Source organism: Callospermophilus lateralis, unplaced genomic scaffold (genome assembly GCF_048772815.1).
Source record: "Callospermophilus lateralis isolate mCalLat2 unplaced genomic scaffold, mCalLat2.hap1 Scaffold_96, whole genome shotgun sequence".
Classification (NCBI taxonomy): Eukaryota; Metazoa; Chordata; class Mammalia; order Rodentia; family Sciuridae; genus Callospermophilus; species Callospermophilus lateralis.
In genome coordinates, this window is record NW_027517776.1 from 4,205,848 (window position 1) to 4,277,936 (window position 72,089).

Below are 72,089 nucleotides of genomic sequence, written 5' to 3' on the forward strand. Positions count from 1 at the left end.
TCAATTCTAGTATTCATCAGAAATTAAAGTTGAGTCAAGTTATTGAAATGATGTAGAATCAGGTCTGTTTACTCAAGAAAGTATGGAGCTCTAGAAGATTTTGTCATAGGTAAAATAGTCTATCACTTACAAGAAGAACTGGGAGAACTCTTCAAATATTTGATATGCATAAAGTTACAAGGCTATATGTAAACATATTTCAATATCTTAGTGCATCCAAGTCATTTTTGAAACATATTCTTATAGTTATTTCCACCTAACACAGAGACTAAAGAGATCAGGAAGTAGAGAAGAAGATAAAGCTTATTATATAGATGTTTAATTCTTGCAAACAAACCACATCTCTGCTTAAACCTCAAAAATATTCCAAAGAAATAAATGAAAGCGTTATTTAACTTACAGAATCACTTTAGCTTTCCTAACACTTTCCCATAATTCAGTACATCATAAACCACTCACTTTAAAACTTGTTTTTTTGATGTTGTGATCTGGACTGCATGATACAGAAACCAGAAATGGGAGAAAATTGAAACATGTACAATGATTGTGCAATAAAAACAAGATGCAGATTCTGAAATGATAGACCATTCCATTTTAATTTGTTATGCTTTTATTGCTTTGACTTTCAGAGGATTTTTCCTATAAGCATAACATTAGTTTTTTACATTTAAAGCATTTTTAAAATATTGTGAGTAGTCTCTGCATTTTCATATTTAACTTTATAAACATTTATCCAAGCAAAGATGATTGCAGCTCTGTCTCATTTCACATGCTGATTAAAAATCTATTTGACAAAATATTTTAACTTACAAAAGAACAGATACTCATTCTTTTAAAAGAACAAGTACTGGTCTTCCAGTCCAGAAAAGAGAGTCCAGATTCATTTCTGTATGCTCCTGCCTGCTAAGTGCAACTATAAACCCTAGAAATAACAGCAGAGACAAAGGACAATGTTGAAGGATGCAATAAGGAAGACAGAATGACTGGAGACCCCAGGACTGGAAGGACAATATAGTGGCAGTGTGGCCTGTGACCCCTCACCCAACAGAAAAGGATGACTTGAGCCCAGCCTAGGAACAGAAGGCAGTCCCCCTTGAATGAATTCCACCCCCACTTTCCAACTGATATCTAGTAAATTAACAGATGCAAAATAAGATGTCAAAAATATTACTCACCTGGCAAATTTTAAAGAAACCATCACAAAAAAAGTTACAACTAGCAATTATGAACAGGCATGAATTCAAAATAAAAATACATTGTCTCAGCAAAGAAATAAATATAAATATAAAGAGAAAAAAATGGAAATTTTAGAACTGAAAAGGAAATTAAGAAAAAAAAACCTCATGAAAGCCATAACATGCTAATCATGAGTAAAAGTTGACAATAAAGGTGAAAGATCATATGGATAATCTTGAAGGTTAGTTCTAAAATAAACTGAAACCTTTATTGATAAGTTGTGACAATAATTTATGTTTTATAATTTATTTTTAAAAGCAACTGGTTTTTTGGAAGTATAAGTTGGTTAAAAATTTGAGCTTAATATCACTTATTTAAAAAAAAAGGTTACATTTCTCTAAAATCCATCTGGGTTTAAGAAGAAAACATTTTTTTGTAATGTGTTTGTAATTATTTTCAAACTATCTATAAAGAAATAGAATACTCTATTTGTTAAAATTTATTTGAAGACACTTTCCATTACCAATTTTGATATTATTAAAACACAGTAGAAAGAAAGAAAGAAAGAAAGAAAGAAAGAAAGAAAGAAAGAAAGAAAGAAAGAAAGAAATTACAGAACTTTATTCCCTTCTAATTCATTTTGTGGGAGGATAAAATTACAAAAGTAATTCTTCCTATTGCATACTAAATTTATAGTCATTAGAATATTAAAAGATAATTGCCTTTCCATTGTATAAAATGATAAGGAAACTGGCAATATTTCTTCTCAAGAATGAAAAATTAATGAGTTTTCCATAAACCATATTTTGGTTGAATTTTTGGAATAGCAACCACAGAAGGTAAACAATTTAGTTTTATGATGAACCAACCTTGGAATCAAAAGGGAATCTTTCCCTAAAAATTGAGGAATTGGAAAGATTTTCAATATGTTGATTGGCATAGTTTGAAATGGATTCATGTTTATAGAAGAGATTTGTTGGGCATTTCTATCATTCTTTAAAGAAGCTTTTCAAAGACATTCTAGATTTCAAAATAAATGTACCAGTAAAAATTAAACCATCTAGAGTTTACAGACTTAATCTGATTTCTTTTTTTAAATGATAAAATGAGACAACTCTTAAGATACACATCTATTAAGTGCTATAGGTATACCAAATACTTGGGTGATTTGTGATACATCCTTCTCTCCACAAGCCTATGGGATAACTAGTGTCACCTAAATTGGAAAAATGCCAAATTAAAACATCAGAGTAAGTAATTTTCTTCAGATCACATACTTAAGATGGCAGTGGAGCTTGGAAGAAAATGCTTTCACTTTTGTCTGGAGTCTAATCCCCTACCAACTCCGTCACACTGATTTCAACTATTGTCAAATGTAATTTGGTTGTTCAGAGTTCAGATGAGAAGAGCTAAGGGAGACTTTATCCACACAGCTGAATGTTATTGTTCTCAAATTCAGAGTAGAGCCATCCCTTCCCTCAATGTATATTCATTCAATATAAAATAAAATAAAATAAATTGGGAAGAAAGTGTTGACAAGTCATGTTCTAGAAAACGTGTGTGCACAGCAGCGCTCCTTGTCAAAAAGCAAAAGTAAGAAAACATTTTGGATCAAAACCCAGTTGTTTTTGATCTGCCTTTCGCCATTCCAGCTGCTCCCGCCTTTCACTGGACAGCAGGAATTTAATGACAGCTGCTGCAAGAATTATGATGAGAGACTTTCCACTTTTACTGATCTTCTGGACAGGGTACTAGCTTTGATGTGTCATTGTTAGGTCTCATCTTGTTTTCCTAGGAAAATGAGTCTTATTACTGTTTTCAACTAAAAGCTTATTCAAAATAAAATATATCGATCAATTGTATTGTTCCATTTGGTTTAAATTACAACACAGTGTATATGGACTAAGTGCATAAAATTGCCTCTGGACAGAATATTATTTGTTAATTGTGTTGGCTTTCTAGGTGCACAGCAGCATTGAACAAGAACAACAATTGAACATTATCTCTCCAAATTCCAGAAGTTATTCAGCAGCTGTAATGAACTGTAAATGATAGAAACATTTTAACAAAAGAACACAAGTAGTCTGAAATTGTGATAATTAAACCCAAAGCAATGCTGAGAGAAATACATCATAATAAAGATCTCTCAAAAACCTCAGGTCATTTAGTTCTATTTTCATAGGTTATACATCCATGGATTCAAACATAAATGGAAAAATTTGAAAAAAATTATGTATCTATGCTCAATCTGTACAGACTTTTAAAAATCATTTTCCCTAAACAATACAAAACATCAAATATTTACCAGCTATTTACATTATATTAGGTATTATAGGTAATCTAGAGATGAATTCAAGTATATGGTAGGATACACATAGGTTATATGAAAAAACGGTGCCATTTTACATAAGGGATTTGAGCATCTGCCTATTTTGATAACCATAGGGGTCCCAGGACCACTCCTCCATGGAAACCAAGAAATGACTACAGTGAACTATGAGTCTTATGAATTGGGGCTTTTGAATTTCATTGGAAAAGTCAGTGCATCCTAGAATTGGCTTTCCTAGCTTTGTTTATTCCTTTGCAATTTTCATACAAACATTCTCTACTTCAATCAGTTTGCCACGCCATGCCCATTATTCTCTCTCACAAAGTAGCTTGCCTCCTACTTTGCTGCAAATTTCTGTGCCTTGAAATCCCTGTTCATTCTTTATCCCTCCTTATCACCAGAATATTTTTATGAGATCACCCGCACTTTTAATCTTTTGCATGGTTTTAGAAGGCATTTCCTCCTTTTTGCTTATCTCTCCCATTTCATTCATTAGTTTGAAAACGATTTAATCCGATTCTGTTATAAGCCAGGAATTAGGAGAGGAACTGGGGGTTCAAAAATGAGTAACATCCCCTGAAGGCACTGACCACAATCTCCTCCATCATCAGTTACATCCTCACTTGCATCACCAGGCTCCCCCTTCCTACTGACTCACTTTCCTCTGAACATAAACAAGTAGGTGCAAGGAACAAAACAAAATAAATCATCTTTCCCTATTCAGCTACCATCCTGCCTCCTCTTGCTGTTGCCTCTTGATGTCTTAATAATGTTTATGTCCATAAAATGTTTTAATATACTCAGCCACAATTTATTTTTCATCATATATGCCTCCTTGCATCATGCCACTCTTTTGAAAGTTACTAAAAAATCAACTATGCTCTTTCAAAGGCCTTCTTTCTAGTTCTTTATCTTTATGACTCATTTTTCAACAGTTTTGATAACTTTTGGAATCAATCTTTTTATTTCTGAGTTCATGATATTAATTTTTTATTACTGTCTTCCCAATATTCATAATTTTTTTCCTTGTCTTTTTTTTCTGTCAGGTAGGCTGATGCTAATTCATATACAGAGACATTTCCTTAGGTTGTTTTGACAAAATTGTCTACTGTTATATCTTAAAACGATGAATCAGTGTAATTGCCTACCAAAGTCTTTATTTTGGTGAGGAGGGTTGGTTAGTGTCCATAAGGGGTTGGATTGTATTTATCTAAGACAGGGTGGGAGGATTTAAGGACATACTTGTAGGTATGTAGGTGGTATCCACATGGAAAGCTAATGTTGCAGTTAGTTAAGAGGGATTTAAATGTCAGGCCCATGAGTTTTCCTTGCTCTGATAGGAGAAGGGACCAATAATTCCCTCATCTTTAAAAGAGAGCAATATGATAATAGCTTTGATTTTAAGAATATCAACAAAACAGAGCAATATGAGGAATTTGGGAGGAGTGGGGGGACATTGGGGGTAGAGAGACCAGTTTCAAGAATTTTTTTTTCTTTTGGTGAAAGACTAGGGTAATAACAGTTATTATTAGGGCAGAGGCCATTGAGAAAATTAGACATCAAAAACAAACAGAAAAAGTCACAAGAACACAGAAAACAGACTCAATTTGAAAGAAATGAAAAGATTTTTGAACCAGAATAAACCAGACAATAGTGCTGACTAGAAACAGGCAAGACTCCGGGAGGAGCTGATCTGAGGTGTAGGGAGTGGGTGGCCATCATGATTTCAAGCATGATGCACTAGGGCAAACGGAGGAGAAGCAGAAGAAAATGATCAGGGCATATTAGGAAATGCAGAAGGAAGATGGGAACAAGAGATAGAGATTCAAGAATCATCCATGACAAACTCTGAGAAGTCTAAAAAGACACTAACAAGCAAAATTTGGTGAAAATTTTTATGCCTTCAAGTGATTGTTGTGTTGAGGAATTCTATCCCTTGCACCAGAGTTCTGGACTTTCTTTCTGGCATAAATGCCCTGCTAAATAATTCAGTGTAATAATTATTGTGTGGGTGTCCTGCTGTAGAATGGGAGCTGTTCTCAGGAATAAGACACCATGGAATTGTTTTCATCTGTTCATCATTTACTTGTTTCCCTAAGCAGCTTTATCTGTACTAGGTTCTGCTTGTGCTTGAACTACTTGAGCCAGTACCTTTGCCATAACAAGCTGAGGAATGTAGAACACTCCTCCAAATCCTGTTTTGGCAAGGGAGTTTTTCCTGGAGTTTTAGAGCTGTTCTCAGGAATAAGACACCATGGAATTGCTTTCATCTGTTCATCATTTACTTGCTTCCATAAGCAGCTTTATTTGTACTAGGTTCTGCTTGTGCTTGAACTACTTAAACCAGTACTTTTGCCATAATAAGCTGAGAAATGTAGAACACTCCTCCAAATCCTGTTTTGGCAAGGGAGTTTTTCCTGGAGTTTTAGGCTTGAACTCAGCTGCTTCTATGATCATTCAGAGCAACATTACATTTGACTAGATTTAATCATTTCTGCTTTGTAATGAACAACAATGTGAAATTCAATCACATTAATATACAAAGTAGAGGGAGTAAAATTATGTAGTGTTAATATAATTTTTAGGAAACATTTCCAAAAAATGAGAATCAGGATTATAGAGTAAATAATGGAGGCTTTTGGGGGAATTTTATTTTCAAAATTAAATAGTGAGTGAATGATTCCTTTGCTGTGAATAAGATTTTCAGTTTGATACCATTATATATATATATATATATATATATATATATATATATATATATATATATATATATATATATATTGATTCTTGATTTTTACTTCTTTTGCTTTAAGAGCCTTGTTGAGGAATTTGATTCCCAAGCCAACAGGATGGACAGTTGGGACTACTTTTTTTTTCTAGTAAGTGCAATGTCTCTCTCTGGTCTAATGCCTATATCTTTGATCCACTTAGAGTTGAGTTTTGTGCAGGGTGAGACATAGGGGTTCAATTTTATTATCTTACATATGGATTTTCAACATCCCTAGCCATTACAGAAATGCAACTTTTAGAAAATGGGGGAGAAAGCGATTGTGAAAATGATTATTGAAGATTTAAGAAATTGAGAAAGGAATGGGAGGAGGGATTTATGATCAACTATCACATAGTTGAGACATTGAGAAAGACAAAGAAAAATTTAAATCTTGTGTAGTTAAAGCATGCTCCTCCATTAGTATACTCTAGGGAAATTTAGGAGAACTGGATCTTAGACATATTAAATATTTATAGGACATTACTTCATTAAATATATTTTACTGCCCATATTAACTTTTTAGTTTACTCACTTCTATGCATTTTAAATAATTTTTATAGGTTTAAAAACAAAGCATTTTTAAAAGTAACTATTAAAACATTCCTTTTTCATTTCTAGAACATTGGTAAAATTAGTTGTGGCTTTCTTTTAAAGAGAATGAGCACAATTTCTTTGTATGTTAATGTTTATTTTTATATATGTGTGTATATATATGTATGTATTTACATGCACATATGTGGTTGGTTTACTCATAGAAATCATATAAGCAACCATGTTTTTAGTTTTAAAAGCAGAATAGGCTTTCTGATGATAGTAACTAAGCACCAATCTTGTACCCTCACAGGTGCCCTCAGTAGTGCTTGATTAAATCACTATAACCATTCTCTTTATTTCATACATTCAGTGGAACCTAAGAGTTTAAAACATGAACTCTGAAGTTCAACAGGATAGGTTAAAGCCACCACTTCGTTATTAAGTGAGATAAAAATGTTACTAATACTTCTAAGCTTCAATCTTCTCAAAGAAGAATAACAGGAAGATGCAATAGACCTAATAGCGACTTACTAGCTACCTCTCCACTCAAAATCTTTTCTACCCAGTGATTTTCACCTTTATTGATTTATCCAGAACTATACCATGAATCTACTCTTAGCTGTAAAGGAGTTTGGAAACCAAGCATTTTAAGCTGGGTTCATGGCCAATTTAAAAACACTTTTTTTTAAATTAGAGAAAGAGAATAAATATTTATTGATAATTAGAAAGCTTTCTGAGGATAATAATTTGCCCAAGAGGACAATAACATCCACTTTACAAATACTATTATGAGCACGCATGCGCGTTCACACACGCACACAAATACCACACAGAATCAAAAACATAATACTTTGTAGAGTGTACATTCATAAAATAGTATATGAAAAATCTTCCTCAATCTTCAAAGATTGGAATAAATGTCTGAAAAATGGATTGACTTAGAGAACAGTTTTCTGGACAATTGCATAGAACATGTATATAACATTAGCAGTGTTATTTTAAAGAATTCCAACTAAGTCACTAGGTTAAGTATTTTGGTAATGACTCCAGAAAAACTTTCCTATAATTTTATATGTTTGGAATTTAATCTTGGATTTCTTTTATTTTAATGCATTTGATGTCACTAAGAAAGTATAATAGTGTTCTTGCTTTCATATACAATACTTTTTAGTTCCACTTAAGTACAATATGATGTTTAATGACAATTGGGAAACCCTTGGAAAAGTCTAAATTAGAAAATTTAAGTTATATTTGATACTATTTGAAGAAGCAAATGGAATTTGGCTCTGGGAATTATTCCAGCCTACTGTTCCAGCTTTTAAACTTCAGTGGAATTCACTTTACAGAATTTTGTACTCAGAAAAACTTAGTTCCAGTGAGCTTCCCAACCTATACTGTGGTACTCTAGCTGATGCAAGTCGACTGCAGGTATTCAGAGAAGAGATTCCCTTCAACCACCATCCTGGGGCTGGTCTCCTAGTCCTAACACAGGCTTCTTCCTATCCCAGCTATTTGGCATAAAATGAGAATTATAAAAATCACTATATATATATTAAAAGTCACAATTAACATGAAATATTTATCAAGCACCAATGGAACTAATCAATATCACTTTAAGTACATTCTCCCAAAGACTGAAGATATCTGCAAACTCATACTAGATCACAGGAAAGGCAAATCTGTAATTTATTGTTTTCCAAATGTTAGATGTACTGCTTTTATGATGTTATGTCTTTCTCCCTAGTGAGATTGTGTACCTCAATGCAGGGACTGAGTGTCACTTACCAGGCTACAAAGTTGCATAAAATTGGTACATACTGAGGGCCTTTCATCAATAATCAACATAAAACACATTCTCTTTTATATTTATGATCTAGACATTTTTTGTACTAATAAATATCATCTGTGATATTTTGTTAAAAATAAAAGTTGTTCAGATATCTCCTGTTTTGTTTCTCCTGAAGAAGTTATATAGAATAATTTTGTAAGACATTTATTTTTATTTATTTGTTTTAGGCTTCATTTTGACATAATTATAAAAGCATGGAATATAATTTGTTCTGATTTAGTCTCCAGTACTTCCCCTTTTCCTCTCCTCCTTACTCTTCTTGTTCCCTTTACTCTATCCTACTGATCTTTCTGCTATTTTTTTATATAGTTAATGTGTTATGGGTATACATAATGATGAATTCATATTAAGTATGTTATTTTCCATGCACTCTTGTTTTTATTGGTTATGGATCCAATTTCATCATTAGAGATGGAATCAGGACTGATAGTCCTGCCCTATGCTTGTTGAACTTCCAGAGCTTAGAAGGGTCTGGAAAATCAGGTGTCTCAGCACTTAATGATTTACAAATGAGAAATCTGAAATCAAAAAGGTTCAGGTTTTCCATATAAGAAATATTTGTTAAATATCTGTCATATACTTACCCCCAGGCTAAATCCTGGGAATGAATAGGCAAATTAGAAATAATCGATGGGCAAATGCCTGTAATCCCAGCAGCTAGAGAAGCTGAGGCAGGAGGATCACGAGTTCAAAGCCAGTCTGAGCAAAATCGAGGAGCTAAGCAACTCAGCAAGACCCTGTCTCTAAGTAAAATACAAAATAGAGCTGGGGATGTGGCTCAGCATTCGAGTGTCCCTGAGTTCAATCTCTAGCACCTCCCCCACCAAAGAATTAGAAACAATCACATAAGGATTACTTGTGGTATTGTACATTGTGCCTGGAACAGAGCACCTGGACTAAATGCATTTGTACAAAAATTATTGAAATTTTTACATTTAATGGTGTGGCTCCCAATGCTCCTAGACTGAAGTAGATTCAAGGGGGGTGACCCTGAGGACTGATTGGCAGAGAAGGATTCCTTAAGGGTTTCACTCTCACTCTAAGACAACTAAAGTCTTGATTATTATCACTATGCAGAAGTGACTGAAACAGGAATTTGAAGCTTTGACTCCTTTTTAGAAGATTTTAATCTATAATTTTAGGTTCTTACTGCTAAATACAAATATCACTATGTTCAAAATTGTAGGGAAAAATAATAGTGGAAGAAGAGCCTTTTTTAGTTCCATAGTGTTTTATTATACTAGAAGTAATAAAACGTACTATATTAAGAAAATATGTGTATCACAGGAATGGCAAGAGTATAGGAAAGAGAACCCTACTGCCAACACTTCTAGTGTTCTCTGGTACTGCGTGGGGGAGGGCATGTAAAATTTTCCAAAGGATACTCAAGCAAGAATATAGACCCTGATCATGTTTGCCTGTTTTTCTTGAAAAGATTTCTGCCTCCAATATGTTTTGAATTGGTCACATGCATCATTATAGAGTCTTAGAAACAAAAAGTGCTGAATTCTTTTTCATTCACACTCATGATATGCATTCAGTTTTAAAAGAAATTCTATTGGGGGCTGGGGATGTGGCTCAAGTGGTAGCATGCCCGTCTGGCATATGTGCGGCCCGGGGTTCGATCCTCAGCACCACATACAAACAAATATGTTGTGTCTGCTGATAAATAAAAAAATAGATATTAAAGAATTCTCTCTCTCTCTCCCTCCCTCACTCACTGTCTCTTTAAAAAAATAAGAAAATAAATAAATAAGAAATTCTATTGCTACTACATCAGAAATGACATTGAGATCTGACTTTTCTCTCTCTCTTTATTCCCTTCATAAATTTCAATATCAATTCATGGATGAAAACTGAAGTAGTCACTTATTTGACTATTTTTCTCACCTCTCTTTTGGTCCTTCATACTACCATCAACTATTTTCATTAAACCACATTAAAAGCACATCTTTCTACTAACAGGGAAAGAAAAACTTAGAGCACTTTGTGCTACATAGATGAAAATACAAATTTGTTCAGGAGATATAAAATAAGCCATTTGCTTGATTAAATTTTAAAAGTTTAATAGCTTTGAGTTCCTGGCCCCTTATTCACACACTAGCAATTCTTCTCCTGGTGTAATTTAAATAACTGAATGTCCTAGCTCAGACTGCCATAACAATGTACCGTTGACTGGGTGTCTTAAGCAACTGAGATTCATTTTCTCTCAAATGAGAGAAATTTGCCTTTTTCTGCTGAACTGAAGTAAGCCACACAGTCATTGATTGAGGAGCTGGACAACAGTGTTATCATAGAGGCAGGGCTGTCTTGGTGAGGTTACATCTTGGAAATAAAATCTCACACACATTAAAGCTCATTTCTTGAGCTGAGTATGTAGCCCGGTGAAAGGGCTCTTACCTGGTATGTGTGAGGCCTAGGTTGCCTCCTGAACACCACACATACATAAGAAAAGTCATTTCTTCTCTAATGGGAAAGAACTAGTAAGATATAGAGGCAAGGTTAGATACTTATCACTACTAAATTTTTTCTAGCTAATGAGACAAGGCAGAAATGAGAAAAATGGGAGAACTGTTTTTGTGTTGCTGTCTATCATTTTGTTGGTTTGATTGTTTGATTCTTTCTCCATGATGTAAAAACTCAGGGAGAGAACAAAAAGTTTGGAGTTAAATGAAACAGTACAGAGCTTAAAAGTTTTTGTTAATTGTGTAGAATAATTACTTAGTATTTCTCTGGAGTCAAGGGCCAATATTTAAAAGATTTTTTCATGGTATAAATTAATAAGCTGAAGATTAATTCATACTAGAAAGAAAATAAACATAACTGAATTAAATTTTTTTTCTAGAGAAGGGATTTTCTGTGTTTAGAAAAATATACTGACAAGCCATTCAGAGTAAGAAATGGGCCACTAATAACATGGTTTGGGATAAGACCAAAAGAGGAGCTTTAAACTACTCAGAAATTGACCATGAGTGGTATGAGAACACCCTAGGAGAGAAGAGAGAATGGGAGAGAATCAACAGCCATCTCACAAAAATAAAGTGCTACCGGGTGCGTAGACTTCTTTCTCACCAGTTCTAGATTCTAAAGTAAATGCAGGAGTCAGATAAGAATTGACACATTAACGTGAGCAGGTGTGATCTGGATTTGCAAAATGTGACTTAAATATGGATCCAAGTGGGACTTTCTGCTTCTTCCCTCATGTGATAAACTGAGCTCAAACAAGCCAAGCAACAAAGTCTTGGATGGGATATAAACAGAAGAAATCCTGGATTTCCCCAACTCTTGCTGCTGTCATAGGAAGTGACAGTCATCAGGAAGTCTCAGGTGCTGACTTGGCTGCTATGGGTAGGGTGATTCATAGGGAAACAGAAACAAAGGAGTAGGTGCAGTGGGCTATTGCTGGAGAACCTGCCTTTTGTCAAATACACCAATAGTCTACAGGTGGTAGTTAATAACAGGGTTCCCATCAGTAATGGAGGCCCTGAGGCAAGATTGTATAGCACCAGATACCATGAGACAAAAACCTGCCACCAGGAGTCTACTGGCCCTGCACGACACCAAGCCTCTGATAGGAGAGAAGAATATGATTTGTAAAAATACCAAGGCTGTACTTTTCACTACCAAAGAGAAGGTCCTAACAGAAACACATGTATAAATGTCCCAGAGAAAAAGGAACTGCTACATCCATTGAGCTGCCCTGACTGAGCATAGCTAGAGCTGGCAGGCATCTGGCCAAATTTAAGGGAGTCAAAAAGGGGAGTTTTTTAATATATCTCTCTCATTGCCATGTTTATACCTATCTGTAGGAGCCATTCCAGGAGCCAACCCTGATAGTTTGGATTTTGTTATCAGTATAGGCATCTAAAAACAAGGCCCAATCCCTTGTCATCACAAGCGATTTGCAACTTTTAGAGGACCAGCAGAACAAAATCCAGACAGAGTGATCAGTATCTTAGGAGGTCACGGAAATGGTGATGTCTTCCTCATGTGACTTCACAACTAAGAACTTCAGACAAAAGAACAAGACATACATTGAAGAGACTTGGAAGGGGGGGTACTGAGATCATCCACTTCTGTGGGGAAAACTAGCAGGATTTGGTAAGAACATGAAGATGACCTCAATTTGTTTCCACAGTCTTATTTGGCTGTGTTATTTGGTTACATTTAATTTAATTTATTCATTTTCTGCCTTTTCATTCTCCTGATACTATTCCTCTTTCCTAGGTAGCTATAAAGTTGTGATATTTTAAGATCGTCTTCAATTCAACTCTTAGAAGAGAGCAGAGCAATGAGGTTAGGAAATCTGAAGCTGGTGGAACCCAGAAGGGAGAAGTGGCAGCTTGGGCACAGGATGCTCAAGTGGCAGCAGGAACGGTGCTCAGTACTCTGTCAGCCCAGCATGTGCTAATGAAAACAAGTTTTTAAATAATGACTTCCCTAAGGGGTGCTAATGGCTCAGTTTCACCCACGTGGGGCATTGTTGATCATAGACATAATCAGATGGGATCTTCTCAGACTTGTGTGTGTGTGGTGGGGGGGGCAGGCTGTGTTTGTAACAAGGTTCTGACACCTGTCTTCCTAACTCAGATGACTACCACAAGCTAGCAAAGATATGAAAATTGTTCTGATTAATCCTTCCCTTATTTAGAATGCTGTCTAGAGAAGACTGAGGAGGGGAGGAAAGGAAAAAGAAAGAAGGGAGAAAGACAATGCCCTGTTTTCTATTTTCTGGACTAATAAGTTATTCAATGCAGTCCTGCCATTCTGTTGTCAATATTACCCATAAATCAAAATCGGTCTTAAAATTTATTTAAACTTTTTAGGACATTATCTTATTGAAAATAGAAATAATTTTCTATCCCAAAGTAAAATATGAACTTCTTAAATTTCCATGGGAAAAAAATGTCCAAATGGCAAACACTTCCATAATTTTTGGAAAACCTCAGGTAGTCATGTCAATAAACCCCTGTGTGATCACTGATATTTTGATTATATCACATTGCCTTACTTAGATATAAAGTTCATCTCTCTCTTATTACATCAGAGTGATCATGGAAAATATAAAACATAAAAAAGTAAAAAACATGAGTCTAGATGGAAGTATTAAATAATGCATGCATTTTAAGAACACTGACAGAGGATAATTAATGGTACCAAGACTAGCAAGTAAAATTAAACCACCTCTTCTTCAGTTTATTCCAAGACACCAAGAAAGTGTTTTCACAGTTGTTAGGAGCTCCAGATGACAAGAAGTCCAGCTGAATAAAGAGAAAGAAAAAGTTACTAGTAATATGAGTTGGCATCAAAAGTTCTATGGAATTTCAAACTTAAGTAGATATCTTGAAAAACGGAAGTGTAAAAAATAAAATGAACTAGAATGTTACATTTTTTCTTCTTTAGGACTTGAATGGAACATTTTTATAGGCTTACATAGAAATTTTAACCAAAAAATTGATACTTAATGGGAATTCAGCTTACTCTGAAGAACTAACCTAAAATAAAATATTTAAATATGTAAAAAAAAAATTTTTTTCTCTAATGAAGAAAGCTGTTGTTCTAAGAAAAGGCAAGTTTCATTTATAATAAAAGCTAGGTTTATTATATATAATAGGATATAGTGAACATAAATTTAGGACCATCAGGACACAATAAAACAAAACGAGGGATTAATATATAATTTTATAGAAACTAAGCATTCAAATATTCTGGTTGAATTGATCTATCTAAAATAGGTAGAAGTTTCCTGAAAGTACTATGGATAAAGTTTAGTCTTGATCAATTGACTTTTACAATTATACAATTGCCCAGGTCATTTACATGGTGAGAAAGAACTTTAATAATTTGATTGATTAATGATAGAGGATTTTTTTCCCCTTAAAGTTACTACTACTGAAGTAATTTTTTTTCTTTTCTTTTTTCCCCCCTTTGGTACTGGTGGTCTAATGCAGGAGCTCTTTACCAATGAGCAAAATTCCAGTCCTTTATTTTATACATATACTTATATGTATAAAATACATGTAAGTATATACATATACTTATATTCCTAAGAGGAGACTGCTCTGATATTTTGAACTACATTACTCTAATTTCTATAGCAGTAGTTTCTCTCATAAATGAATAAACTCTTATACTTGTATGAGATCTCTGATGACCTCTTTACTCCTAAGCTCTAAAAGTTGGTTTGTGAAAGGATGGGGCCACAAGCTAGCATTAAAATTTTACTTTGGTGAGAACCAGCCAAACTTCAGATGATTACCTATACTTGTATCCATTGTCTTGCTACCTATTTCTTAATTTGTTTGTATTATTTATGTTGACTGCAGTTTTGTGGCCTTAATACAGCACAATGATAAGGTTGCCATAATGAAATATCAAACTGAAGATTACAACGCTTTTGCCTGGAAAGGTAAAATTTATTGAAAAAAGTTCACTTTCAACTACGATCTGTAGTAAGTTACCTTCATTTATTCATTCAACAAACATACATTGAGTTCCTGTTGTGTTGTAGAATAATGCTCAACATTGGCAATGCAGCAGTGACCAACTTGGAGACCAGTGTTTTGGGATTCCTGGTCTCCTGGTGGACCCAGACTACTAAAAACATAATTACATTGTACTGTTGCGTGATACCGAGTTTTGTACATAAGTTAAATTTTAGTAGAGGAAGTGATGTATCAAAGGTGAGACCCAAAGAAGGTATGAAGGTTATGTGGGAAAAGCACAGTGCAATGGTAGAGTGACTTTTATTTATGGAAAAAAACCCACAAATATTTCTTAATATACCATACAGCCTCTTAGTATAGAGAAACAGACCAAACATGCCACTTCTCTGTTCTTGTGGATTTGTATTCTCTATGGGGAGCAAATAAAACCAATCATAGACATTTAGATCAGTAATTTTACGTGGCAAAAGAGCTATGAATAATTAAACAGGGTCATAGTGAACATTTGTTTTCCTTTTAGCATTTTTTTTGCTTTGATGTTTTTTCAGGGGTTTACTCTGTGCACATGTAGTTCATAGACCTCTGGGGAAGCTGATGTCTCACCTCATACCTGGCATAAACCTAACCACTCTAAAAGTGATTTTATGTCTTTGAAAATAACTGGTTTAATAATCTAGACCTAAGTAAAGTCAGTGCATTACTCTGACCTGGCTTAGTTTAGGAAGGGCAAAGTATCACAATCTAGAAACTAAAACAGAATGGGAAGATTTTTCAAATCTCTGGAAAGAGAGAGTTGACTCACACTTATGAGACCATCACTGAAAAAAAAAAAGTGTCCTCTTTGTTCCTAAAGTTGTGATATATATAACTGCTGCAGCCACATCTCTATGTGCTTGATAGACTCTCAAGGAAGCTGTTTGAACCAATGGATTTCCAACTGTCTCTGGATATTACAGTTACACAAGGCAATTATCACACTTACACAAATCGATATCACTCCAAATTTCTGATACTCATCTGAACACATTGTGAATGCAAACAAAGAAAATGGTTAAAATATTAGAAAAGACCTGGTGGGAGATGGAGGGCCTGGGGTGGGATGGGGGACTCTCATGTAGGCTGGCAGGTCAAGAGGTCTCTGTGAAGAGGTGATAGTTAAACTGAGATAAGATGTGAATCACATAGGCCCTGGGAGCAGAACTTTCCAAGAAGCAGAAAGAACAGCTCAACAGTCAACCAAGAATGCAGAGGTGTGAGACTTCAGATGAACACATACTAACTGATTAAAAAGCAAAACAAACAAAAAAATGTGTCACACGTAGAGAAGGTTAGGATTCATTTTTAAGAGATTTAAAGTATTTTTTGAAGTTTGGGGATAGCAAATTGTCTTTTTCTTCTATGTATTTTTCTTCTTTTTAATTCTGATTTCTTATATATGATAGCAGAATGCATTACAATTCATGTTATACATAGAGAGCACAAATATTCATATCTCTAGTTGAATACAAAGTACATTTACACCATTTGTGTCCTCATACATGTACTTACAGTAGTGATGTTCCTCTCTTTCCACCATCTTTTGTACCCCCATCCCCTTCCATTCCTCTTCTACCCCTTTGCCCTGCCTAGAGTTCATGTAATTCTCCCATGTTCCCTCTCCCAACCCCACTATGAATTAGCGTCCTTATATCAAATAAAACATTTGGCATTTGCTTTTGGGGGATTAGCTAACTTCACTTAGCATTATATTCTCCAACTTTACCCATTTATCTGCAAATGCCATGATTTTATTCTCTTTTATTGCTGAGTTATATTCCATTGTGTAATATTAAATCTGATGTTTTCAACTGCAGCTATAAGGTTTTAGGTAATAAACAGTAACCACATTGCATTTTATAGTGTAAAGAAAATTAAAATGGAATTAATGCCATTCTTGTCTCATCTTTTGTAAATCTATTTCAAAAGTCTTGATGACAAAAATTTTATAGAAATTTTTTTTTCATAGAAAACATGATGCCATTCAGTTGGTAAAATTAGTTAATAAGAAGAAGAGATCCAAATTCTTATAGTTTTAATGAAAAATGAAGGAGGACTAGGAAATATGTCCTGTTTTTAATTATTTCAGAAATCAAAATAATTTAAAATTGCAGGATATAGCTGTCAACAAATGTTTTTATTTCTCTGGAATAATCTCTTTTCAAGACAACAATATACTAAGAATAGGATAATTGAGATAATTAAGGAGACATGGCTTTAAGAGTGAGAGATAAATTTAATGGATGCATTAAATATATTTTAGAATTTTCATATTGTTATTTTTAAGAAGTTGTAAGTCATAAATATATTCTTTTAAGTAGTCATATCTTCACTAAAATATTCACTGTGGAAACATACAAATTTCCCACAATATGTACTGACATCCTCTGGGTGTAATGCACTATGCTAGGGACCTCATAGACAAGTACAAAAAAATTAACATGATTCTCTTCCAAACCAAAAATGTCACAGAGACTCAGAAAGGAATATGGAGATACAAAGAAAGATGAGGGCAAGCTTTTAAAAACAACAATTCTGTTTTTCAAAAAATGAGATGCATCTGGATCCTAAGCTCTATTCTTCACGTGAAGTAATGTCCTCATTCAGAGAGGAAGGTAGAATTGCCTGATTTTCACATTTACAGAATACTCCTCATATGACCTCATTTAAAATTCTTCTTGCCCCTATGCTTATGAGATTTTGAGATAAGAGTATTTTCCTACTTCCAGAGAAACAGTGCTCAGGGCAGTTAACAATCTCCTCCAGTGATGTCAAGAACAGAACCTGGCTTCCAATTCCAATTGATACCAAACCACGACTGCAAATGTCTATTGTTTTATGTGTTTTCCAAATGTACGGACAATTATATAGATTTTAAAACAATATTATTGATTCTGTTTATGTTAACATATGAGTTTTTATACAAGACCTGTGCTTTGGAAATCAGAATAAATCTTTTAAAAATGAGAATCCATCTCATTTTAAAAGCTAAAGGTTAATGCTGGCAAAATGGAAATAATCTTAAAATAATTTTGTAAAAACAGATTAAGTCAATGGAAGTGTAACTGATGTGATTCTGCAATTTGTATATGGGGTAAAAATGGGAGTTCATAACCCACTTGAATCAAAGTGTGAAATATGATATATCAAGAACTATGTAATGTTTTGAACAACCAACAATAAAAAAAATAAATAAAATAAAAAAAAACAGATTAAGTACAGAAAGTTGAAAAAGTTGTAGATCTCAAGTGATGTTTGCACATTTTTATAGCTTGTAAACTGTTACCAAAGGTAAAATTGTAAGTCTATAAATGTAGATAAAAACCAATGAAGATTTTCCAATATTTTTATTGTCTCAAAAGTATTTTTCCATGATTGCAGTTTGATGAAAGGCAGTCTTATGCATCAGTATTTTGTGTTAATTGCTGAATTTTGTGCTGCATATTGGATAGTACATTTTAAGATTAACCCATGGAGATATTACTACTACTAGCATAGTAATAGTCAGATATAACTGGTCCATAGGTGGAGGAATGGGTTAAACTGGGTTGGAAAAGCCAATGTAACTAATGTAGAACAAACAAAATCAGGTGTTGCCATTAAGTTGACACAATTTAGTCCTCTATTGCTGGAAGAAAAAAGCTTAAAAGATAAAGGTGTGAAAGATTCTTTTGTCATGGCAGCTTCTCAGTAATTTTAACAGCTACTTGATACATAGTCTCTTGCATGGTGACAGTAAACTCATGAGATGACAATTCAGCTACTGTCTTGATCTGTAGGATTGATTTTACAGCAAACCTTGAGATCAAGAATATAGCAATTACATTGAAGTATGTAAAACAGTATGTTTTGCTCCATTTCTAAATGTTTAGCTGTTGAGGTTTTGCTTTTTTAATCTAGCTTCTTCTCAGTCTCATAAAACGATTGGGTAAACTTTCATCAATGTACTGTTAGATGTGAACAGTGAAGAAAAGTATATAAAAACTATGAAGTTGGTAATGAAGTCTATCTTCCCTGAAAAATATGCTCATTAATTGAGAAGATTATTAAATCAGTGAATCTAATATGGAAATCTGTTTCGAGTAATCTAAATAAAGCTGTATATTTACATAGTAAGTAAACATTTTAGAAAATTTACCCAATACAGAATAAAAAGGGGGTTCCCTCTTTTAATATTCCAAGAGGAGGTGAAAAAAGGCCATTAGATATGTTGGAGTTAAAGAGCTTTAAAAAGAAATTGCTTCGGTTAATTGTCATGATTAAACAACTTAAATTCCACTCTTAGGTCCTACTTAGCTGCCTTGTTTGGACTGTGAAAAGATTTTTATTTCTGAGATTGAGAAAGGCAGATTTCCTCAAAAGACAGTTCTAGTGACTTAATTGATCCCTCTGAGGAAGTGCGTTCCAGCTAAGGAGACCAGAGTGTATTTTTTTTGTTGGATCAGATTCCAAAGCAGACATTTATGGGGGAATTCTTCCATTACACTCTCAGCTGCGAGGCCAGTTGGTTAGTTTGCTGCCAGTGAGTCGAAGGTCATGAGTTTGATAGTTGCACACAGCACTGCTCCACAGGGAGAAACTCTGTAACAAAGACATAGATCACAGCATTATCTCTGCCACTGCCCAGGGGTGTTCCCTTGTGAGCTAGTCCCTAAAGAGCAACCCACTCTATCAAGAACTGATTGTCCCCAGTGAGCTCACTCCTCAAATCATTTCTGCTGAAATGTACAATCTACCAATCACGAAGAAAATGGGATTGGATCTTTAGTGTTTTAAGAAAAACCTTGAAAAAAAAATGACACCAGAATTTTAACTGACCAGCTCAGTTGTAGTTGTTTGAAAAGTGGACTAGATTTTTTTTATTTTTTTATTTTTTTTTCAGGTGGTTGGGTGTGAGATACTTCTAGTCTAAGGTGGTAAAACAAGGATGCTAAACAAAGAATCAGTGGTTTTAGAACAATATTTTAAAAATATATCCACACGTGGTGAATTTTAAAAATATGTGGCTTATGTTATAAAGTTGAGATGCCTTTATTCATTACCATTTTAAAAACTATTTCATTTAATTAATTCAGTGTTTAGTCAGTTCTTCATGGGAGAATTTTGTTTTTGACCTGTCTTATACATTTTTAACTCAAAAGTAAAGCCAGAATTACACAGGCAGATAGGCATGGGTCAGATCCAGAGAATGGAGGGATTGAAATGTTAATTTCTTCAGAGCCCTTCCTCCACCCTTATCAAGAACCTGTCCCTGCTCCAACCTGTTGCTAAGGTAACCTGTCCCAGGGATTGTCCCTCCATACAGGGAGTTGTTAATTAAGCCCCCCTTCCCTGTCCCCTCAGCTCACCTGTTTCCCACCTTTTGGCCTTAGCACTGAGCAGTTTCTGAGCCTAGTGGTATTCGCAGGAAGGAGAGAGATAAGGGGGAAGAGAGCAGGAGAACAAAGGAAGCCCAGGACATATAAAAAAGGCAGAACATCTTCACTTCCTGGGATACCAGGATACAAGCTATGGCTCCCTTCTCCCTCTCGGGAGAAGTCTATGTTACCCCCTTTAAAAATAAACCCTGCTTTATATGCTTGCTTTGGTGAGCTTCTCTAATGTTACACTTAAACATGTGAGGAAGCAGGACTCATCACCTATATCACAAGCATATGAAATACTGGAACTCAATGGTACAGAACATTGGTTGTGACTTTACCACTCGCCCTGCCACATAGTTGTCAACTAAATCCTACTAATTACATCTTGGGCAGCTCTGGAACTGTTGTACATGGACAATACTTAGGACAGGCTCTCCCACTTCCTAATCTAAATGTATTATTCCCCTCCTGTCAGTCTGCCTGCCTATAAAATTATATTTCCAGAATGATCTTTCCAGAACACAATTTTTACCATGTCGTTTCCTAGCTTCTTGTTTTCTTTAGATAAATGTGAGACTCTTTGCCATCCATGCACCATCAAGCTCAGCCTCTACCACCCAGTTATATGGAATTAGTTTCAGTTTCAGAAATATACTGACCATAGCAATGTCCTACTCACTTACAAACTGTCTGAAATCTGCTTGCCTCCCCAAAAGGCCTTCCCACTCCTTTCTTCCTTGTAAAACAAAAATCAAACAACTGTTCCTTTTGCTTATTCCTTAGAATATTTGGGCCCCTCCACAGCTCCCAGGAATGAATTGATTAGTTTAAGCCCATGGTGGTTCTCTCAGCATGCTAACCTTTCAATCAGAGGGATGGTCTTCTAAAGACTTGCCCTTAAAATGAACAAAACAAGACTTTCCCTTTGTTCCTATTCTCAGATGATGTTTTGGGAGGATGTGAAACTCTAAATAGTTTAAAGGGACAACACTAACTGTGAATAGCAGAGCAGAAAGAGAAACTTGGCTCTGTAATAATGTCCTAAAGTCACTAAATTAACTCCATACTGACTGTCTAATCATGCTATGAAAAATGAAAATTTTCATGTTCTTTAAGCCTCTTTGAGACAGGGTTTTTTTTTTTTTGCCTCCCAAAGGCAAATAATTGATACAATCCCCCATGGCTCCTATGAGGCTTTAGTTGGGTAATATATACTTCATTTTTTGTTAATATTCACCTCCTCTAAAAACTTTTCTTAATTGCCATGTCCTTAGAATTTACCTTCCCTATTGAACAGGCACTTCACAGAAGAAGAAATAAGTGTAGTCAATAAACATATGAAAAAATGTTCAGCATCTATAGCAATTGGAGAAATGCAAATTAAAACTACACTGAGTTTCCATCTCACTCCCTTCAGAATGGCAATTATCAAGAATACAAGTGACAATAAATGTTGCTGAGGATGTGGGAAAAAAGGTACACTCATACCTTGTTGATGGAACTGCAAAGTGGTACAACCAGCAGTATGGAGATTCCTCAGAAAACTTGGAATGGAACCACAATTTGACCTAGTTATCCCACTCCTTGGTATATACCCAAAGACTTAAATTCAGCATGTTATGGTGATACAGCCATCAATGTTTATAGCAGCTTAATTCATAATAGCTAAGCTAAAAACCAACCTAGTTGCCCTTCAACAGATGAATAAATAAAGAAAATATGGTTTATAAACACAATGGAATATTACTCAGCCAAAAAGAAAAACGAAATTATGCCATTTGCTGATAGATGGATGGAACTTGAGATCATCATGCTTAGTGAAATAAGCTAATCCACAAACCAAAAGCAGAATGTCCTCTCTGATGTGAGATGCTAATACATAATAAAGGGATGGGAGGAAAGAATAGAAGTTCTTTGGATTAGACAAAGGGGTATGAAAGAAAGGGAGGTGGAATTGGAATAGGAACAACAGAAAATTTGGGCATAACTTTTCTGTATTCTTATGTGAATACATGAGCAGTGTAACTCCACATCATGTACAAACATGAATGGGATCCTAATTAGAATAAGTTATACTCCATGTATGTATAATATGTCAAAATACACTCTACTGTCATGTTAATATAAAAAAAAAACAAATGACAGAATTTACCTTCTCTTTCGTGTAATTACAGATTTTGCATACAGGTGCTAGACCTATCAGGTAGTGTTGCAATACTGTGCTCACAAACCCAAGGCATCTTTTGTGCACTTGGTATAATGTTCTGCCACCTAGTATGAACAAAGCAAGGGAAAACAAATCAGAGTTTAAACTGATAATTTTGCCAAAGTTATGTAGCTCCAGAACTGACCATCTAAATGAAAGACAAGTCATTTTTGTTGATGAAGGTAAATGATGGGTCTACAGGCATAAAAATGTTATTTAATCATAAAACAACAAATCTATAGAAAATTCACATCTAACATATACTTGATAATACTATGTAATTTCAAATTATTTTAACATTTTACATTGGTAAAAATTATTTTGCCTTTCAAAGTTTTTAATATACAAAATTATATTTTGTTCCTGAATGTACCTTTTCATATAGAGGAGAGCAGTTTTTTCCAGGTAGGATTCTCCTAAGTCCTAGAAAGAACAATCCATCTGCCCAGAGGAGCCCATTTTCCAAAATATTACATCCTTTCAAGGCGTACATCCTTTTCTCAGGTCAGTTCTCTTCCCAGCTCACTACCAGATTATGTTGGCATATAGTGTTTTATGCACATCAGACTCAATAGAGAACTTGTTTAGGAACAGAAACAAGCCCCACTCCAGTCAAATGCAATCAGGTTCCCTGGTTGGTGGAGCTTGAGTACATGCTCAGTACATAAACCTCCACCAAAGGACAGGGGATATGGCTCACAGCTCTAAAGGAGTGCTGCACAAACTATAGCCCCACATTGTCCCCCAGTGCCCTGAGTAGAATAATTTGACAGGGTTGTTAAAAAGTCCAGCCCCATTTTGACATACAGCTGAGGAAACTGCTTCTGAAAGTTTAACAGGTGATGGATATGCAAGATTTAGAGCCACTGTTCTATTGCTTCACTTTTACACAGTTCATTTTTGCAGCTGCTATCACCTACTATCACACTTATTTGTTTTCCCTAGTCACGAACCATTATTGGAGTGAGACTGACACCTGTTCCTTTTGCCATCTGTCCACTAAGACATGCTACTTCCAAATGGATCTATGGCAATAGCTAAGCAGACCAGATAAATATGAATGTCCTCCAAGAAGTTAGCATCAGTTATTTGAATTGAAATATACAGGGGAAAATTGACCTTCAGGATCCTATACACTTTCTACTTTGGAAGAAGTGGTAGTAGTTTCTATTTCCCCGCACATGAGTGCTACGTCATGAGAATTGAATTGATGGAATTCAGTTTTACTTGTTTAGCAACTGGAGAAAAATTCTTTATTGTACATAAAACTGATGATGTGTAAGTATTCCTATCAGTTGTCTATAATTGTATAAAAGTCTAACACAGGCTTAGCAAGTAAAAGCAGCACAATTTTTTTTCTTATAGTTTTCATGGTTTCTGAGTCCAGGCATAGCTTAACTGAGTTCCTCTGCTCAGAGCCTCATAAGAGTGTGATCAGGATGTCAACCAGGAATTACTCTCAGCAAATAAAGGTTGCCTGAAAAATCACTGCCATATAGGTCCCTGATAACATGGCTTTCTTCAGGATTGACAGAAAAATACCTGATTTTAGGCTTTCTTTTTTTGCTATTTATTATTTTCATTGGGACATATATGTATATGTACAAAATAACTACTGACAGAATCCTCTTTTATAATTTCATTTGATTCTCAAAAAGAGGACAGCAAAATAACTTAGGTCACTAGTACTCTACAAAAATAAAACTGATTAAAGAGTTGTAATTATCAGTATCATATAATGTTGGCAACCATTCATCTGCTCTGAAAATACATCTCTATCAACCCAAAGAACACTCTTGATTAGGTTAGTCCCACCCAGGGAATATCACTTTTGATTAACTAAAAGTCAACTGATTAGAGATGTTAATTATATGTGTAAAACCCCTTCACCTTTACCTTATAATGTAAACTAATCAAAGGAGTGAAATCTATCCTCTTAAGAGGCTTCACCTGTACTCAAAGCCTGGTTATTATGCAGGTCATGTACACCACGGGGCCAGAACTTGGAAGCAATCTTAGATTCCTGCCTACATCAATAAAAGTATTTTCATTGTGGAAAGTTTTTATAATAGCTATTGTTTTTTATTAAAAATAGGTATATGTCAGATAAAAAAAAGTAAAAATGAATATGTAATGGAATTATGATTGTCTTTCACAACTGACTTTTGGTCCCCTTTGCTGTTTGCTAGCAATATTTTAAAAGATTCATACATAGGTATCCAGAATATTCTATGCATGTATGTGTTTTAATACTGATTTGCATATTTCTTTGTTTTTCACTTAACCATCTCCAAGACATAACATTAACACCATATGTTTCTACCATACCCATAAACATGTGTATTTGTATTATATTTCATTACACATTTGTATCATAAATATTGAACTAGTCCTATTTAATAGAAATATAAGTATTTGTTCTTTTGTCATTGAAAATATTTACACTATATATGTCTTTATGCACATGTGTTTTTATGTTATGGGATGAATTCCTGAAAGTAGGATTTTTTTAATAACTAAGTGCTTTCAACATGCTGAAAAATATTTTTTGAATAAATATTTCAAAGATGTATCAGATTACAACTCCAGTTTTCTTCCATTCTTGACAATACTATATTAGAAAATATTTGGCTTCCTTAGTCTGATAGGTAAATGAAGATCCTTCATTATTGCCATCATTCATGTTTCCTTAAGTAAGATCATGCTTGAATGCCATTTAATATGTTTAAAGTCATTATATTTATTTTTTGCTAAATTTCTTTTTTATGTCCTTTACTAATTTTTATTCAAAGGCATTTCTTACCCTCTGGCACATAGCAGAATACTCAAGGAGAATTCTGTGAGAAACAGAAAGTATAATATTTTGATAACTTTAAAGTATAATAAGTCATAATGAACATTTAGAGATGTAAGAAAAATCCATGATTGGACCTTCTGTAAGGGTCCGGCGAAGCGTCGGAGGAAGAGACCACCAAGAGACTAACTTTACGCAATATGCAAGAGGAGTTTATTGGATCTGGTTCAGCGCGCTGAGTCCCCAGGACGGCTCGAACAAAAAGGAAGAGCATCCCAGGGCCCAGAGCAGAGGTTAAGCTGAGCTTAAGTACACCTTTTGGAGGGGGGCGGGCTTTGCATACATCAGAACAAATCATCAGAGACGTGGGAAAATTGAACAACAACTCTGAGTCATGATTAGCACATTCATTGGCGGGAACAGATTGGACAGGGGTGATTGGTTACTTTTAAGTGGGGTGAACATTTAAACTGATTGGTTCTGGGCCCGTGGTGCCTAGTACCGGGCTACTCAAAGTCCCAAGTTATCAGACCACCAGAGGAGTCAGTGAGAATGTTTACTGGGGCAGTTCCGGTATTGTCCTAACAGCTACAGAGATCAAAGGCTCGGGGTAGCCGAGGAATTTAACAATAATAAACATAACAATGGTCTCTTACTTTACAACCCAAGTCTTGCAGTTTAGAAACTTCACAATGTCCGATCTTTTACACTTTTACTCAGGCTCTGGGCATAGAATCAGCTTAAAAATTTCACCTTTACATTCCCCACTCCTTTTTCTGTCTACTTTTACTCTTAAAAGTAATGAGTCATAATTATTGGAGGGTCTTGTTTTCCATATCTGCCAGTGGAGCATATTGTTGCCTGATTATCATAAGTTTCACCTGTCCAATCTGAGCTCGAAGGAAAGAAACTATGCGGTTAAGTAAACAGGGACCCACAATTAGTAACAGTATAAGAATAATCAAGGGTCCAGCTAAGGCTGATAGGAGTGTAGTTAACCAGGGGGACTGGGCAAACCAAGACTCAAACCACCCTTGTTGAGTTTCCCTTTCTCTCTGGCGCTCTTCAAGGTGGTTTCTTAATTTATTCATGGATTCTTTTACAACTCCAGTATGGTCAGCATAAAAACAACATTCTTCCCTTAGTGCTACTCAGAGGCCTCCTTCCCTCATAAAGAGAAGATCTAACCCCCGCCTATTTTGTAAAACAACCTCAGAGAGAGAGGTTAAAGACTCCTGCAAGGCTGTGATAGAGGTCTCTAATGTCTTTAAGTCCTGATCTATTGCTGTTTCTAACTGGGCCATTTGTTGTGACCCCCAGATCATAGCAGCTGCTCCTGTACCAACTCCTGCAGCAGCTCCTATCCCCAATAGTATGGCCAGAGTGAGGGACACTGGTTCCCGGCAGAAATGGGTTATTTGTCCACCTACTAAACCTTCAAATGATTCTGCGTCATGGAAAAGCACCCTGGGGAGTATCTGCACCATCACACAATAATTTACTGAGCTATCAAACACCTGGACTGAAATGCAAGGAGTTAATCCTGAGTCACACGCCCACCAGGTTCTTTTCTTGGGAACTAGAAAGCCCTGTGTAACATCAATTTCTCCTATCTGGGTGCATATATGTTGTTTGCTTTTAGGTGGGGACCCTATACATAAACCTGCCCCGGTTACTTCTGGGAGAGTTAACTTTGGATTTTTACCCCAACTAGAGGTGGAACTCTGTGTCTTTACGGCATAAGTCCCATTAACTGCTATCCCTTCATAATAAGGGGGTGCGGCAGAGAGGCATAGCCAGCAGGATTGGGTGAGGTCTGGCTGTGTGGAATTCAGTACCGCGAAGATTCCTTTAATTAATTCCCAGGGGGAGGAGTCAGCTGTACTCTGGACTGGGGAAGTAGGCAAAGACAGAAACTGGGAGGAATGAGATAGTAAAGGGATTCTGGTAGTTCTAAGCGAAGGGGGTTTGGGATGCTTAATTCCTGGCTTAAGGGGATTGGGCCCTATTGCCATGGGATTTTCTTCCTGCTTAAGTCTGATGGTGAACCAGAGATTAAAGTCATAGGTGGGGCCATAAACATAGAACCGCATTCCCCAGGTATTTCCCATAAGCCATGTCATCCTGAGGTAGCCCCTTGCTTTGGAGGTAAAAGTTATGTTGAGGGGATTACACAGACTATTTCTTCCACAGGCAGTGTTCAACACTCAGCTAGTCATACAGTCTCTAGTGTTTATCCAGGTGTTATTTCGCCCTACCTGAATCCTGCTATCTGGGGAATTTGGTTTCCACCATGCAGCTCCTGTTTTTTCACAACCCCAAGATTTTCAATAAAAGTCATTGGGCCCTCCACAGGTTCGGGCCTGTTTGCGACTTCGGAAATCAGCTGGACACACATAATAATCAAGACTGACTAGTCGACACCTATGATGTGGGCGATGACATCCATAATGCATATGGTTACCCCGTGGTGATGTTGCCCTGGCTTGGGGTCGAACGGGATCTGTGTGGGGTCCTCTATGTCAGGGAGGTCCCAGTCAAAAAGGCCTATGGCCAGTTGACAAATATCAGAATGGAGACATGGCCTCCAAGTCCATAAGGGGGCTTTATGTGATATAGACCACACTACTTGTCCAGTGGGATTTATAATTTGCCAGTGTTGTTGAACAGGCTGATGGGGATTAGGGCTGCAGGTGGTAAGGGGAAAAATCCATAGCCCTACCCACATGATGAACACACAACTTGAGAGGGTTACCAGTCTGTTCCAGTTTCCAGCCGGAGTCTGGACAGGGCACAGGCTTGAGATGGGAGGCATGAATCTAGGGAACGATCCCATCGACTTTTACCGCTGTAGGCGTTATAAGCAGCACCTGGTATGGTCCTTTCCAGCAAGGTTCCAGGGATGACACCTGATGTCGTCTCACGTAGATGAAGTCTCCCAAATGGTATCCGTGTGGGATTACCTTGTCTCCGGGCTGATAAGCAGTGGCCAGCCATTTCCACAGGCATCGCTGTGTGTGTTCAAGGGCTTTAAGTCTGTTAAGCAAGGGGGTGTGAAAGGAATCATTAAGTCTCAGGGTTGGGGTCAGGTCCCTGATTGGAGGAGGGGCACCATAGAGAATTTCATAGGGGGTGAGGTTACACAAAGAGATGGAGGGGGTATTTCTTGCACAAAACAGTGCATAAGGTAGGAGCATAGTCCAATCTTTTATGCCAGTCTCTAGGCTTAATTTTGTTAAGGTCTCTTTGATGGTTCTATTCATCCTTTCTACCTGTCCTGAGCTCTGGGGTCTATAGGCACAATGTAACTTCCAATTAATCCCCAGGGCCCTGGCCAATCCCTGACTTACCTGGGCCACAAACGCCGGTCCATTTTCCGACCCCATTACCTTAGGCAGTCCAAATCTTGGAAAGATGTCTTCCAGAATCTTTTTGACCACCATCTGAGCTGTTTCTTTCTTCGTGGGGAAGGCTTCGACCCATCCTGAAAAAGTATCTACAAAGACTAGGAGATACTTAAGTCCATACCTTGCTGGCTTGATTTCAGTAAAGTCCACTTCCCAGAACTGTCCAGGTCTGGTCCCTCTCAAGCGCTTTCCTACTGGAAACTTGGATGGGTATTCATTAACTAATTGGCAGACTTGACAAGCTCTAGTCACCTGTTCAGCTATTTCTTTTCTCTGCAAGTCAGTCAACAACAAGTCCTTTCTTTTGTCTTTCAAGAGTGCCTGTAACTTCTTTGAGCCTAAATGGGTGAGCTGGTGTACATATTTGACATAGAGTTGGGCTTTTTGGAAATGTAAACTTGGCTCTGTAGGATTCCGGAGTTCGGTGTCTGTGTCCCCAGGCCATAAGTTGCCTGAATGTTCCCCGGCAGCTAAGTCTCCCAGTCGTTGTTCCCCTGGTGTGGAAACAGCTAACAGGGTCACTGCGTTTAGGGCTGCCAGCTTAGCTTCCTCATCTGCCCGCCTGTTTCCAACTGCCACAGGGTCATTTCCCTTCTGGTGCCCCTGACAGTGCACTATAGCCAATTCTTTAGGGCCTTTTACTGCCGAGAGAAGGTGGAAGATCTCATCTTTGTTCTTTATTTCCTTCCTGGCAGAGGTTAGTAGCCCCCTTTGCTGGTATATAGCCCCGTGCACATGAGCAGTGTTGAATGCATAGCGGCTATCAGTATATATAGTTGCTCTTATGCCTGATGCTAGCTCCAGTGCTTTTGTAAGGGCAATTAGCTCTGCTTTTTGAGCTGATGTTCCTTCTGGAAGGCCAGAGGACCAGATAACATTAGTTTTGTTAACCACTGCTGCTCCAGCCCGCCGCTTACCATCTTGGAGGAAGCTGCTCCCATCCGTAAACCATATGACCTCAGGGCGGGGCAGTGGCTGATCCTTTAAGTCTCTTCCTACACTGGTCTCCTCTGCCAGTATGTGTTGGCAATCATGAGTGATAGGTCCTGATGATTCTTCTGGCAGCAGTGTAGCCGGGTTAAGTGGAGCAGGGGTTCCCAGAGTTATTCTGGCCTTGTCAAGCAAGAGGCTTTGGTAATGGGTTATTCTGGAGTTTGATAGCCACCTGTCTGGAGGCTGACCGATGATGCTCTCCAGGGCATGGGGGGCTATTATAGTCAGCTTCTGTCCCAACGTTAATTTATCAGCATCCTTTATTAAAAGGGCTGCCGCTGCTATAGCCCTTAGGCAATGAGGCCACCCCCTAGCCACTGGGTCCAATTTTTTTGATAAGTATGCTACCGGCCTTTTCCAAGGTCCCAGAGTCTGAGTGAGCACTCCCCGTGCTATTCCTTTCTTTTCCTCGATGTAGAGAGTGAAGGGTTTTTCTACATCTGGGAGTGCTAAGGCCGGGGCAGATAGCAGCACCCTTTTGATATTATTGAAAGCCTGTTGGTGTTCAGGGGTCCATTGGAATTGGGCATCCCCCTTTATCAGCGGGTATAGAGGGGCAGCTAAAGACGCAAACACAGGAATCCATAACCTACAAAAGCCAGCAGTCCCAAGAAACTCTCTGAGCTGTCTCTTATCAGATGGGGGCGGTATCTGCACAACAGTTCATTTTCTGGACTCAGTAAGCCATCGTTTGCCACCCCTAAGTGAATAACCCAGGAAGATTACTTCTTGTTGACAGATTTGGGCTTTTTTAGCAGAAGCCCTATATCCAAGCTGAGCAAGCTCGGATAATAGTGCTTGGGTCCCAGACTCACAGTTCTCCCTAGTGTTGGCTGCCAGCAGCAGATCATCCACATATTGGAGTAGGGTGACTTCGGGGTGTGCAGTTCTGAAGTCATTGAGGTCTCTGTGGAGAGCTTCATCAAAGAGAGTAGGGGAGTTTTTGAACCCCTGTGGGAGTCTAGTCCATGTTAGTTGGCCAGATGTTCCTGTTTCTAGGTCTATCCATTCAAAAGCAAACAACAACTGACTGTCCTTGTGCAGGAGCAAGCAGAAGAAAGCATTTTTTAAGTCCAGCACAGTATACCATATCCACTCCAGATTCAGAGTGCTAAGTAAGTTATATGGATTAGGTACTGTGGGGTGAATGTCCTGCACTCTGTTGTTGATCTCCCTAAAGTCTTGAACAGGACGGTAGTCCCCAGTTCCTGGCTTTCTTACAGGTAACAGAGGGGTATTCCAGGCCAATTGACAGGGCCTTAGGACCCCAAGAGCCAAGCATTTCTGAATATGAGGTCTTATCCCATCTCTAGCTTCTTTGCTTAGTGGATATTGTTTAATACTGATTGGAGAGGCAGAAGCTTTTAATTCTACTACTATTGGAGGTTGTTTTATAGCTAAACCTAACCCAGCAGTTTCTGCCTAGGCATCAGGATAATACTTTATTCATCTTTGGGGTAGTTTACCTATTTGATCGGTCCCAGGGGCCGTGAAGAGTTGATGTTCATCTTCTACTGACATAGTCAAAGCTGTGACTATGGGGGTCTTTACTGAGGGGTTTAGAAACTCCACTTGGGGACCATCGGGGTTAAAAGTTATTTTAGCCTGGAGCTTGGTGAGTAGGTCCCTGCCCATCGACGGGGCCAGGCATTCTGGGATTACTAGGAAGAAGTGGTGAACTTTTCCCCTTCCTAGGTCCATAGTCCTCTTTGTTGTCCAAGCCCAATATTTACTGCCATTAGCCCCTTGCACTAGGGATCTTTTATTAGATAAAGGGCCCAGTGGGGCCTTGAGGGCTGAATATACTGCTCCTGTATCTACTTCAAAGTTCACTGGGGTCCCCTCCACCTCAAAAGTTACCCTGAGCTCAGGGGGGGGGGGATCCGAGCCCCGACTTTCCTAGTCATCTTCTAGGGTTAGCATGGTAGGCTGACGTGACTGCTTCTTTTTGGGACACTCTTTGGCCCAGTGTCCTTTTTCTTTACAGTAGGCACATTGGTCTGAAGCCAGGGGCAGCCTTTGGCGTGGGCCCAGGTATCCCTTCCTGTCTCCCTGCTTTCTAACTTCTGGCCTGTCTGTGAGTGTGACCAGCACCTTAGCCAATGCTTTAGTCTGCCTTATGTTTCTCTCATCTTCCTTGTGTTCCCTTTCCTTCTCTCTCCTCTGTTCATTCTCTTCCTCAGTTTCTCTCTTATAACATACTTTCTCAGCCTCTCTGACTAAATCTCTTAAGGTCATATCTTGTAGTCCGTCTAAACGTTGTAACTTTCTCTTAATATCTAGGGCAGCCTGCCCAATAAAAGCCATTGCAACAGATGCCTTTTGGCCCCCTGCCTGAGGATCAAAGGGAGTATATCTCCTATATGCTTCCATAATTCTCTCCAGCAACATGGAGGGAGATTCATTGGGTCCCTGAATAATCTCCCTTACCTTGGCCAAATTAGTTGGCTGCCTAGCAGCCGCTCGGAGACCCGCTACAAGAGCCCGGCAATAAGTGGACAGATGCTTCCTACCTTCAAAGGTGTTAGGGTCTCAGTTGGGTCGGTTTAAGGGGAAGCCAGCTTCAATGACGTTAGGAAGTTGGGTTGGTCTCCCATCTGGTCCAAGAATATTCTTTCGGGCTTCTAAGAGGATTCTCTCCCGTTCCTCTGTTGTAAAGAGAGTCCCCAGAATCTGTTGGCAGTCATCCCAAGTGGGCAGGTGTGAGAACATCAGCGACTCGACTAAACCTGTAAGTCGGGTGGGGTCCTCAGAAAAAGGGGGATTGTTATTTTTCCAATTGTATAAATCTGAGGAGGAAAAAGGCCAGTATTGGTAAGCTTGCATTTCTCCTCCGTGCCCATCATCTATTGTGGGCCCATAAGAACGGAGAGGAAGCATCACCGGGGCTTCTGAGTTGTTCATTGTACACCGCCTGCGGGTCCCTTTAGCTGGCCCAGGCTCCTTCGGTGGGGGAGGGGCTGCTGCTGCCGTTGTTGCTGTCACTGCTGCGGGGAAGTCCCTGGGAGGGCTTTGATCTGACCCAAACACCTCTAGCGGCGGGGTGCCCGAGTCAGCTGCAGGAGGGTCACCTAAGACGAATTGGGGGTTTGGGAGCATGGGTAAATGATAAGGAGGGAGGGTGGAGTCCAATAAAGTTAAATCCTGTGACTCAGGAAGAACAGAGGGACGAGGGGGAGGAGCGGAAGGTTTGAGTGATAGAATCGTGGGGGAAGACACTGGAATAGGAACTGAGACAAGGAAAGGCTTCACGCATATGGGAGGAAATTCACAAAGGTCCTGCCAGGTCAAAATATATGGCTGCTGGTCTGGATGGCCATGTGGCCCTGGCTGAAAAACAGTATCTCTGACTTTGCGGATTAGAGGGAGGTGGAAAGACCGCCCTGGGGGCCATTCAACTCCGAGGGCGGGCCATTCTGAAGCGCAGAGTGTCTGCCAGGTCCAGCGTTTCACTGTAAAAGAAAGATTTTGAGCCCTTGCTCAAATTTACACTTTTACACTTTTACTCAGGCTCTGGGCTTAGAATCAGCTTAAAAATTTCACCTTTACACTTCCACCTTCCATCCTATGACATGACTGTTTTTTACTTCCATCTCTTTCCTCAGCTCCTTCTGCTTTACCTGAGAACAATCTCAGTTAATGTGTGTATGTAGCTATAAAAATTATTATACTCAAAAAATGGCGGGTAGAAACTCAGATCTGTCTTTGAATTCCTATTGTGATATTTAGTAGCTCTGAGTCTTTGCACACATGATTTAACCTAGTTGAAGTACATTTACTTATAGCATAAATGGAGTAAAATATATATGTGGATGGAATAAGTCAAATAATTCAAGTGTCTCTTCACTCATAACCATTAGTTTAGTATACTATGCAAGTATGTTTTTAAAATTCTAAAAATATTTAATTATAAATGCAACAAGTTAGATACACAAATAATATACAAATATCATTGTGTTTTGTTTTTCAGCCAGATTCAAAACATAAGCCATATCACACAATAATGTTTTGGAATTTTTAAAGTTCTCAATGTTCTTAAAATGCAAGATTTTGAAAAATTTATTTTCTCAAGCTACACATAACATTAAATATTCTCAGCGGTCAGGTTTTAAAAGTGATTATTCTGAAAGATTTATAAATAAGTACTTTAAAAACTGAGAAAAAAACATTATCTGGTATGAAAATATGGCAAATCTAAATAGGTTTCTAAATGGAAGACAAGATTATGAAGAGATAAGATGGACACTGTTACCTAGGTACATGTGTGACTGTACATATGGTGTGATGATATATTCTGTACAACCAGAGAAATGAAAAGTGGTGCTGAAATTGTGTACGATGAATCAAAATGCATTCTGCTGTCATATATACCTATTTAAAATTAATTAATTAAAACAATAAAAAGATCCCGAAGAGATGAGTTAATGCAATTGATAGGACCAAAAAAGAACAAAGAAAAAAACTGGAAGAAATGAAGGTAAAAGTTTGCTCTCATTACACTCATGTGACTAGGACCCACAGGAAGGCAGGTTGCCAACCTGGAACTTTTCTAAGATATTCTTTCTATCAAATATTTAAATGTACTTGTTATTATAAGCAAATCACAAACTCATATAACTTTTCCATAGAGTATGAAACAATATTTGCTGTGAGCCATTAGCCAAGTAGGTATGACAATTTCCTTGCCAGCGGACCCCATGTTGCTTAGTGAAAGGACTCATGGAAATAGGACATTTTGCAGTAACATTGCACATAAGGTGACCTTGCTCAAGGACCAGGGCGGATCTGGGTTTAGGGCGGTTCCAGGTTTAAGATTATTCCTGCTGGGAATAGGGCGTATCCTGCTGCCTGAGTTCCCCTTGAGTCGCTCCCGGGATTCAGAGAGTTTTTGGGAGGCAGAGGAGGTGGATTTGGGCAGAGAACATGGATTTCCCCAGAACGTGATTGTAGAGTGTTGGTGTGAGATCGGGAATAAAGAATTGCTGTTTGAATCTACAAGGCTATGAGTGGCTCGTGATTTTGTGCCCAGCCAGACTGAGGCAAATATTCTTGGTTATTAGGATTTTTACACTGAAGAAACTGTTTAAAGAATCATAAACCTAATGGTCAACCTGGCTGCCTGCTGTTCAGCACTTCATATCTGGGGACATTTTCTTCTATCTACAGCTTCTCTGGAACCATTCCTGTCTGAAAACAGTAAACAAGCCCTGCCCACTCAAAGAAAGCAAACAAACCAGAACAAAACAACTGAGGATGGATGCAAGTCTCAGAAGCAAGACTATTTCCTTCCACTAGAGTGAGGAAATGTGCATGGATGGGTAAGGGAATGTAGTGTTCTAGAAAGATGAATCTCCACTCTGAAGGGTACTCAGAGACACCAGCATCCTACTTGTGAGCCTTACAGCTCCCTTATACCTCAACTTGTTCTTTAAGTCCAAGAAAGTGAGAAGAGGCTGCCGTAACTCTTGCTAGAAGTTAGCTTGCTCTCTCAGTAGTAAGAACAGAGTGCAGGGTTCCTTGCACATCCCGTCCTGAAACACACTCAGGGAATATACAGATTGTAAAATTTCACAGGATGTGTAATTGCAAAGCCTGTCATTGCCCTTCTACCCATTTCTCAAACAGTAACCTTCTCACTTGAAAGTGACCAATATGCTTGTCTCAAAGTGACATAACCTGTTGGAAGAGTGGAGAAAGGATAGGAAAGGTCAGGAAAGTCTCCCTGCACTTAGTGTTGGTTACCCTGCCAGAAAATGACCTTTTGGAAGACATATTGATTCAGTCGCATTCGTGTATGTCCCTGGAATGAATGTACAGGTGAGGGGAAAATGTCCATTTAGTATAAGAGAGTTTCTGAAACCTGCCTCCTGGGACAAAAGAACTGATGAGGCTGGTTGGGCTGGAAAATTAACCCAAAGATGCTTGGTAGAAAGGACCTCGGAATTCATTACATTCTTCCCCCTGGACTTTATAACTTGTATGTGGTATTGCCTCTACCTAATACCATTATACTTGATGTTTTAGCTGCTGTGACTAAAAGATCTGACCAGACAATTTTAGAGGAAAAGTTTATTAGGGGGCTTATGGTTTCAGAAGTCTTCATCCAGCTCCATTCCTCCAGGTTCTAGGTGAGGCAGAACATCATGGAGGAAGAGTGTGATAGAGAGAAGCAGCTCACATGGTGATCAGAAGGAGAAAGAGATCTCCACTTGCCAGATACAAATATATATCCCATAGATACTCCCCCAATGAACTACTTGCTCCAGCCACACCCCTCCTACTTCCAGTTCCCATTAAGTTAATCCCATCAGGGATTAATTCACTGATTAGGTTAAGGCTATCGCCCAGTCATTTCTCCTCCAAAACTTCTTGCATTGTCTCACATGTGAGATTTTGGGGGGCACCACATTTAAACCATAACACTTTAATCACTCAGTTGACTTTATCTGCTATCCTAGTCTATTTGATACTAGTCTTACACCCATGATCTTCCTAAAGATCAGATAAGTTAGAAGCATAGACCTGGGTATTGAATACTTATATGTTACCTGAGTCTAAATTTCCTAATTTATAAAATAGTAGCAATCGTATTACCTTTACTGCTTTTTTTTAAACAATATCAAAATTCCTTGCACATAGTATGAGAACCATAAAGAGAAATATTACTAATGTCATTTACTTTCAGTCAAGGGAGCATTTGTCTGGACTTCAGAAGCTAGTTATCTAAACCTTCCACAGTCTTAGTCTTCTGTGTTACCCTTGGCCCATTCTGGAATACCCTGCCTGCCAGAGAGAGGTGGTTCTCTCGGACAGAACACACTTTCCTTGTGTGGCTACTTTGCTGTTGTTGAAATCTGTCCTTACCACTGTTTCCACCCTCAGCTCCCAGGGGAAATATTAATATCCAGCACCTGGCTGTTCCCTGGCTCTTACTGACTCTCTTACTGACTCAAGCTTCTGTCACTGATTTTACTCAGTGAACACACTATTGAATTTAGCAAAAAGCAGTGATAAAATCCAACCCATTTTCTCTGAAATTCAACTCTGGTGCTTGAGGTAAAATATCCCTCTCTCCAGCCACTCTTGCTACTAGATAACTTATGAACACACTTTAGGCTTCTAAAACACAGAATTGGAAGTGATTAAAGAAATTGCTGTGACTCATGATTGCAAAAGAACTCAAAACAAATGAACCACTTTGATTAATATGCCTAGTATATTCTTGTGTTCCTTGTTTTAGTTTAATTTGGAGTTTCTGCTGACCATCACAGAACTGGACTTGTAAGCAAACTGTCAAAAAACTCAAAATCCCAACTAAAAATGCAATATCATCCAAACCCAATACATATACACATATATTACTAGCAATACTTATTTCAAATGGTGTTTTATTCTTCTGTTCTTTAGCAGTTTTATAATGTAGTGGGACAGTATGCTATTGCTATTATTGTTACTGACATAGCATTTATGATTGACTGCTTTTCTCGTCAGTTCAACAGATTAAAATGTAATTAATTGTCATACGTTCAAGTACTTGAATTCTGGCTTTTCTATATTAGCTGGAAATTGTTTGTATTGTGTCAATATGAGGGAACAGTCCCCTGAAGGTATTCTTCCCAGGCCTCTAATTTGGAAGGACTGAGCTTTTGAGGGTGGGTGGGTGGAGGATCTCTTCAAGGGTGGGGAGCATTGAATATTGAGGAAGGGAGGAGCTAATGTGACCCCTGGTGGTCATTGAGATGATTTTTGTATTAACTCTGTCATCCCTGAGGAAAGAGAAGGGACCCTGATGATTCCTGAGAAGGGCCTGAGCAGGGAAGATTCTGAAGGCTTTGGCCTTGGGAATTTCAATCTAACTCTGTGATCAATGAAGACAGTGGAGTTAATAGATTATAAGTAGAACAGCAATGCTTAATTACCAGTGAAGATCATGAAGAGTGCCAGGCACAGTAGCGCATGCTTGTAATCCCAGCAGTTTGGGAGGCTGAGACAGGAAGATCATGAGTTCAAAGCCAGCCTCAGCAACAGCAAGGCACTAAACAACTCAGTGAAATTCTCTAAAAAAAATAGAGCTGGAGATGTGGCTCAGTGTTTGGGTGCCCCTGAGTTCAATCTCTAGTACCAAAAAAAAAAAAAAAAAAAAAAAAAGGCCCTGAAGAGCAATGGTGGTGGTAGTGCTGAGTACCAGGGACTTCAGTCCCAAAATTTTCTCCACAGTTTTGCCTGAATGAAACCAAAAGTTTCTTATAGACTACAAAGGAGAAATTAGAAGACCATAAACATTGGCTAATATTAACCTTTAAGGTAAGTGCACAATCTTTCCTTGTTCATAAGAAAATATTCACTGATATGACTTGACAAACATCTCATGTGCTTCATAAATCTGAATCTCTGGTTCCTTTATATCCTCATCCTCATATATCAAGGAGATTTCAGAGATTATCCTAGACCTATGATTTCTGCCTCAACCTTATGCAAAACTCAACAATGGGTTTCTCAGAGAAATCCCTACCATGATTACTTGGGAGTGAAGAACACTTGCACCTGGCAGGAAATATAAAGAAGAAGCCAGACATCAGTTATTCTGAATCAACCAGCAGTTCAATAGTGCTGACTTTGTACATTCCAAATTTCAGGAGCCAGAAGCAAGTCTGTCTAAAATACCAACCTTTGTTAACTACTCTCTGTGCAGCACCTCTTCCTGGCGGATGCAATCTACAGTGGATGCAATCTTGGTGACTGCATGAATTCTTTGTACAAAAGAAAAAAATGAGCCCGGTAGGGTGATGCATGCCTATAAACCTAGTGGCTCAGGAGGCTAAGGCAGGAGGATCACCAATTCAAAGCCAGCCTCAGTAATTTAGTAAGGATCTATCTCAAAATAAAAATAAATAAATAAATAAAATGGGCTGGGGATATGGCTCAGTGGTTAAGTGACCCTGGGTTAAATTCCTGGTTAAAAAAAAAAAAGATACCCTTCTCCCTTCACATAGAAAGATCCCTATGGTAAAGACTCAGGACTTCAGAACTAGCAAGCAGGCTAAATTTCAGTTTCCATGCTTTGCCCCTGGCTGGGTGTTCTTGTACAAAAGATGAATTACACAACACTATGAAGCTGTGCTGGATCGCTTTCCAGCTTTATGATATTAATTTCTCTTGAATAGTTCCCTAAACACAATCAATACATTTTTATTATTATTTAAAAATAATCGACATTTTTCTCTACTCATGATTTCTCTGCAAAAGATGCCAAAATCCATATATCAGCATTGGAAAATTAATTCAATAAAAGTGAGAACTACTTGCAATATATTTCACAAGGCATATTCATCAATTGAAGATGAATGCAGCTTTACTGTAGAAATTAAAGAGTATATGTAGAATTATGTACTCAGAATCAGCCTCAGGGATGAAAAAAAACAAATTTTGTAGGGAAAGAAAATGTACATTCGGGAGAATGAGAATTGTTGAATGTGGGGATCTGAGGAGAAAAATGGAGGTTGGACAACTAAATAAGGGGAAAAAATAAATGCTATTGACTTCAGAAATGCTTCTTCAGCTGTCTTTAAGCTAAACTTGTATGTGAACTAAGCTATTTAATTATGGTCATAAATGGGACAGGAGAGTTTCCAAATGCCAGGTGTTCGGGTGCATGCCTGTAATTTCAGTGACTCAGGAAGATGAGGCAGAAGGGTCACAAGATTGAGGCCAGCCTCAGCAACTTAGTGAGACCCTGCCTCAATATAAAAAATTAAAGGAGTTGGGGATATAGCTCAGTGATAAAGCATCCTGGGTTCAATCCCCAGTACTTTACCCCAAAATTCCCACATTTCTAAAAGTATGTTACCAGGCCAGAAAAACAGAATAATGAAATGAGGAAACATTAAAAAATTGAGATCAACTGTGATAAAGAAGATTAAGGAATGATTATTAATCCCCATCAAGACTTAAGAACTTATCCCAATAATGCTAAATGCTTGTCACACTAAAAAACTAATAGGTAAAATATATTTCATTAAGGAAAAAAATATCCTTTTAGTTAAAGAAAAATTACAAAGACAAATAACATAAGCTATAGAATGCAGAGAATAAGATTTGATATCTTTGGAGGCCATTACTGAGCCCACTAAAGTTTACCCAAAGGGAATCAAGGCAATAAAGCAGGAAACTAGGAGCACTAAACAAATAGAGCAACTGGCCATAGGTGCAGGATGTTATGAAAAATTGTTAGTTTGCAAGAAGAGACAACCCTGGCATAGACAATTACTTTATAGTATGCCTTGTCCTTAACTTCAGAGTCTTTTATTTTTTAATTAGTTGTTCAAAACATTACAAAGCTCTTGACATATCATATTTCATACATTTGATTCAAGTGGGTTATGAACTCCCATTTTTACCCTGTATACAGTTTGCAGAATCATATAGGTTACACATCCACATTTTTACATACTGCCATACTAGTGTCTGTTGTATTCTGATGCCTTTCCTATCCTCTACTGTCCCCCCTCCCCTCCCCTCCCATCTTCTCTCTCTACCCCATCTACTGTAATTCCTTTCTCTCTCTTGTTTTTTTTCCCTTTCCCCTCACTTCCTCTTATATGTAATTTTGTATAACACTGAGGGTCTCCTTCCCTTTCCATGCAATTTCCCTTCTCTCTCCCTTTCCCTCAAACCTCTCCGCCCTGTTTAATGGTAATCTTTTATGTTAGGATAAATGATCTTCCTGTGGCTTGACTTAGGAATGACCTCCCCAGAGACACTGGACAGTTCCCTTCTTTTGTGATTTTTCATTCTCGTATTAGAATATTTTCAAGTTATAATATGATTTTAATATCATGACTATAGTTGCCAGCATTGAAAGCCATACTTTAAAAAGATTTGTAATTTCATATAAGTATTTTCTTATGAAAAGGTCAAATTGTCTTCTGAAATTAAAATGTTAATGAGCGTTAAATGGTATCAAAGGTCAGAGATGAGGCTGCTCAGTAAGGTCTAGAAAGATGACTCAAGGCTTCAAGAGTGAACCAGTTTGTGATCAAGAGTTCAATGGGTTTCAAATTTGGACATAGATAAAGGAAATATGTAAGTTTTTTCATTGTTGAAGGAGTCCTTGGATTTACATAAATTAATACTTTTCTTCTCCCTTTGATCCTACCTACATTCTTTAAGATTACAAAAGTCAATTATCACTTTGCCCCTTTTACAAATGAGGAAACTGAGATAAAGCAAGATAAAATGATTGTCTCAACAGTGTATTTAAAAATGTGTAGTACACATCAGACAGATCCCTAATATCCAGAATATACAAAGAACTAAAAAAATTAGACAATGAGATAACGAATAACCCAATTAACAAATGGGCCAAGGACCTGAACAGAAATTTCTCAGAGGAGGACATACAATCAATCAACAAGTATATGAAAAAATGCTCACCATCTCTAGCAGTCAGAGAAATGCAAATCAAAACCACCCTAAGATACCACCTCACTCCAGTAAGATTGGCAGCCATTAGGAAGTCAAACAGCAACAAGTGCTGGCGAGGATGTGGGGAAAAGGGTACTCTTGTACATTGCTGGTGGGACTGCAAATTGGTGCGGCCAATTTGGAAAGCAGTATGGAGATTTCTTGGAAAGCTCGGAATGGAACCACCATTTGATCCAGCTATTCCCCTACTCGGTCTATTCCCTAAAGACCTAAAAAGAGCACACTATAGGGACACTGCTACATCCATGTTCATAGCAGCACAATTCACAATAGCAAGACTGTGGAACCAACCTAGATGCCCTTCAATATACGAATGGATAAAAAAAAATGTGGCATTTATACACAATGGAGTATTACTCTGCATTAAGAAATGACAAAATCATAGAATTTGGAGGGAAATGGATGGCATTAGAGCAGATTATGCTAAGTGAAGCTAGCCAATCCCTTAAAAACAAATGCCAAATGTCTTCTTTGATATAAGGAGAGTAACTAAGAACAGAGTAGGGACGAAGAGCATGAGAAGAAGATTAACATTAAACAGGGATGAGAGGTGGGAGGGAAAGGGAGAGAGAAGGGAAAATGCATGTAAATGGAAGGAGAGGTATACAAAATTACATACAAGAGGAAGTGAGGGGAAAGGAGGAAAAATATAAGGGGGAGAAATGAACTACAGTAGAGGGGGTAGAGAGAGAAGAGGGGAGGGGAGGGGGGAGGGGGGATAGTAGAGGATAGGAAAGGCAGCAGAATACAACAAACACCAGAATGGCAATATGTAAATCAATGGTTCTGCAACTGATGTGATTCTGCAATCTGTATATGGGGTAAAAATGGGAGCTCATATCCCACTTGAATCAAAGTGTGAAATATGATATATCAAGAACTATGTAATGTTTTGAACAACCTACAATAAAAATTAATTTAAAAAAAGGTGTAGTACAAACAGTCCTGGCTATTATGACTATCAGTTAAGTGTTTATAGAGGAATCTGTGTTCTCAATACAAAGAAAAAATGGGAACAAGAAGTGTTCTTCCTTTGATTGGAAGCTTTCAGGTTTATAGAATTTAGCAAATGAAAGGCAAAAGTGCATTTAAAGTAGAAAATAAATTTTAATTAAAGATGAAGTTAAAATATAAGTCATAAAAACACAATCCAGTCAACTTGGAAATATTTTAGGGTATTACAAAGATATAAAAAAATTGTCCTGATGGTTTCAAACTTGTAACTATTGTTGCTTAATTTTCATCTAGCTCTGTAATTTCCTAAGGAAAACAAAAAGTCAAAAGAATCCTGTTGTTAGCATAAAAAATACCAACATTTTCTAGATTGACTCGTGCAGTGGAGATGGATTACAGTATATCTGGAGCCCGTGTTTTCATGTCAATGTTGAATTCCCTTGAGGCTGGGAGAGAATATTGTTGCTTGGCTATCAAGCTCCTCACAATTTATAAATCTGCATATCCCCATCTTTGTCTTTACTTGAACTCAACAGAAAAATATGTGTATACAACTTGGTTCCACTTCACCTCTCAACCCCTGTATTATAGAAAATAGCAGGTGTTATACATAACACTTGTGGAGAGTCCCTGAGTGTAGTAAAGTAGAGAATTGCCATCTCAAGGGAGAGACAAATCATGACCTAATAATTCTGGAAGTATTTGGAGTTAATCGCTATGATAACGTAAGGTCTTAAAGACAAAAATCATGAATCAATTTTATATAAAATATTTTTCCAAATTAGCAGTTCAGTGAAAAGATGAATTTCTCAGAGGCAAGACTATGAATTATTTTTATATTATTTGTATAGTCTAAGATAGTGGGATGAATGAATAAAATATAATAGAGGTAAATTTGGTCTTACTTTAGATAGAAATAAATTTCATTCAAGATCACATGCTATTCATTCAACGTACTTTTAATCTGGAAAGATTAATTTTCTGAATTGTTTTAAGATGTCTAATATTAATTCAAAATTAGCAAATTGTTTTTTATGACTTTAAATTTAAGTATGCAATTTTAATAACTTGATATTACTTTAAGCTAATATTTTTTAGTTAACAAAATTTGATCCTTTATTACAATTTAAAATTGAATTGCTAGATGATTTTCTCCCCATTGAGGGTTTAATTCAGCCAAACAGCCTGTTTAGCATATGTTCTCCTGAAGTTGATAGTTGCTCTCTGAAAAGTGGATTGGTATCTTGGAAATAAACCTCAAACTCCACTCTGACATTCAACATAAGAAAAAAGATTGAGATGCAGTTTCACGTCAAAAACCCACAAATAAATCCATGTTCACTTTTGCTTGGATCACTTCGATATTTGTTATGTGATGCTATCTTAAATTTTGTTTTCCACATCTGTTCTTAGACAGTAAAATCTTAGAAGCTTAGATTTTTTTCAGAAATTATAAAGTGGTTATTTACCCTATCCCCTAAAAAAGAAATGCCAAATGCCTTCTCTGATATAAGGTGAATTACACATATGGGGAAGGGAGGGGGAGCATGGGAGGAATAGAGGAACTCTAGATAGGGCAGAGGGGTGGGAGGAGAAGAGAGGGTGCAGGGGGTTAGCAATGATGGTGGAATGTGATGGACATCATTATCCAAAGTACATGTATGAAGACATGAATTGGTGTGAACATACTTTATATACAGAGATACAAAAAATTGTGCTCTTATGTGTAATAAAAATTGTAATGCATTCCACTGTCATGTATTTAAAAAATAAAATCAATTAAATATTATTTTTAAAAGTGATTATTTTAAAAGCAGTTTTTTGTAATGTTAGTTTCATCTCATTATTCACTTTGAAAATGATACGAAAGAATGGTTTCATTCAGCTATGAATATCATACATTGAATTAATAAGGTAATTTCAAATATTTCATATAAAGATAAGAATTTAGGCTTGTCAGATCTGTAATACCATTAAAATATTGTAAAATGATTATTGATTAAATAAAAAGACATTTCCTATATTCTTTTTTAAATATTTCTTTTTTAGTTTTACTTTGATACAATACCTTTATTTTAATTATTTATTTTTATGTGGAACTGAGGATCAAACCCAGGGCCCTGCACAAGCTAGGCAAGGGCTTGGGCTCTACTGCTGACCTACAACCCCAGCCCTCCTATATTCTTTTATTGAGAACACATGAAATGTTACAGCATCTTGCCCACACGTGTATGGACATATATATACAAATATAATCTGTATTACATATACTCATATATGTGCATCTATATGTATACATATGTATCTGTACATTTGCCTACAATCTGGCAAGAGTAGATTGCATATGAAGTCTCTTGTTAGTAAGCAAAGATGGTTTGGGTATATCGCCTCTATTTTCTTAAACTGTATTTCATCTAATCCTTACTGTAGGTCTCCAAAGAACCTAAAATATAGAACGTACAGATCTAGGACATCAATGTTTATAGCAGCTCAATTCACAATAACTAAACTATGGAACCAGCCTAAGTGACCTTCAACAGATGAATGGATAAATTAAATGGAATACTAAGCAATCATAAGAAGAAATGATATTATGGCATTTGCCAGTAAATGGATGGAACTGAAGACTATCATGCTAAGTGAAATAAGCCAATCCTCCAAAACCAAAGTCTGAATATTGTTTCTGATATGCAGATGCTAACTTTCAATAAGGGGGACAAGTGTTGGGAAGAACAAAAATACTTTGGATCAGACAAAGGGTAATGAAGGGAAAGGAAAGGGAACAGGAATAGGACAAATAGTAGATAAAACAAGCTCCCAGAAATGGTGGAAGAAATATGCATATCACCTGCTCCATGTATTCCTTTCATCACATCATGTTCTGGACACAAAATGCAAAACTCACACTTTTCTTATTCTCCTCTCAAAGCCTCATTTTAAAGAGAGCATGGATTACTAAAATCAACTATGCCTGCTTTCCCTATTGTTTTCAAATTTCAATCCTATGTTGAGTATACACTTGATTGTTTCAAGGATAGTGTGTTCAACTACCCCCCTGTTGAAATTATCCCTGATCTTATCACTCATTTTGTACTTTGCCTCATCTCCTAACATCCTTATAGATATCTATTTCCCCAATTGCCTGTTGTAACTGACTCTTCATGTGTGCTGACATTCCCATTTACACTTTAATAGAAATTCATTGGATTGCAAAAAGGGCCTTTCGTCCAAATCCTAAACTCACTATTCTTCCTTACCCTACACTGGAATCCTGCCTACTCTCACTATTTCACTGCACGTTCTCTTTTACATTCAGTAGTCCCAGGTACAAGATCTTAGGCCATTGTCTATGGATTTAGAGGATTCATTTCTGCAGAACATAATTCAAAACTAGGTATCCAAATCAAGGGCCCAACAAACTTTTGTGCTTGAGATCTTACCTACTTTTCTACTTTCATACTTACATTTCACCTAACATTCGTATAAATATCCCAGTTGCCCAATACCCGTTTTAATCCAGCAGAATGACTTTTAACCCAAATCGAACATGATATGACCGTTAACCATACTCTGTTCCCTCAATCTATTTTCACATAACAGCAAGTCCTGAGTTGACCTTGCCATACAGGTATGTAGGGAATCCTACAGCTGCTGAGAAGCTCAAAGGTAGATGCAGAAATGATCCCTAGAGCAAATGTAGGCAGCTAGGTTGGACCTGTGTGGTTTAAAGTCATCTTCCAAGGCCAACAACCCAGTCAGGATGAAGGGATGAGCCTGAATCAGCCTCTCTCTTCTCAATGCAGGGAAGATGGAAACAATCAGGTCTGTGTGGATTGCGGATCCCGGGCTCCTAGGGTATATAGACCTTTATGTCTTGTGAAAATGTCACAGTAAGTTGGGCAGCCTCCATCTCATGGGACCCTTGGAAACAACTGTAAGGACAAAGTGGTTGCCAAGGCAGTGACCTCATTCATTTCCCTGAAGGAAGTGACCTCACATCACTTCCTTGGTGATGGAACTCTCTGAACTTGGGATCCAGGAGGTGAGGCATCCAGAGGCAGTTCCACTCTCAGTGGGCTCACTTGATTGTCTGTACCAAGGCCAGAGTCATTCTTTGTTGGTACCTAGTGATGTGTGGATAGCCAAATGCCTTGAATGGTCTCAACAGGGGCCTTTCCTGAGAAAGAAGTGTTGGCTCATTGCTGGCTCCTGACAACTACACAGAGGTGGCCAAGGAGACCAGAGCTGAGATAGAACAGGCCACTGCTGCGGAACATATTTTTACCCACCAGTCAAAGGACAGAGTGGATAGATGCAGAACAAATAAAGGGGTGGTTTGTGTGTCTCAGTGGGTGTGTGTTTCAATTTGTCGTTTTGTCTCATGTTCTGATAACATGAAGAAAAAACGTTTTTTTTGTTTTGTTTTGTTTTTTTTTTTGGTTGTTGTTGGTTTGAAAGGGACTGTTAACTAGTGAGCCTTTTTATGTCAGTGGATCCCACTAGGTTTGGGGTTAAAGAGAGTAGAGAGAATGCAGCCGTGAATGTGTCCTGTCTAGTGGAAATCTTTGCAGGACTCCTCATGGCCAATTTATGAATGGACTGCTGCTTGCCTTGCAGATGGGCAACACCTACCAAGATACTAAGTTCCTGTATTCTTCCTGAATTTTGGCCACTCTCTGTAGGGGTTCGTGGTTTTGTGTCCAAGATGTGTACCACATTCAAGCTCTGTGACATGGCCATGGACTGGATTGCTAAAGGGCATGCCAAGCATCTCAGAAAACTCAAAAATTAGAATGACTTGTAAGGATCTCTATGGAGAATCCCTGCTTGGATACATAGTAACCCAAGTTGCATGATTAGGAGCTGTCAGTGCCACAGTGTTCAATTAAAGAAAAGTTTTTCTCCAGGCTTCTTTCTTCCCTATTGTTCTGTTCCCCTGAATGTCAGGGAGGTGTTTGCCTTAGGGCACTTTTTTGGGACTCCTCAAGAAAACAGTTTCAAATGGAAAGGGAAGAGGCCTAATCTGTGCCTTTGAAGTAAAGTGCTTTGTAAAAGCTGTGTCTGAATCAGACTCTTGGCCCTGTGTGTGGCTGTGAATTACATTCTCAGCACCCCAGGAAACACAAGAAAAATCCCATGTGTCCATCCCAATCTAAGAGGATAAAAAAGAAGTGTACTATTGGATGAAGTCTCTTGCCTTCCTCTGGTCAGCTTCCTGACCCCTATGAAGTCAGAACAGGGATCCTCTGGGTCAAATGAGTTGTTGCAAGCCCTCCAGTAACTATCACACAGGTGTTTGGGTTTTTTCATGAGTCCAGTACACATAAAGAATCTACCCCTGGCAGGCAGGAGGCCTCTAATTTGACAAGCAGAGCAGTATTAACTACAGGCCCATTTTATTATTCTGTTTCTCAGGAATGGTGTCCAGGCCACCATGACATTTGGCATATGATGGGCATGAGAGCTTACTCTGCACACCATCTAAGACTGCTCACCCTATAGAAACCCCCAGCCAGAATGTTATGATGAGTGTCTGTATGGAAGAAGATGAGGGCCATGTGGGAGTGTTTTTGTTAGAATAGTGGTCTTTTGTGTGGTGGTTGGAAAAGACGACTGGGTCCACCTCAGCTTGAAGTCTGGTGTGATGCCATTAGAGACTGAGTTCTGGAACTGATCTCAGAGAACTATTGCCATGAATTGTGTTGGGATTTTAGAAGGCCAGGCATTAGAGGAGCCTTTGGAAACTGGGATCTAGGACAAGGGTGTCTTTCTCCACAGCACTGGGAATCTCAGCCAGGATTTCACATGATTTTGCTGTTAAAGCCTTCTCAGCTATAGATGAGAGCCAAAACTCACAGGAACCTCATATTTTAGACCCCAATGGGCCTGGATTCCTGTGACCTTTCGCCACTCCTTTGGAACCTTGCCTGCATGGGATCTCCAGAGCTTTTACTGAAAGGAGAGTACTCAACACTTAATGGCTCCTGAATGAATCAAAACCCACAGTGTCAACTTCTTCATTCTTGAAATATGGCTAGGCCAATACCATGAAGTTTTTGAGAATTCCATGGCCTGAAATCCCTGGAGAACTTTAGATCTCCTGTTGCTCATCATGACTGAATAAGCGAGTGCCATTTTTGACTGAGTGGAATTCATAACCATGGTGAACAACACAGATGCCAGTGAGTAGGAGCCAGCAGGGAACTGGGCCTGGAGCAATGGAGTGCAGGTGTGTGATCCAACATCTGTGGTGGGCCCCTGTGTTTCTGTCATTGGCTTCCAAATGACATGTGACTGACAAGGTGCAGCCAGGAGACCTGAAAATGTAAAGGCATGTGGTTGTGGGGAGAGGATTTGGTGTGATGCTCTGAAACGAGTTGCTACGATCAAGTGCTAAAGATATATGGGGTAGCAGCCCAGTTTGTGTTTTTGTCTTCAGACCCTGACTCACCCCACGTGGCAGATCTCCTTCCAGCAATGTGTTCTGGTTGACCTTTTTTATTTCAAAAACAAACACCAATTTTCCATGGAAGCTGTAAGAAATTCCATTAAAACTGGGCGGTGAGCCAAAGGCTTCACAATGCACCCAGGGAGACATTCATACCCCTAAGGCCACAGTTACGTGCATAGAAAGGATTCAGCTCTGCTGCCTTCTGTTCCTATTGGAAAATATGAACCCATGTCCTCCTGTGCACATAGACTCAGACCAAACTTTCATGACCTCACTACAAAGAAAGCTAAAACACAAAGCTATATTTCTAGTGGACGAATGTCAGAGGCAGATAGTCAAGAAGTCATTAGGCCAGCAAAGTTCCATGTTTGTGGAATGTTTACCCTGTCCTCTACTTTGGGGATCTCTTCTGCCACACCCAAGTTTGTGAGCTCCTCAGAATTTCCAATTCCAGAAATGTATTCACAGATTTTTTCCTCTTCTCCTCTCATTGTGTCTTCTCTGGGGTGATAGTAATGTCCAGGCATTGTGGTGAATGACAGTGGAAGCTTTTTATGTGCCACGTATTCCCATATGTATTAGACTCATTTTCCATTTTGTCATTTGAAATATTGAATCTCTGACACTAACCCATAACCTTCTAGGCTCTGACTACTTATCCTAACATCGATAAAAAAAATCCTAAAGGAATAGAAGTAGAGGCATTTGATAAGAGGCATGGTGTATACTTGGACATGCCTTTTGCTTCATCAGAGATATATATTATAAAACCTGTGACACTTTTTTTTCAATTTTCTTCTCCAAGGATTTTCAAAATCAACAAATATGTAACTTCCTGACTCCCTGTCTCTGTTGCCTGGGTCACAATGTATATTTTTATATACATATACATAATCCTACTGCCATCACAGGTATATTTTTGAGAGTACTCTCACTTTGGTAAATACGAATTTCATGGAGAGATCTCTGCCCCCCAATACACTGAAATAACTGAAAATTCAAGCTGTGGTGAGCTTTATACTTCAACAAGTTTAGACATGAAACAATGTAGAGGAAAATGAATATTTTGGGTACATATGTGAAGGATATATATATATCTTCTTATGAATTTCGATTGGCATACATACTATTACATTTTAGTGTATTAAAGATATATATATATATATATATATATATATATATATATATATATATATATATATATTATGAATTTGCAAACATGAACTATATGTGTCATATACTTATACTACCGTGATTCTTTCATGTCTATATGTGTGGATTTATAATCAACTTTTCAGGAGATATTTTTCAGAAATATTCATTTTCTTGACATACATATTCATTTTGGAATACTCAAAATGAAGTTCAGTGAATATTGAGTATTAACTCTAATACTTCTACAGTAAGTGACCCAGTTTAACATCAATGAAAGTATATTCATATGGGACATGATGTGTATTTTGAATTAAATTTTTATTCAAAATTGTTATAGTCCTATTTCTTAAGTATATATACATCATAGGATCTATCATTTCATCCACAATTTACAAAATGATATGCATATGATTCACTTTCCTTCACTCCCTGTATCAGATCCCATGAATTTCTCCATGTTGGTTTTCTTGCTTTTTCATGAGATTTCTTTTATATCACATCACTTTTGAATTCCATCATCATTTTCGAAGCAAAACTCAAACACAGTTTGTTATAATTTGTAACCCTAATATTACCACTACATGTAAAACTACTTGAATTGAATGTTTTTATCTGAATACCAGATTTCATGTATTTGTTAAAATATCAATTCAATCCATTATTTAAAATAGTAACCTGTTATATTCTTTATTCACCATATGGTCTATTCATGCATCATCTCTATATACATAAACCCAGGGTACACCTATTTTTATCCCCAAACTCTAAATGATAGGGTTTCAAAACATGCTCCCAGAAATGGTGGAAGAAATACGCATGTCACCTGCTCCATATATTCCTTTCATCACATCATGTTCTGGACACAAAATGCAAAACTCACACTTATCTTATTCTTCTCCCAAAGCCTCATTTTAAAGAGAGCATGGATTACTAAAATCATCTATGTCTGCATTGCCTATTGTTTTCAAATTTCAATCCTATTGTGAGTATACACTGGATTCTTTCAAGGATAGTGTGTTCAACTACCCCCCTGTTGAAATTATCCCTGATCTTATCACTCATTTTGTACTTTGCCTGATCTCCTAACATCCTTATAGATATCTATTTCCCCAAGTCCCTTGTTGTGACTGACTCTTCATGTGTGCTGACTTTCCCATTTACACTTCTTCTCTGCATGGTCAGACAGATTTGCAGGGAATTTTTGGGCGGTGTGCTAGGTAGGCCTTTTGGGTGCAGGTGGACGTGGGGCAGCTGTTTTCCCGTGGAAAGTGGCTGCTTCATCCACAAAAGCAGCCGGTTGTTCTCCACCAGAGCTGTACAGAGTGATGACCTTTTAATTTTATTATGAGGACCATGAGGCTTCTAGCAGGGATCACACCTCCCTTAGAGGTTGTAAGGAAACTCTGTGAATAGAAATCCACATAGTGGTGGAAAGATCTCAGACCAGCCATCGCTTGGGAGGTGGAAGTTAAAGGTTAGTTTCACTCAGTTGGCAGAAAAGTTTGAGGGAAAAGTTCATTTTTATAACGTTTCTTTTGGCTGGAGATAGGATAAATGGGGCAAAGATGAATGTGCTTTTTTACATTGGGCTAATTGGGTTAGATTGATGATCGTGGTTACATATCCAGGGCACAATATGAGCTACTTTTGTATGTACAGATTCTTTTACTTCTTAGTATAATCTCAGAGGGTAGACATCATCACTCCCCAGTTCTTACAGATGGGGAACTGAGATGTGGATAGATTGAGGAGCCGCCCAGATCACCCAGATGGTAAATGGCAGAGCTACAATTTGAACTGCAGTCTTGTGAAACAGTCTCTGGTTGTGGCCAGTATACTGCATTACCTGGACATGCAGGGAGGGTCTAGATAGTATGGCTGGATATATTCCTGAGCTCTATGGCATTCTGTGAAGCAGTGTCCCATTGGGTGTAAGTCATCAATTGCATTTCATCACTTCCAGTAGCCTCCTGGAGGGAAGGGTTCTATTCTGTGTCCTGGCACCCTGCTTGATGCCTGCCATTTAGGACCTGTATCCATTTGCAGATCTCCATGTCAGCAACCTGGGTCAGAGTGGAACAGGAAGGCAGACGGCTTCAAGTGGTCTCCATGACTCTTGTCAGCTCTTATCAGGATGAGCAGAGGTAATGTCTTGGATCATTGTTTAGGGTTCACTGAAAGATGAACTAAAAAGCTAAAAGATGATCTTAAAAAAGAAAAACACTCATTTCTGATGTGTTTGGTCTCCCTCTTTATCATTAATGTTTTCCTTTTTCTGAAAGCATGTACAGGCAGCCAACCTCCCCTGATCCTCTGTAAAAGTTAAGCCAGCAAGGTGTTTGGTTATCATTGCCAAATAAATTAATTGAGAACTACTATTATCATCTTAAAGCTTAATTCTTTCCCTTTGTACTTTCTGGATGCTTATAGGATGTTGATTCCTCTCCAATCTGCTGGGCTTCTGCAGGAGTTCCAGATTTTTCTCCCCACTGTGAGAGTTTTGTGCATTGAGTGCAACGCTTCAGTTACCAAGTGCTTAGTTTAGCTGTGGTTTGTCCACCCAGGGTTCCTGTGTTGGAAGCTTGCTCTTGAGTGTGGTGATATGGGGGATGGTGGAACCTTGAAGAGGTGGAACTAGTGGTAGGTCACTGAGGACACTGCCCTCAGAAAGGGAGACCTGAAGATGCTGCCCTTAGAAGAGACTCTGGTTAGTTCTTGTATCTTGAGAGTCATTATGAAAGAGTAAGATTTCTCCAAAGTCTCTGGCTTCCTAGCTCATCATGTGATCTCTCCTTTTTGCTTGTATTCCTGCAACAATGTGATCTGCCATGATGTTATATAGCCAAAGAAGGAACCCTCATCAGAGGCTGAATTAACAAGAACATCTGATTTTGATTTTTTCAGCTTCCCAAACTGTAATATATAAACCTCTTTTCTTTATAAAGTACATAGCCCACAACCTCAAATATACGGGTCACTGGAGGAACCCAGAAACACCATGGAGGAACCCAGCAACACCATCAGGGTAGTGCCCAGGACACATTATCCATCAGATCTCTCATCAGACGAACCAGAGGGAGCACAGGGTTGGACATCTGCACCTCCACCAGCACAGTACTAACACCAGAGATGGGAGTTCAAATCATTCCCAAAGGAGTAAAAGGACCTCTTCCCCAAGGAACAGTAGGCAGTTACCTGTTGACTGTCACCATCACCTGCTTTGGAGTGCAGCGATGACCATAATTGTTACTGGGAGAAAGGTCAACTGCCCCTGATGTGGGAGCAGGTCACAGAACCGTGCCTGGCTGTGAGGAGGGACGCCAGGGGTGAGACCCCCAGAGACACGGGCAACCAGGACATGTTTTGGATCTCGTGGGAGGGGTCCTGGACGTCCTGCGGGGCCCTGACTGCAGCACTGGGATCTATTCTGCTGTGGGAGGAGATGGGTGGTGAATGCTGGGCACTGGGGCCTTTGGCCTGCCAATTTCTGTTCTTCTGCATGTTGTTTGGTTTCAATAAAGTCACAGAGCTCTGCTTTGCGCTCTGTGTGGTCTCCCCTCGGCAGTCCTTACGGGCCCAAGGCGTCCCCAGTGTCCAAGCCAGGCCCCGTCCTGCCGGGGGCCAGGAGGGGACACAGCTCAGGATGCTGGCTCAGCCTCACGTGGGCAGTTCGTGCCACAGGGGTTCAGCCATGCTGTGAGTCAAGCCCACATGCAGATGGCCACCTAAACCAGGAGGCCCTCAGTTAGACGTGAGCGTATCTCACAACTACGTGCCCCAGAAAGTACAGCAACCTAGGGGCAGACCAGGTGTGAAGGGAGTAGGGGTGAGATGGGCACACGTTTCCGCCCTGGGGGCTCTGCGCAGGTGAGGCGGCAGCCTAGGGGTCAGGAGCCTGGTGCAGGGGATGCTGGGGGTGTGGCTGCCTCCACCTTCACGGGACGGTCTGGAGTGTCCCAGCTCCTCTGCTGGCTGTCTCAGGCTGGATGGTCATGGGGGCATGACCCCAGGGCTTCCTGCTGGGTCAGTAAAGGCAGCAGTGGGGCCTGTCATCCAGCATCCAGGGCTGCCTCTCATGCCCGTTCCTGCAGCGTCTGGGTCTTGGATCAGGAAGGTTTCTGATGCCAGTGCTAGAGAAGAGGCCGCCACTCTCCCTGAGGCGCCCTGCCACAATAAGAGCTCTTGGTGACTGGGAGCCCGTGGGCCACCTGCACCTGGTCCTGCTCCCAGGCAGCCTCAGCAGGGTCTCGGAGCCTCTGCTTGAGTGGTGCTGCGGCAGATCGTGGATCTGGAAGGGCAGCCCTGCCCCTGAGCTGCCCCCAGCTATTCTTAAACACCACGTCACAAGTTAGGGTGAGGGAGATCAAATCCAACATATTCCCCAAAGTGACAGGACTGCCCTGTGACCAGCAATCCCACTCCTAAGCCTAGATCCTAAAGAGCTGGAGACACTACGGGCGAGCTCACAGCAACACCATCGATGGTGACCGGCCCGAGGGGGAAGCCGCTCTCTGCCATCCAGGAATGGGTGGCCAGCGTGGCGCTTTGGCCTCAGAACAGTACTCAGCCACAGGAAGAAGGGAGAAGGGCCCAGGCCACACACAGACCCACCTCCACGGCACGCTGAGCACAAGAAGCCCGTCACCAGAGAAGGAATTCCGTGAGCTGTTGGGGAGCAAGACTCAGAATGGGCAAATCCAGAGCAGAGGGGCGGCTCCTAGGGGCTGGACAGGGCTTGGGGCCTCCCTCCTGGGTGAAGGAAGCAATCAGAAGCCAGGTAGCCGGCTCGGTGGCACGACTGAGGATTCACTAAGTGCTACTGCATTTCACTTCAAATGGTTGTTACTTGACATTCACCTGGATTTTTAACAATCAGCTGCAAAGGTTCAGCACAGGGATCCAGAGCAGGCACACCTGGGCTCCCTTCACAGAGCACTGCGCTGAGACCCCGCTGCAGTGCCTCCCCTCCAGAGCAAAGCAGCCATTACCACCCAGCCACACCCCAGCACAGGGCCACCTTCTCTCCACTCTGAAGCTGCCACAGAGGATCAAGCTCCTTTGCATCTCGGCCTGGGCAGGCTGCTCAGGGGGAGGCTCTAAATAGCACTAGAACCCTGCAGCTTTTCACAGGTCCACCGGGAGCCCTGTGTCTCATCAGGGGGGCTGTTGCTCTTCCCGTGAAGGCAGACCTGAAGTGGGCCTGTAAGGGACCAGGTCCCAGGGCCTGGACACAATGAGGGACAGACAGGACTGGGGGGTGAGGTCTGGGGTGGGGCGAAGAAGCATGAGAGATTCTGGGCGTGTGCAGAGCCCATCCCCAGGCCCATTCCAGAAAGATCTACAGAGAGCCTGCAGTGCTGGCAGCTCCTGGCCCTGGGAAAGGCGAAGGTGGGCACTGCAGGCCACGGGACTCTGTGTGCTCTCACCCCACCATGGCTCCTTCAATTACAGCCAGTAGCTCCTGCCTGTTGGGCAGGGTCCTGTGTCCTATGTGCCCAGTTATCTCCGGGAGCCTGGAGGTTGGTTCTGGACACCTCTCTCTTGCTCAAGTGGACCGGAGCCAGTGATCAGCATCAGCACTGGCTCCCATGTTGCCAGCCACAGTCTGGCCTGGTGCACCTGCTGGCCACAGAGGCCAGCCCTGGCTGTCCTGCTCCAGGAGGACTGCTGAGCTGCAGCCTCCTTCCCAGGGCCTGGGGGATCCTCTGTGGTTGAGCTTTCAGTTCTGCGATGGCACTCGGACTCTGAGACCCAGACCCAGGGCACATGGTCACCCTTAGATTCCATGTCTGACACTTCAAAGGAGGCCAGGCCAGCAGGACTGGGGTCCACATTCAGACAATCTCCCTGGGTCATGGTCACAGCTCAGCTGACCAAGCAGGTGTGAGTCACTTTTCCACATGTCTTTGAACTATGTATCTCAGGTCAGAACCAGGTGCCTTGACATGTCTGTAATCCCAGCAACTCAGGAGGCTGAAGCAGGAGGATTTCCTAGTACAAGGCCAGCCTCAGCAACTTGATATGGGAAGTTTTGTGATCCTGAAGTGAGGCCTTTTTCTAAGGTCATTCAGCCTTCATGTGACCCGGGTGACTATGGAGGCTTCAGTGTTGGACTCCTGGCACGTCCCTCCCAGGTTGGAGGCTTCCGGAGGTCAATCTTGAGAGAAGTCTGTGGTCCTGGATATTTGTGTCCCCTGCATCTCAGCAGTCCAGAGCTCAGGCCTCCCAGATCGGAAGCCCACCGCATCCATCTGCTCCTGCCAGCTTCAGTGCCTGGCTCAGCTGGGGCTGCTTCGGTGTCTGAGACTGTCCTCTGGTTGATTTCCCCTCCCCATCTGGAAAGCTGTGCAGGTTTTAACTTGTTTGATTGATGTCATTGTTTGTCCAGCTGCCTCTCAGATCTGGGGGCTTTGGGGAACAGGATTGGGAAAGTTCTACAACCTGGACCCAGAGACGGGAACATTCGCCACAGCACCAAGAGGAGTATCTCCTGGAAGAGCAGAGTGGACTTGGCTCTGGCCAGCACGTCCTCCCCACCTCCTTCCCTCAGGCTGTGGGAGGGCCCCCAGGTGGCCAACACAAGTAGGCTGGCCATTTCTGCACAAGGTGGTCCCTGCTCTGCGGTCTGTCGTGGGCAGTGCAGCCGAGCTGTCCCCTCAGTCTTGCTCTCACTGGTCATCTTTCCAATGTCCACCACAGACCGTTCTGTGTACCTGCCCCTGTGCCCAGCAGCTGGATGGACTCCAGTCTCTGAGCACCAGCAGAGGCAGGTCCTGGACAAAATGTCCTCTGTGACAAGGCCGAAGGCTAGATGTGCCCCTCCAAAGCCACCCACCAACCAGCCTCTGCCTGCAGCTCTCTTTAAGGATCCAGTAGCCCAGGTGGAAAGAGTTTTTATCTTCCATTGGCTTATCTTCCATTAGGCTCAGAGCAGTGCTTCCGGAGCCGCTTTTGTGAAAATGGGCCTCACGGTGATGACTTAGGATTTAGTGGGACACAAGTGGATTAAGTGTGCCAGGTGACTTGTGCAGAGCACAGCCGGTGTCGGGGGGTCCTATGGGTACAGTCCAAGCCAGCATTCCCCAGCCAGCTTCGGGCACCACTGGCCATGTCTGGGCACACACAGGCCCAGGCCAAGGTCATCTGCATAGGCAAGGCTTCCCAGCTGACCCTCCGCACCAGCACCTTCAGGCCTGAGCTCCTTCCCTCCTTGCCCCTCCCTGTCCCTTCCTTCCCTGCCCTAGCTCTCAGGGCAGCCCACATCCCCCATGTCCATAGGGTCTGTTCAGCATCCCCTCTGAATGTCCTGAATGTCCATCCTTCCTGTGGGATACAAATGGACAGACATTGCCCTGTGGCTGATGGCTCTGTCATGAACAAGGGACAAGGGACTGTGGCCACACCAGAAGCAAAAGGCGTGGCCAGTTGTCTTGGACCAGTGTTGTCCTGGACCACATGTGTCCAGTCCATGACTCTTTGGGCTCCTGTCAGTCTTGGATGTCTAAGTGCTGGCCCTGGGCAGGCAGGGCCCCTGGAGGCTTCTGTGTGTGACCTGAGCACTCTCCAGGATAGCAAGCTGAACAGTGAGGCCTAGATTACCTGCCCCGGAAGACAGGGTGGGACAGGTCTCTGTGGTGGGTACAGCAGGGCTTCCTGCTGTGCGGGAGATGGACCCTCCTGCACCAAGAGCCCGGGGGGCAGTGGGATCCTGGGGTCTCAGGTTCCCTGTGGCTGGCCCTGTACCCTCAGACCAGAAGCCCTCTGCTCCCTGCTGACTTAAGGCAGAGTCTAGCTGGGGCTTTGAGGAGTTGTGGGGGGGGCATGGATTTCCAGGGTGCTTGGGAGGTCAGATGGCTTTGTGCAGAGGCAGGGGTGGCACAGAGGGGGAGGTGAGAGGTGGGCAGGGAAGCCACTCTGGCCAGGGTAAGTTGCGTGGGGCCTGGGGCTGAGGTCTGAGCAGAAGGAAGCTCCTATGTCACCTTCCTTCTCTCAGGTGCAGGGACTGCAGGCCTCTAGGGTGTCAGGAGGGATGGATCAGCACCTCCCCAAGGTCCTTCTCCTGGACATTGGGATTCTCTTCTCCTGCTCACACCAACTGGGCCATTATCATGGGCCACGTGGTTCACCTCACCAGGAATCATGCACCTCTAGGCGGGTAGGTGAGATATGGAAGGGCTGAGCCCCACTAAGATCCCACACATGGTGCAGAACAGCCCAAAGATTGGTCCCCCCTGCCTGTCTCCATCCCTGGCATCCCGCCAAGAGCAGCACTGTGAAGACCAGGAAGGGCCACCAAGGAGACCCAGAGTTGGACACTCTGCTGTCTTTGGCGTTGTATTTCTTCCATGAACTGTGGGTGGAGCTGCAATGCACCCGGGGTCCTGATAGGGTGGGAGGCTGCCTTACCCGTCAAGAATAATCAGAGAAGAAGAGTTTATTTATTTATTTTTAATTTTCATTTGTTCTTTTTAGACATGCCTGATAATAATGTGTTTCTCGACATGATACACATACGTGCAGTGTGACTCACTCTAGTGGAATCCGTTCTGGCAGTTGTACATGACGTTCCGTCTCACTGGTCGTGTATTCACATTCGGGCATGGGAAAGTGAGTCCGTTCATTCTACTGTCTCTCCTGTTCCCACCCCTCTCCCTTCCCTTCATTCCCCTTTTGTGTAATCAAGGAATGACTCCATTCCTTGGGGATGGAGGTGAGGCGGGGCATCATGGTGGAAGATTGTGATGGAGGAAACCAGTTGGGAACATGGCACCAAGGAGCTAAGCTCAGCTCACAAAACACAAACTCCCCTCTCTGCCTTACTGTGTATTAACATCTGTGCATCAGAACATTCAGCCTCTGATTCTGGGGGGTTGGCTTATTTCACTTAGCATCGATGCAGGACAGGTGAAGTTGAACACCTGAGAAATTAGCAGGAAGCAGGTTTACTGGCTGCCTCGGCTTGTCCAGAGTATAGTTTGTGCCAGAAATTCTCCTCTGGATCCTGAATCTAGAAATTCTTTGAACTTTATACTGGGGTGGGGGTTACATTTTTGCAGAACTCTACATAAAAGTAATTTTTTTCCCCCTGAAAACTTGGCATTTGCAAACAAAGAGGAAGCTATAAACCACAATACCCTCTGCAGAAGATTTTGCTGATAGCTTTAAGTATGGTGAGGGCCTTCTGGCAGGGGGGTGGGTCTCTGGTCTGCTTCAGCATGATGGTCTTCAGCTCAACCCATTTACTGACAAATGCCATAATTTCATTCTTCCCTGTGGCTGAGTAATATTCCATTGTGTACATGTACCACATTTTCTTTATCCATTTATCTATTAAAGGCCTCTGAGGTTGGTTCCATAGTTCAGCTACGGAATATGTGAATTGAGCTGCTATAAACATTGATGTGGCTGCATCACTGTGGTATGCTGATTTTAAGTCTTTTGGGTATATGCTGAGGAGTGGGATAGCTGGGTCAAACGGTGGTTCCATTCTAAGTTTTCTGAGGAATTTCCATATTGCTTTCCAGAGTGGTTGTACCAATTTGCAGTCCCACCAGCAATGTATGCGTGTGCCTTTTTCCCACATCCTCACCAACATTTATTGTTACTTGTATTCTTGATAATTGCCATTCTGACTGGTGTGAGATGAAATCTCAGTATAGTTTTTTTAAAACATTTATTTTTTTTAGTTGTAGGTGGAAAATACCTTAATTTCGTTTTTATGAAGTGCTTAGGATTGAACCCAGTGCCCCGCATGTGATAGGCGAGACTCTACCACAGAGCCACAACCCTAGCCCCCTCAGTGTAGTTTTAATTTGCATTTCTCTAATTGATAGAAATATTTAACATTTTTTCATATATTTGTGGACTGATTGTATTTCTTCTTCTCTGAAGTGTCTGTTCGGATCCTTTGCCCATTTATTGATTTGGTTATTTGGGTTTTTGTTGCTGTTGTTGTTGTTGGTTGGTTTGTTTTGGTATTAAGTTTTTTGAGTTCTTTATATATCCTGGAGATCAATGCTCTATCTGAGGTGCAAATGGCAAAGATTTTTTTTTTCCATTCTGTGGGCTCTCTTCACATTCTTGTTTCCTTTGCTGTGAAGTTTTTTTTAGTTTGATTCCATCCCATTTATTGATTCTTGATTTTGCTTCTGGCACTTTAGGAGTCTTGTTGAGGAAGTCAGTTCCTAAGCCAACACAGTGGAGAGTTGGGCCTACTTTTTGTTCTAGTAGGCACAGGGTCTCTGGCCTAATGCCTGGGTTCTTAATCCACTTTGAACTGAGTTTTGGGTGAGAGAGGGGAGTTAAATTTCATTCTGCTATACATGGATCTCCAGTTTTCCCAGCACCATTTGTTGAAGAGGCAATCTTTTCTCCAAGTATGTTTTTGGTGCCTTTGTCTAGTATGAGATAACTGTACTTATGTGGGCTTGTCTGTGTGTCTTCTATTCTGGATCATTGGTCTTCACGTCTGTTTTGGTGCCAATACCATGCAGTTTTTGTTACAATAGCTCTGTAATATAATTTAAGGCCTGGCATTGTGATGCCTCCTGCTTCACTTTCCTCGCTAAGGATTGCTTTGGCTATTCTGGACCTTTTATTTTTCCAAATGAATTGCATAACTGCTTTTTCTATTTCTATGAGGAATGTCACTGGAATTTTAATAAGAATCACATTAAAATCTGTATAGCACTTTTAGTAGTATGGCCATTGTGACAATATTAATTCTTCCTATCCAAGAACATGGGAGATCTTTTCATCTTCTAAGGAGTTCTTCAATTTCTTTCTTTAGTGTTCTGTAGTTTTCATTGTAGAGGCCTTTCACTTTTTTTGTTAGATTGATTCCCAAATGTTTATTATGTTTAGGCTATTTTGAAAGGGATAGTTTTTGTAATTTCTCTTTCAGTTGATTCATCACTGAAATAAAAGAATGCAATTAATTTATGGGTGTTTATCTTACATCCTGCTAAGGAAAAGTTTTTTGGGGAGCTCACAACTTCAGAAGTCTCAGTTGGTAGAAGGATGGCTTCATTCCTTGGGGATGGAGGTGAGGCAGGACATCATGGTGGAAGATTGTGATGGAGGAAAACAGTTGGGAACATGGCACCAAGGAGCTAAACTCAGCTCACAAAACATAAACTTCAAGGGCATACCCGTGGAACCCAGCTCCACCAGCCACACCCCTCCTGTCACCACCCAGTCACTCCCCATCAGGGAATTAATGCACAGAGTGGTTAAGGCTCTCATGACCCAGTCATCTCACCTCTAAACTTTCTTTCATTGTCTCACACATGGGCTTTTGGGGGATACCTTACATTCAAACCCTAACAGAGGCCAAGCTATGACCTCTCTGCTCCAACCACAGAAGAGGGATGAATACATGGGAGAAGGCAGAGTTCATCCCCAGAAGCATGCCCAGAAATAGCCTGGGGATGGTGGCTGTGCACACGAAGCTCTCCTGGGGCCTGGCAGAGTGGACTTGCAAACTCCTCCCAGGAGAGGACCCTGAGCACACACCTGAGCCCAAAGCCCAGTGTCTGGGAGCCACAGCGATAGGCAGAGCTGCTCCCAACCTCACCCCAATCTACTGGAGTGTGGATTCACAAAATGATGGAGAAGAAGTCATTGGAGATATTTGATGTCAAGGATGCTTTGGAGTGTTGGGAAACAGGAAGAAGAACTCCACGTTCACTGGGGATGGAAAACCATGAAGCAGAAAGTGGCGTCCTCAGCATGAGTCCCCAATCCAGCCCAGCCCCAGCTGGCTGGGCCACCCCCAGCGACATCCCTCCTCCACGTGCTCCGAACCAGGTCTGAAGTCCCTGGAGCTCCCTGGAGAGCTGTAGGCCGTTTTCTGCTGGTCTCCACGGTTTCTGGAGAGAATCCAGCAGTCGTTGGTTCCTTGTCCCGCTTGTTTAGTTCTGTTTTATTCCGACGGCTTTACTACCACTTCTGTCTTCAGGTCTTTGCTGAGGTGCAGAGGGGTGGTTCTCCTGCCTGCGACCTGCTGAGGTTCTTGACTTGTTCACCAGTTCTGAGAAGTTCCCAGCCACACTTCAGATACTGGTTCTGTCCACTTTCTCTCCTCTTCTCTGGGGCTCCGGTGCAAGGCAGCCGGCGACGGGGCCCCATCTCCCTGCTTGCCTGTGTCTCTATTCTTCTTGTCTCTCGGAGCTCGGATCACTCTATTGACCAACCTTTGAGTCAACTAATTCTTCTGTGTGGTTTCTTAATCTTAGACATTGTATTTTTAAAGTTATAGAAAGACTCTTGGACTCTTTTATTAGAAAATCCAGTCCTCTTTGACCGAGTGTGGAGCACCTGCCTCTGAAGAACCAGGGGCTGAAGCCAAGGCCAGGCCTCGTGCCTTCCAGGGGGTCCACCACTGGGCGGCACCCCACTGGGCTGGGTTCCTTTGATGGAGCTCATTTCTGTGAAGGTCCTAGAGATGAGATGTCAGGGCAAGGGGCCGGTCTGAGACAGGAGTGCAGCCAGCATCTGCTGCCAGGACACCTGAAAGGGGATATTGGAGGGACAGGGCAGGGCACATGACAGTCTCTTTGGGGTCAACCCTACTGGCTGCAGAGTGATCATGGCCCCTTGGTGATCCATTCCAGGCCTGAGGAGATGGCGTGAGTCCTAAGAACATGTGGTCTTCTCCCAGGACACATAGGAACTCTCAGCTCCTTCAGGACTTGGAGTCTATGCAAGATACTCTTGTGTCCACTCTCAGAAGCAGGCTCCAGCCTTCTCTAAGTCCAGTGAGGATGACTGCATGGACTTCCCTAGGCCCTCTACATCCACCTGAGCAACAGGAAAGCCAGGTCCACATGCTCCTGTGGGCTGGGACAGTGGCGACCCTCCAGAGGCAGGTAGGTTGGGACAGTGGTGTGGCCCTCCACCCAAAGCCAAAGTGCCTGCCCAGCAGTCACTTCAGGAGCCATAATGTTCCCCTCCCTTGTCCCTGCAACCCAATCATGAGTACCACCTTGTTTTCCCTTGACCTTGGTCGCAACCCCCACTTGAGCCCTCCAGGATGCTGCCCCCAGAGGTGCTCTTGGTTTATGGCTCCAAGTGGAGGATGACAAGGCTTGAGGGTCCCACCCTCACCCTCTGCCCCTCCTGCCCCCACTCCACAGTACACTCCTCAAGCCTCCTCCTGGGCAGTGTGCCACCTGCATATGGATGACCCAGAGAGATAGTGGCACCGCTCAGCTCTGCAGGCAGTAGAAGTGACAACCCCAGAGGAGACAGCACATTCAGGATGCACCTGGAGAAGAGAGCTAAGAAGAGAGGGAGGGGCTAGGTGGCCAGGGAAGTCTGCTGTTGCAGAGAGGCACTGGAGGCCCAACAGGAAGCAACTGACCACCGACTGCCCACACCCTGGCAGCTGGCCTGAAGTCAGAGGTGGAGTCCCAGGAGGATAGAGAGTGGGCACCAGCGGTTGGCTCATGGCAAAGGGGCCTCATTTCAAAGTGACATCCTCCCATATCCAAGGCCTTGCTTCTTCCCAGTGTCACCTTCCTGGGTTCTGCTAAAGTGTGAAAGGCAGTGAACAAAGACCCTAGAGTCAGGAGGGCCAGGTAGAGGACTAGGTCAGGTCAGATGCAACCAGACCCCCTGAATCCCCAGACCTGTCTAGGTTGCTCATCCACAGAAGCCCGCAAACCCGACACCCGGGGTTGGACCGGCCCTGCAAGCTCCCCAGGCAGCGCCTGGGCTAGAGGACTCCACAGTCCCCACCCGACGCCTGCCTCTTTCAAGACCCTGGGTTTCTGGGAAGGTGTTGAGGGTTCCTGGGGTGGCAGGTTGTTTCGCCCCCAGAGCCTGATTGACAGCGGAGAATCCGAGATCAGGAAGACTCAGCGGGAGGCTGCAAGTGGAGGCTGTGTGTGGCCGCTGCATCCTGGCTTCTCCACCCCGCACAGATCCAGGGCGGCAGGAACTGCCCATGCCCCCGGGTTGAGCCCAGCCACACCCGACCTGGCCGTGACCTTCCCCGCCCGGCACCCCGCTCCCTTTGCGCCCGTGATCCGTCATTGCGCTGGGTTATTAATTCCTGCGAGCTGGCGCTGGGCCACTGCGCATTCCCAGCTGGCGACCGGGTAGGTGGCGGCGGCCAGGGGCTGGGCGCGGCGCCGCTCTCCCCGTAGAGAGAGCGGGCACCTCCCTCCTTTGCATGGAAGCCCAGGAGGCCACGGATCTTCCGCCCCTCCGTGCCCCCGGCAGGGACAGCGCAGAAGTTCCCGGAGCCCACTTTTCCGCGAAGTGGTTGGAGACTTGTGGGGAGCGACCAGACGCCAGGCGAGGTGGCTGTCCCGAGCGACCCCAGGCTGGGTGGACAGATCTGATGGCTCCGTGATTATCCGAGTGCCACGGCAGGTGGGTACAGCTCGGGTGGCTGGGGTGCACGGTGCTCCTGGCGTGGTCCCGAGAGCTCCTGCTGCCCCGGAGCTGGCATTGTGGCTCCCAGAGGGAAGGCGAGGTCCCTGGAGACGCAGGTCTTGATCCTCAAGGGACCTATGGAAGACCCTGAGCCGGTGCACGCCCCCAACTTGGTACGGGCTTCCTGGCGGTTCTGTCCCTGGGCCCTAGGCTCGGGTTCTGCCAGGCCGCCAAAGACCCTCCAGCTGCACCAGTTACTTGGGGACTGTCAGGCTGGGGGTCTTGCTCCCTTCTCGCCTTCTTTTAACAGTCCCATGGGGGAAGGTGGGCGACCCCCAGAGGGCTTGGGCACTGGCCAAGAGGTGGGGCAGCTGAGCGAGGGGGCCTGGGCGATTTCCGGGGGGTTAGCTGTCCAGCCGTGGGAGAGGACATCGCAACCAGCTTTTCCAGACCAGAGACAGCTGCGAGAAGGAAGGCGGGAGGGACTTGGACATGTCTGGTCCCCTTCTGTAGCAGGAGCTCAGGGTCGCCAGGAGTAGGACCAGGCAGAATTTATCCTTAATATCATCAGCCTGGATGGGAAGAGGGAAGCCATCTAGAGGCAACACAGGCCTGGATATGGGGGAGGACAGCCTTCAGGGTCTTTCTCTCTCTCTCTCTCTCTCTCTCTCTCTCTCTCTCTATATATATATATATATATATATATATATATATATATATATATATATATTAGTTGTAGTTGGATACAATACCTTTATTTTATTTATTTTTATGTGGTGCTGAATATTGAACCCAGAGCCTTGCATTTGCTAGGTGAGTGCTCTACCGCGAAGCCACAACCCCAGTCCCCCTCTTAATGTTCTAAATAAATTTTATTTTTTAAAAATCTTTTCTCACCAAAGGTTCATGGAGATATTCTATTTACTTCCAGAAGCCCAACTGATAGATCTATTTAACCTCTTACACATAGATCTGCCATCCATGGCTGTGCGTGTGGTATGAGGGTTCAGGCTCAGTCTGCCATCCATGGCTCTGCGTGTGGTGTGAGGGTCCAGGTTCAGTCTGCCATCCGTGGCTGTGCGTGTGGTGTGAGGGTCCAGGCTCAGTCTGCCATCTGTGGCTCTGCATGTGGTGTGAGGGTCCAGGCTTAATCTGCCATCCGTGGCTGTGCATGTGGTGTGAGGATCCAGGCTCAGTCTGCCATCTGTGGCTGTGCGTGTGGTGTGAGGGTCCAGGCTTGTTTTCCTCACTTTCAATTTGGACTTTTAAAGTCAGCAGATATTGCTTTTGTAGTTAGAAGAAAACACATTTTTTAAAAAATGTACAAGTGAAATGAAATGACAGAGAGGTGTCTCAGGCTGGACCCCAGGACTCCCAGCTCCTCCCATGCTGGCCTTGACCATGAGGGGCTGCACTGCTGTGTTGTGCTTTCAGAAAAGCTCAGTCAGCCCTGGAGGCCTTGGCTGGCATCGAGGCCTGGGCTGGGGTCCTTCTGGGGAATTCCCTGGGGACAGCTGGTCACATAGTTCCCAGGTCCCCCCTGGCAGTGAGACAGATGAAACAGAAGGGCTCCTCTTTGGAGTCCCTGTCCCTCTGAGACTGAGTGGCCTGTGGGGGCTGTCCATCTCGTGCCTGTGGGCGTGGAAGGGAGTGCTGCCTTGCACCTTGATGGGCACTTCTCCCACAGAACGGTCGTTTGCCCACAGACACACCCCACCCCATCTTCAAGGAACAGCCGTCCCAGCTGGAGCCGAGCTTGAAGGCAGAGATGGCGCTGAGCCCAGAGTCCCCAACCACATTCCCTGCGCTGGCTGTGTCAGGCAGTGCCACGCCCAAGCCACCTGGTGGCCCCAATGTGTCCCTCAACAGCTCCTGGACCAGCCTGACGGAGCCCGGCTCCTTGCAGGACCTGGTGGCCATGGGGGCCCTCAGGGCAGTGCTCTCGGCCATGGGTCTGGTGGGCATGGTGGGCAATGTGTACACGCTGGTGGTCACGTGCCGCTTCCTGCGCATATCGGCCTCCATGTATGCCTATGTGGTGAACCTGGCTCTGGCAGACCTTCTTTACCTGCTCAGCATCCCCTTCGTTGTGGCCACCTACATCACCAAGGACTGGCACTTTGGTGACGTGGGCTGCCGCATCCTCTTCAGCCTGGATTTCCTGAACATGCATGCCAGCATCTTCACCCAGACCGTCATGAGCAGTGAGCACCATGTTGCAGTGTTGAGACCCCTGTACACTGTGCAGCGCTCCAAGGGCTACTGCAAGCTGCTGGTGCTGGGCACCTGGCTGCTGGCAGTGCTGCTGACCCTGCCCATGATGCTCGCCATTCGGCTGTTCCACAGGGGCCCCAAGAGTCCCTGCCTGCCGGCTTGGGGCCCACATGCACACCGCGCCTACCTGACGCTGCTCTTCAGGACCAGCATCTTGGGGCCCGGCCTGGTCATCGGGCTGCTCTACGCCTGCCTGGCCCGGGCCTACTAGCTTTCACAGCTGGCCTCCTGCAGGCAGACACGGCGACTGCCCAACCCCAGGGTGCTCCGCCTCATCCTCAGCCATGATAGCAGGGCATATAAACTTCACTTCTAGTGTCTCTTACTCTATAGGAAATGAGCATTCACAAATGGAGGCATTTATGTTTATTTGGTAAACTTCAGCCCATGTGGTTTATTTGTTCAGGTTCTGGAAGCACAGAAATCAGTGTAATGTTGTCAGAACAGGGTTTTAGTTCTCTGTAGTTTAATCAGTGTTGTTATGCAGACTCCCCTAGTTAACAAGTTGCCAGAAAATGAACATATTTAAGATTATTAAAGTAATAAATGAAAGGATGTCTATTTGATCCCATAACAAGTTACAGACTCAATTTATAGCAGATATTAGATATTATAAAGCTTTTCCAAGATTTTTAAATTGGGACACTGAGTAATTGCGTGTGTGTCTGAAGAGTTGCCCACTGAAAAGAAATAACTTTAGACTGTAAAAATCTATAATATACATTCTTTCATGGGATGCCAACACAATAATTCAAATAATTCAGTCAACATGTTTGCAGAGTGCATTAATTGAATAATATATTCACTCAAAATAATTCTTTTGGTTAGTAAACTTCTATACACATAAATTTTATATGAAGTATATAATTTTGGCTAATAATTTATTTCCAAATGAACCCTTATTTTGTGGGGGTGGGGATTAATATCTACTTCTAAAGCCAGTGTAGTTAATTAATATAAGTATTGTTATTAATTTTAACTTCTATCTTATAAGATGGCCCTTCATGATCACAATAGGTGTGAAGACATGTTTAGATGTACCAACACCACTTAGAAATATTGTGGATTTAAAAAAATAGATGATGTATTTCATTGTATACAGTGTCTACTTTGCAGCAGAAAGAATTTCAGGTATATTTATTAAATTCTTACAATATGCAAAACATCATAAACAATTTTAAATATTATGTTTATAAAGCAAAACTAAAAGAAACTGGCAAGAAAGAAAAGGGCTTTCTAGCTATAAAATATGCAAATAATCAAAGAATTACATCCACATAATTAACCAGAAAATTGTCTGAGTTGCCAAGGAAAGTCATTTTCATTTTTATTACTGAATGGGAAGGAACATCTGAGACTTCAGATGGTGAGTAAGGGTGACTTTGTCCTAATTCATGAAAATCAGGACAGCACATTTCAATATGATCAAATTAAAAACAGCCCAGGGAGCATCCATGATGATAAAAGATGACTATGATTAAAACTTGTGTTATTTAGACATTGTTATTGACTCCATAAGTGTCACCATGTGCTCTGCAAGCTGCAGTGTGCCCTCAAGGTGGTCATATGGATAACAAGATCATTTTTTTTTTCCTTTGTTACATAGAGGCTATGGTACAGATTAACTTGAAATAAAAAGGGAATTTCAAAAATGCAAAAAGAGAAAAATGTCAAACTATGACATTATTAAATTAGATAGAAAAATTTTAAGCTCCTTTATGTGATTAATGGTATTTAGCTTTTGTTTATCCAGGGTTTGTTGTTGTTTATTAGTTCTCAAATCTCGATATTTATTTGTTTGCTTTTTATTAATGGTTGCACTTGGGAGCGAGGGGCTTTAAAATAGAATTTTCAATTGGTCCCCTCTCCCTAAATAAAAAAAAAGCTAAATAAAAAAAAGCTTGTTTTGTATTTTGGAAGAACACTGACTGGCAGAAACTTTAGATCAAGGTTCTCATTTGGAAAGAGAATTCTCTAATGACCTCCTTCAAGCTTAAAACATTCTAAATCTAATGCTATGGTTTGGAGGATGAAGAAGACTAGAGAGATCTACAGTCCAGCATAAGGACTATAGTTAATAATATTGTGTAGAACATTTGCTAAGGGAATAGAATTTAGGTGAATTTACAACAAGGAAGGGAAAAAAAGAAAGAAGAAAAGCTTACCATGTGAAATGATCCTATCTTATTTTACTGGACTATTGTCATTTCTTCATCATGTATGTATATCATAATATTGTAGTTCACAATTTAATTTTATACAACAAAACATTACAGGATCATCAATTTGACCTGGGAGATCACTCATACTTGAAACACACTCACAACTACCATACTTTTCATCTAGTATTTTGCATTTAGTTCTTATTCACTTTTACTCTGAATGTGTCTGTAGATCCTTAACACATGGGTTTTTTATGGTTCTTCTATTTGTTTGGGTTCTTAGGACTTTTTAGAAACACAGGCATTCTTATTTTCTTTACTATCCTGATAAGCTTGCACAACTTTACAGAACACTGAATGTTTTCTGAATACTCCATCACTGGTTCCATAATTTAATTCCATCCTCAATATGTTAGCTAAGCCTGCCTTTATATTGCATGTGAATTATGGTGTAAAACTAAATATTTTGTTTCTTAAGTGGCTTGCCTCTCTTCCATTATTGAATATGTCCATACCTTATTGCATAATCAAGTTCCTTTCTCAATTTAGAAAGTGACTTTTATGTTATGAATATATGCACTTAAGGGCATTGTTATAGGCTGAATAATGGTCTTTACAAAATGTCCATATCCTAGTTCTTGGAACCTGTGAATATAGCCTTAAATAGAAAAGTAATCTTTGTATCACTTCTCGGCCTTTTGGCTAAGATCAAGTGTGTGAAAAATAAACTTTGTAGATATGATCACGTTAAGGATCTTGAAACAGGCATATTTTTCTGAATCATGGGTAGAACCTGAGCAGGAATTTTTAGCATAATTTGTATTACATGTGTACATTAGGTGTAGAATTACATGATTTTAGTTCCTTTATACAGATGTACAACAATGATAATAATTTTAGACTAATTATATTACTCTCAGAGATATATCCTGCCCATTCTTAATGAGTTAAAAATAACAGTAATGCTGTTCAGTACACTATAGGTGGCAGTGTCCCAGTAGTACCTTGTCAAACTAATTTAGCCATCCTTTCATTACAAGTGGGTAGGGGAGGTAGGGAGGGTGAGGTGGGTGAGGATAAAACACCTGTGGTCCTGTGATTCATAGTGATACTCTTCAATCTAAAATTCCTAATAAAGTGACAGTCTCTGAATAGAAATTTAGAAACATCATTTTCATTTTATTCTTCAAAAGAATATGAAATAAAAACAAGAAAGTATGTGGAAATTAAAATTTAACTACTAAGTATAGCTGTGAATTGAGATGACACTGCATGCTGTGGAATCCATATTAGTGCCAATGTGTACAGCAGAGATCTGCTTTCAAGATTCAAAAATTATCGTAAAAGGTGACCTTTTTATCACCATTTAAATGGAATTGTTGTACAAATCAAGTAATAGTGTAAGAAAACAGGGTACTTCTGTGTGCTAGAAATAATGACTTGAATCCCAATTAAATCTTTGTGATGTCATAAAATACATTTTACCTATTAAAAAACTCAGAAAGGTAAAATAACATCCTTGATGTCACACAGCAAGTTATATAAATATTTCTTTGTGTCTAAATCACCTCATTTTTTAAATAACTGATATTTAGGTATCTATTCTATCTCCTCTTTCTCTTCACCCTCCTTCTTCTTGCTTCTATTTTTCTCTTTCTTTTCCCTTCCCCACCCCCACCTCCACTCTTTTCTTAGTTCACAGGGCAAATCAAACCTCAGGGTCCACATGTGCCAGGTACTTCACTTAGTGAAGAATTGTACATGCCATCATTGCATTAAGATGAATAAAGATACAAATTGGCATGTGCTGAAGTTTTTGCTATTTGTGATGATGATTCAAAGAACTTTATACATTGGCTGATGGGCAGAAGGATTCTTACAGGAAACTGAACATTTGCCAGGCTGACATGATGGGTTGTATGTTTGTTTCAGAAACAGGAGTCCAAACAAAGGCACAAAGATGTTAAAGAGCATAGCTCACTGAAAATTATAGTAGTCCAAGTTGTAGGAAGACAGAGGAACAGGTGTTTAAGAAGGCAGGTGTGGACCTTGTCTAGAAGGAAAGCAGAAACTTCTGTGTAATTGAGCACTGCAAGAAAGAAGACCATTCAGGCTCCCTGACATGGCAACAGGAAAGGAAGTGGGCAAAAATGTGCAAAGAAAGAAAGAAAAAGAAAATGAAAAGGAAGATAAAGAAAAAGCATTAAGACAGCCATAGCCAAGATGTAAAGGACCCAACAAATAGAAAAACCATTTATAGTTAATATTTATTGGACATAGTGAGTGAGCATGTGGGGGATGTGACGTGTGAGCGGGGATGCAGAGTATGATGGAGACGCTGATGCCTCCGTGGAGGACTTGATGCAACAGCAAGCAGGGCTGGTAGATCACCTTCAAGGTGGGCTCCTTCTTGGTTGACAAGTTGTCCGAAGGTCACACCTTCCCATGGCAGCCAGCATCCAAAGACAAGAAAGAAAGAGAAAAGCAGCTGAGGAATATTTGATGTCCCACACCAGCCAAGGCTTCCTGTGAGTCTTCATCCAGCCATCATGGAACTTTGAATTTTACCTTTTCTTAATCCTTCTCTTCCTTTACTTTGACAGATGATAATTAAAACAAAAAAATCCTGCACCCAAAACACCATCTCAGCATCTAGTTTTTCAGTGACCCCAACTGGAACAATGGTGCCTAGCTACCTAAAGTGGAATTTCATTATCAAACATGAATTCAAGAAAGGGGAAATGTTGAAAAGCAATATATTCAATTTAAAAATACTCTATAGAGGGGACTTGACAAAGGTCTCCTGCAGATAGGATATTAAGGACTATATAGCTTAAGAATAAAAATTAAGTAGAAACTTATAGTTGGGAATTTTCGAATAATAAATCCAAAATATCTTTCATGTTTCTCATATGTTGTAGATATATTTTGGAGCCCATTAATTCAGATTCCGATTAAAAACTAAAACAAGTGATATTTTTAACAGCATGAGCAGACTTTTTGCAATCTGCTATTTAGCTATTGAAACATTTATACATGCATCAACTCTGCTGTGTGATGTAGGGCCTTGTGATGCTGAAGATATACAACAGACATCCTCAAATTAAAGTCAAGATACCTTCACCTCTGCAGCCCTTCAAAGATGAAGCATTCCTATGTCAAGCTATTTTCTTTATTGCCCAATTCATATATAAATGACAAGGCATCCCAATTGCCTGCTTATGATATCCTTGCTCCTTCTCTGATGGGAAAGTGATTATGTTTTAAGCACTTCCTACATGCACATTTATCAGCTTTTAGCTATTACTTATGACTTCAGCTAGG

At 40.8% G+C, this 72,089-nt stretch overlaps 1 protein-coding gene and 1 pseudogene across 1 annotated transcript; one reads left to right on the forward strand and one right to left on the reverse strand.

Annotated features, from left to right (window-relative positions):
• Nucleotides 1-27,916: 27,916 nt before the first annotated feature.
• Nucleotides 27,917-53,159, reverse strand: LOC143641331 (uncharacterized). Its single transcript, XM_077108586.1, is given in 3 exon segments — nucleotides 27,917-28,050; nucleotides 28,226-33,378; nucleotides 53,143-53,159. Coding segments are annotated over 3 exon segments (5,304 nt in total).
• A 12,938-nt stretch (nucleotides 53,160-66,097) lies between these two features.
• On the forward strand, nucleotides 66,098-66,919 carry LOC143641332 (urotensin-2 receptor-like; annotated as a pseudogene).
• Nucleotides 66,920-72,089: the final 5,170 nt, after the last annotated feature.